This window comes from Pseudochaenichthys georgianus, unplaced genomic scaffold (assembly GCF_902827115.2).
Source record: "Pseudochaenichthys georgianus unplaced genomic scaffold, fPseGeo1.2 scaffold_717_arrow_ctg1, whole genome shotgun sequence".
Lineage (NCBI taxonomy): Eukaryota > Metazoa > Chordata > Actinopteri > Perciformes > Channichthyidae > Pseudochaenichthys > Pseudochaenichthys georgianus.
In genome coordinates, this window is record NW_027263270.1 from 8,803 (window position 1) to 80,082 (window position 71,280).

General features: G+C 44.3%; 3 protein-coding genes across 7 annotated transcripts in view; all 3 read right to left on the reverse strand.

Moving 5' to 3' along the window:
• Positions 1–10,788: 10,788 nt before the first annotated feature.
• LOC117443971 (uncharacterized) lies at positions 10,789–40,862 on the reverse strand. Of its 2 annotated transcripts, none has more exons than XM_034079760.2 (8): positions 40,494–40,862; positions 18,000–18,325; positions 15,387–15,440; positions 15,202–15,230; positions 13,966–14,007; positions 13,470–13,880; positions 13,068–13,283; positions 10,789–12,125 (listed from the first exon to the last, which is right to left on the reverse strand). In XM_034079760.2, the coding sequence occupies exons 2-8, from the start codon at positions 18,316–18,318 to the stop codon at positions 11,865–11,867; spliced, it is 1,332 nt and encodes a 443-aa protein (XP_033935651.1). In that variant the 5' UTR covers positions 18,319–18,325; positions 40,494–40,862; the 3' UTR covers positions 10,789–11,864. The 2 variants fall into 2 exon arrangements, with proteins under 2 accessions (XP_033935651.1, XP_033935652.1); XM_034079761.2 differs by having other exon boundaries at positions 40,490–40,862.
• A 17,874-nt stretch (positions 40,863–58,736) lies between these two features.
• Positions 58,737–68,837, reverse strand: LOC117443974 (uncharacterized). 3 transcript variants are annotated; one of them, XM_034079767.2, is made up of 9 exons: positions 68,701–68,837; positions 66,167–66,464; positions 61,493–61,549; positions 61,264–61,320; positions 61,053–61,109; positions 60,843–60,902; positions 60,686–60,768; positions 60,471–60,533; positions 58,737–59,093 (listed from the first exon to the last, which is right to left on the reverse strand). In XM_034079767.2, exons 2-9 carry the CDS (start codon positions 66,462–66,464, stop codon positions 58,839–58,841), a joined length of 930 nt encoding a protein of 309 aa, XP_033935658.1. In that variant the 5' UTR covers positions 68,701–68,837; the 3' UTR covers positions 58,737–58,838. The 3 variants fall into 3 exon arrangements, with proteins under 3 accessions (XP_033935658.1, XP_033935656.1, XP_033935660.1); XM_034079765.2 differs by having other exon boundaries at positions 60,471–60,536; positions 68,701–68,835; XM_034079769.2 differs by lacking the exon at positions 60,843–60,902 and having other exon boundaries at positions 60,471–60,536; positions 68,701–68,835.
• Positions 68,838–69,386: 549 nt separating this feature from the next.
• The window catches only part of LOC117443972 (uncharacterized), an 11,526-nt gene continuing 9,632 nt past the window's right edge, over positions 69,387–71,280 (reverse strand). For both annotated transcript variants that reach the window (XM_034079763.2, XM_034079762.2), the window contains exon 5: positions 69,387–71,280. This exon is cut by the window's right edge and continues 152 nt beyond it. In XM_034079763.2, the coding sequence (XP_033935654.1) occupies positions 71,187–71,280 (94 nt within the window). In that variant the 3' untranslated portion in view covers positions 69,387–71,186.

The following is a 71,280-nucleotide window of genomic DNA, read 5'->3' on the forward strand; positions in this document are numbered from 1 at the left end:
ACTCTGAGAAAAAGTCCGACATTTTAGACGAGTCAAGATTTTGAGTAAAAAGTGAAATTCGAGAAACAATTTTTTTATTTTGAGAAAAAGGTAAGAATTTGCGAAAAAATCTGACTTGTCGTCAAAAGTTTCACAAAAAGTAAGAGTTGAGAAAAAAGATAGAAGAAGAAAAAGGGTCTTTTTTTTATACTTATGTTTTTATTGAGTTTTCACAACAATAACAACAGAACAACAAAACATAATACACACAAATCAGTTGTAAAATAAAGCACCATAAATACTAGTTGTCTGAAGACCTTCAATATTCACACAGACCGTACACGATTGAATTAGTCATCCGCTTTCTCCTTGGTGTCAGCCGTGTCAATATTCCACTTTTCCCTTTGAATGCGTTCTCTTGGATTCTCAAAACATGTCATCTTTTCCATGACAGAAATATCTTCAACACTTTCCTGCTCCCGAGTCGGAGCGTTCACATTAAAGCTTTCTTACTCGCTGCAAGTAAAACCTTAGTCAAATACAGACCGCCTCCCATCACAGCATCCTTGATGTTCCCATGTTCAAAGCGCGCCAGGCTCTTCCAGCAGAATCCCCTCCGTACTAATGAGTTTGTGAATTGCGTCTCGAACATTTGAAACCATTCTTCCTCTGAAATGTGTATTTGTAACTCCGCTTCCCATTTAGCTTTTATGTGGATAGTCGATTCCCCCAAAGCCTGGTAGAAAGCAGAGACGACCCGAGAGCCCTTCTGCCGATACGCATCCACATCCACCCCAGTTACCGTATCTAAAGATCCGTCTGCATTCAGCCGCATCTCTTTCACAAAATGGTGTCTGAACTGCATGGATCTAAAATAACCCCCGTCTGAAAGTCCTGAAAACCCATCAATTCACCCTTTTCTGAAACCGTACACATTGCTGTCATGCCCTTTTGCACCCATCCTTTGAACGTTGGGTCGTACACCCCTGGTTTAAAATTGGAATCGTACGCAAACCACCTCAGCGTGTGTATTAGGGATCGACCGATATGGCTTTTCCAAGGCCGATACCAATTATTAGTAATCAAGGAGACCGATAACCGATATTTGGAACCGATATACATTTGCAGTAAAAAAAAAATCTTGGTGTCAAAATGTAGAAAAACACAAACTCCAACTCAACTTCTTTGAAATGCATTAAAGCATATATTATGTTTAATGAACTTTTAAACATCTTACAACTGGTTTCCTCTCTGAGCCTTTTCTTTAGTGCAGCCGTCTGCAGTGAGTTAGAGAGAGAGACAGGAAGTGGGGCTGCAGGCTGACATGCTCAACTAACAATAATGCTTCATTTATTATATCTGCCTGTCTAGCATAACATCCCAATAAGCTGCTAGCAACTGCAAAACACTAGTGCTAATGTTTTGCACACTATTAAAAGTGAGGCTATTACAGTAGAACGTTAGTCTCGTAGCCTCACTTCTAATATGTTGCTAAACATTTGCTAAATACATGTTGGCTAGCTGATGAGCTTCACATATCAACCTGAAAAACTGCGAGGCTCCACTCGCAGCCCCCCCCCCCTCCCCAGTTACTCCGCTGCGAGACGCTGCACGCACCCCCAACTCTGACTGACTTCCCGCGTCCCTGTGTAACTGGGAAGCTGATAGAACTGGATCAATAGATCGTGCTGTTTCTGCAGCTTCAGCATAGGGGATTGGGATGTTTATTGAGCTTCGGCTTTCAACTGATTTACCTTGGAAACACATGTATGGCTCTGCCGCTCAGCGCTGCTGCTTGCCTCTGTCTGTGTCTGCGTTCTTCGCACCTGCCTGTAATCTGAGAAGGTCCCGCCTCTCTGGCTGGCTCCCGCCCGGAAAATCTTCAGTGTTGATTGACACTTCAGTAATAGCCTATCAGACAGCGCTGTGGGCGGGACATTGCTCGTGTACAGAGCGTGGTGACTGCAGACAGAGAAACGGCCGCATCAGAGCCAAAGTTTTATCGGCAATTTGATAAAAAAAGGCCGATACCGATAATCGGTCAAATGCGGAATATCGGCCCGGCCGATTATCGGTCGACGACTAGTGTGTATCCCTCTCTTTAATTTGTATTTTGCTACTACAGCATTCCAGACCTCGAGTGTAAACGCAACTATCGGATCCATTTCACCTCTCAGAGCCCTCATCAAATTCCTATCTCCTACCAAAGCCTGCATGTGGCGACCCTGCACCTCCCTGTCTGTGGCTCTCCATCCAGACTCATAATCTGGTCTACGCCAGGAGGCCAAAGGTCTGAGCTGGGCTGCAGAGAAGTATTCCCTAAGGTTTGGTAAAGCCCATCCCCCCCTTGCTTTAGGCAACTGAAGTGTCCTAAATCCTATTCTTGGTTTTTTACTATTCCAAACAGATCTAGAAATCATCCTGTCCCAGGATATGAATTTCTTTTGTGGAACATAATAATATAATATAATAATAATCCTTATATTTATTATAGCGCTTTCTCAATGACTCTCAAAGCGCTTTACAAATACACATTACACATACAGATCATACATGTAATGGTCATCTACTGTGGACAATACCCACAGGAGCAAATTTGGGTGAAGTGTCTTGCCCAAGGACACGACGGCCTGACGCAGTGGGCGGGAGCGGGTTTCGAACTGGAGTTCCCCAACGCCCCTTGATCTCATCATCAAACGCACAGACCACTGCGCCACCCGTCAACATCAATTGGAAGAGACTGAAAAAAATCCAGCAGCCTCGGTAGGATACTCATTTTAACCGTTTGCATTCTGGCACTGAAGTCTAAAGGGAGGGTGGACCGCCTTTCTACATCCTTTCGGATGTTGTCATCAATTTAGTTATAATTGGCTTCAAACGGGTTAGAAAGTGTTTGGTTATAGTTACACCACGATAAGTCATTGAACTCCATTTGAGTTACATGTCTGACCTGATGGGATGGAGAGGGAGTGAGAGAATTAGAGTTTTTGTTACGTTCACTTTATACGCTGAATAGTGACCATGTGTGGAGTAGGTTCATCAGGTTTGGGAAGCATACATCTGGTGGCTCAAGAAAAACTAACACATCTGCAAACAGCCCAATGATATGCCCCCCCCCCCCCCCCCCTATATATCGACTCCCTGCAGATCTGCACTCTGCCGTATCGCTATAGCCTCTCTCCGGCTGAGTCCTGTTGGACACACTCCCATTACGTTGATCCTAGCCGTAGGTTCATGATTAGTCTTAAAACACCGAATTGCATTTCCATTCAAACCAAACCTCCTAATTCTTCATATCAAAAAGACCAACTGACGCCTTTTCTGCGTCCAGACTACCAGAACCATACTCGTGCCCTTTGTATGCGCATTGTCTACACTACGGAGAGTCCTTCTCATATTGGCTTGTGTGGCGCCCTCTCATGAATCCAGTTTGATCTTCATGAATAAGATCTTTCACAGATGCTTGAGGTAAGCAGCTTGTGGTCCACGTTTAAAAGAGAAATGGGCCTCTAATCTTCACAGTGGTCTTTGTCCTTGCCTTCCTTAGGCAGCATGGAAATAATTGCTTCCCTCCAAGATGGGGAGCCCTGCCTTCTTTCAGAGTCCAATCAAAGCAAGACAGAAGCAGAGGTGTTCGCTCCTCCGTGAACGTGTTATAGAACTCCGCTGGGAACCCATCGCTGCCGGTGATTTGCTGATCGCAGCTTCCAGCTCATCAGCTGTAAATTGCGACGTAATGGTGTCATTCTGTATCTCACCTGTAGATGGCAGATCAAGCCAGTTAAGGTTAAGTTTCTTATTGTGCTTTCATCAGCTAATGGTGGATTAGAGTGGAGTGTCTTATAGTACTCTTCAAACAATCAATCGGTGTTTATTTATAGCCCAATATCACACATGTTACATTTGTCTCAGTGGTCTTCACAGTGTGTACAGAATATCAGTATGACAATACGACACCCTCTGTCCTCAGACCCTCTGTCCTCAGACCCTCTGTCCTCAGACCCTCTGTCCTTAGACCCTCTGTCCTCAGACCTTCTGTCCTCAGACCCTCTGTCCTCAGACCCTCTGTCCTCAGACCCTCTGTCCTCAGACCCTCTGTCCTCAGACCCTCTGTCCTCAGACCCTCTGTCCTTAGACCCTCACATCGTACAAGGAAACACTTCCAGAGAAACCCCACAGTTTTAAGGGAACATGGAGAAACCTCAGGGAGAGCAGCAGAGGAGGATCCCTCTCCCAGGACGGACAGACGTGCAATAGATGCCGTGTGGAAATTGAAAAGATAATACATTTGCAACACAGGTAGTCCAGATGTTTGAAATGCATGTGTGTATAATAGGAAGATGAATCCACGAGGATATCCATCCAGGACCGATGATCCAGGACCACAGCCACGACTCAAGATCCAGCGCTCGCGATCCAGGACACAGGACCGCAGGATCATCCATGACTCCGGATCCCGGCGTATAGAGACACCAAAAGAAAGACATGTGGGGAAGCTGGGTTAATGGAACATGAGAGGACACGGGTACAGACAGAGAGAAGGAAGAAGTAAGATGTCCCCCGACAAACTAAGCCTATATCAGCAAAACTAGGGGCTGAATCTAATCAGCCCTAACTATAAGCTTTATCAAAAAGGAAGGTCTTAAGCGCACTCTTAAAAACGGATAGGGTGTCTGCCGCCCGAACACAAACTGGAAGCTGATTCCACAAATGTGGAGCTTGATAAGAAAAGGCTCTGGCTCCCATTGTACTTTTAGAGACTCTAGGAACAACCAACAACCCTGCATTCTTGGAACGCAATGCCCTAGTAGGAGAGTAGGGTATAATGAGTTCTTTAAGGTAAGATGGCGCCTGCCCATTAAGGGCTTTGTAGGCGAGAAGAAGAATTTTAAATTCTATCCTGTGTTCTATAGGGAGCCAGTGTAAGGCAGCCAGAACAGGAGTCATGTGGTCCCTTCTCCTAACTCTGGTTAGTACACGAGCCGCAGCATTTTGAATCAGCTGAAGCGACTTGACTGACTTCTTGGTACTCCCTGATAATAAAGAGTTACAATAATCCAGCCTAGAAGTAACAAATGCATGGACTAGTTTCTCTGCATCGCTTTGAGGCAAGATATGCCTGATCTTTGCAATGTTACGTAGATGGAAGTAGGCGGTCCTTGAAATTGATTTTATGTGGGCGTTAAAGGATAAATCCTGATCAAATATAACACCAAGATTCCTTACAGTCTCACTGGAGGCCAAATTAATGCCTTCCATAGTTAGTATGTCTTTAGATAATTTGTTTCGTAGATTCTTCGGGCCAAGTACAATAACTTCAGTTTTGGTCGTGTTTAACATCAAAAAGTTTAATCCACGTTTTTAAGTCCTTGAGGCCGTCTTGAATTTTATTTAGATGATTAATTTCATCAGGCTTGATTGATAAATATAGTTGAGTATCATCCGCATAACAATGAAAGTTTACAGAATGATTCCTTATAATATTGCCTAACGGAAGCATATATAATGTGAACAGAATAGGTCCGAGCACTGAGCCCTGTGGCACTGAATGTCATCTCCACACCAGGTAGAGACCTACTGATCGCAGACACACTCTCACGAGCTGAACACTCAACAGCTGATGACATCACAGATGAGACAGTTGTCTATGCTCTGGAGAAAACAGACGCTTTGAGCACTGAGACGCTGCAACAGCTCAAGGGTGGAACAGCTAATGATGAAACACTGCTGCAGGAAACACACAGACAGGCTGGCCACGACTCAGGAAACCAGTACACACTAGACTGGTTCAATACTGGCCTATCAGACATGCTCTGTCAGGAACACATGAGATCATGTTGGCAGGTGACAGGATAAAACCAGTAACGATACCAGTCACCTCTGTGGAAACATTGCTATAACTGCCTGTTTTAGTTTATATTTGAGTGTAGCGTGTCTTGTAATAATGGACCAAGAGTCTCTTTAAATACAGTTGATGATGATGATAATCCTCCCGAGCTCGATGAGAGGCGACATGCTGCAAACATTACATGTGGCTCATCAAGGAATGCAGCAGACACAAGCACGTGCCAGAAGGCGCTGGTACTGGCAGGTGTGTCCAGAGAGAGAGAACACATGGTGGAGAGAGAGGACACATGGTGGAGAGAGAGGACACATGGTGGAGAGAGGACACATGGTGGAGAGAGAGGACACATGGTGGAGAAAGGACACATGGTGGAGAGATGGAACACATGGTGGAGAGAGAGGACACATGGTGGAGAGAGAGGACACATGGTGGAGAGAGGACACATGGTGGAGAGAGGACACATGGTGGAGAGAGAGGACACATGGTGGAGAGAGAGGACACATGGTGGAGAGAGAGGACACATGGTGGAGAGAGGACACATGGTGGAGAGAGAGGACACATGGTGGAGAGAGGACACATGGTGGAGAGAGAGGACACATGGTGGAGAGAGAGGACACATGGTGGAGAGAGAGGACACATGGTGGAGAGGGGTGGGACATATGGTGGAGAGAGAACACATGGTGGAGAGAGAGGACACATGGTGGAGAGATGGAACACATGGTGGAGAGAGAGGACACATGGTGGAGAGAGAGGACACATGGTGGAGAGAGAGGACACATGGTGGAGAGAGAACACATGGTGGAGAGAGAGAACACATGGTGGAGAGACAGAACACATGGTGGAGAGAGAACACATGGTGGAGAGAGAGAACACATGGTGGAGAGAGAGGACACATGGTGGAGAGAGAGGACACATGGTGGAGAGAGAGAACACATGGTGGAGAGAGAGGACACATGGTGGAGAGGTGTGGGACATGTCAGCAGCCCAGAGACCAGAGGGAGCCTCTGGTCTCACACGACACCCTGAGCTTCCTCTGCTCAACATCGGGGCGGACGCTCTGAAGTAACAGGACAGTCATTCCTCCTGAAGGTCGACTACCTGCCGAAACATCCTGAGGGGCTGAACATTAACGACAAGACTTCACACGCTGTCATTCAGAACATGAGATCAGTCTTCTCCAGGATAGGAATACCATCGTGCCCTGCTCGTCCTGAGAAACACCCCTGTGACCGGCACGCAATACTCACCCGCACACACTCTCATGGGGAGAGTGCTAAGGAGCCCCTTACCGAGCTCCACGTGGTGCTTCAGCCTGCTGTGCCTAAGGATGCTCACTCGACTCTCCAGATTCTACAGAGGAGGCAGCAGCAGTATTATGACAGAGGAACGAGGCCGCTTCCTGAGCAGCAAACAGGAAGTGCTGTTCCCATGGAAACTGAGCAGGGCTGGCGTCCAGCTTCGGTCACTGCACAGAGAGGTGAGCCACGTTCCTGTGATGTGGTCACATCTTCAGGTCAGCACTAGAGGAGACATCTGAGGAGACATCTGAGGAAAACACGACGCCCAAATGGCCGTTAACAAGCGAACAATGTTAATATTGATTGAACGTAATATTGAGACCGTTATAGAATGTTTACGACAGCAAATGTTATATGCAACTTCCATTGTAAGAAAGGAGGATGTAGTATATAGTAGGGCTGTGCATCTTCACTGGTCTCACGATTCGATTCGATTACGATTATCCTGTCAACGATTCGATTCGGTTCGATATCCCGGTGCATCACGGTGCATCACGATTCATACCAATGCGTTGCATCCTCAATTTTCTATATTACTGCACATGGCTTATTTTTCATCAACGCATACATGCAGTAAATACATATGAACTCTCTTTTTATTATTTAGAAAGTGCTTCAGAAATCAATAACATAAATGTCTTGACATTCATTTATAAACCAAAATAAATGAATTGTATAGGTCTAGCCTCCGTGTGTGAAGTTGTTCCATCCTCAAAAACAAAAAGTTAATGCTTCTGCAGTCTAGCTGCAGCTTCTAGCCACGGCCTTCTGTTAAAGAAAGGACACTGAATGTCCTGAATGAGGCATCACACACAGGACCTGAGTCTGAACACAGCAGACAACAGGAGTATTTACAACAGCATATACAAACTAAAATACTGCATGTGGGTGCACACTCACATTCTCTGTTTTACTGTTGCATAAATCCCATGCATGTATGAGATTAAGTTAGCTTCATTATATCTCAGTGATTAAGTGAATAATAAAGTTTCTTTCGGGTCACTGTCAGCCTGTCAGTCATTATTTTCAGGGAGGGGGCGGGGCTTGGAGGAACGGAGAGGAGACGGTGATCGCGGAAGCTTTTTTCCTCCTGCCTTCACAAACTTTACACACGTATATATCGTCTGAAAATTGCTAGAGGACATTCATACTTTGCAATCCAAGACTTAATTAAATCCACCAAAAACCTGACATGATTGTAACGCGATTCTTTTTGAAAAACATAAATCCCTGTCTGTGTCTCTGAGCCGCAGCGACACGGAGTGATTCGGAGCGGGTCCTTCTGCTTTTGGTTCTGGACTGGTGTTCTTGTGTTGGTGGATAAAGCAGACTGCTCCGTGTTCGGTGTTGCTGTGCCACTGTCACGTCTGTTCCCTGATCTCTGCGTCACCGACCGATTTGATATTAAAGTGACAGAAAAAACGTTATAGTAAAGCCGCGGCCGGAAAATCAGGAAGCAACGTGACTACTCTATAACCGATTATCTTCCGTCACTGCATCGAGACCGAATCGTCCACGTCCGCATCGCAATGCATCGTAAAAACGATTATTTTCAACACCCCTAGTATATAGCGCAGCGCACGTATTCCATCAGGACGTTACTGATGGGGTGATACGGGGTGTGTGCAAGCCCGCATCTAGGACGCATGGATGCATCATGACGGAAGCCCTGTGACGTAAAGAAAGATGCCTCATACAAAGATAGATTCAACTTATTGTCATTACGTAGTACAGGTACTATGTAACGAAACGGTTTCTCTGCATTCGACCCGTCCTAGTGTTAGGAGCAGTGTGGGGAACGATGCCTTGCTCAGGGACACCTCGGTAGCACTTGGTCTTTCCGGGACTTGAACTGGTGACCTTCCAGTTGCCAAGCCAAGTCCCTATCGACTTCGCCACCACCGCCCCAGGTCTACGGATACCTCATGACTCTCCATGACCTGCGGACAACTATATAACATAAAGGACTATTACCAGCAGTCGCGTGGCGTGGGGAAAGAATGAGGGGAAGCCAATAACATGTCCTTTCTTTGGGGTCGGGGGGGGGGGGGTGGTCAATGTGATAACGTAACCAGGTGAGTGATACAGCACCCGGTATCATTGTACACACGCCTGCTATCTAGCCGAGAGGTCCGCACGCACTCTCAGCCCAACCTCTAATAAGCATTCATTCACAAACTACATCAGGAGACCTTTCACGTCCGACTCGCTCCTTTGTTCCTCGCTGTACGCAGCTCCAGTCTGGGCATCGGCCTGTCATCAGATCGTATTGTTGTTGCTGCTGGAGCGGAAGTTTAGTACAATTATTTTTTATGAAAAACTCCAAATCTCCACCCTCCATAACTGCACTTGCTTCAGCTGCTTGCGCCTTCCTAGCGGCGGTGAGAGTGGTGCAGGGACGCTATCTGTCTTCTATCGATTCGATTTATGATTAGAAAATGATAAAGTAGGGAGACATGTGGATATTATCCAGCTGCACACAACGTGCATTCATCAAACAGGTTCGTTTTCCACTCACCTTATTTCCAGCTATTTTCCAAAAGCCTCTGGAGAAATCCCGTTGCTTTCTGTCGAGGGAAACCGAGCGCAGCTTACTTCCGGGTTTTAGGACGCGTCACTGCCACACTAATGGCGCGTTTCCACTGTAGCTCGCTTTAAGCGTGCCGAGCCGAGCGGGGCCCGTGTCTGGTTGCGTTTCCACTTGGCCTAGTTTTGGCCCGGGGCGACTTTTTCACCTTTTTTCTGGCCCGACTAAATCGAGGTTCTCGGGCCAGGAACAACCAGTCGGCTGAGTCGGGCTGATTATGCTAAACTAGAGAGAGAATCGCTGGCAAGGGGCTACAACTACAACAACATGAACATATCTGACCGTGATTTAATTGATGCCGAAGTAACAACACACTGATACCGGTTAGTAAACACCATGAGTTAATGCTTTGAGTCTGCAGACAGACGGCAGAGAAACACCTTTAAAATGCGTGTTTTCTGAATGGAGATCGGCTAAACTAACGTTATATATGCTCCGACCGTCCACACTCACAACAACGGCCTACAGACATAAATAAAGCAGCGACTGTATCCTCCATGACACAGACAGTCTGTGGTTTGGACTGGTTTCACTTCTGTCTGGTTTCTGAACAGATATGAGGAGCTGTGAGCTCTGAGTGCTAAGAGCTAACGGCTGTGTTATTTTTTGGGGCGCTCATTGAAGATGACGTCACGGCTCCGCCTACACTGCATTACTATAGTAACTGCCCTAGTTCCTAAACTGTAATGGAAGCGCAGCATTAAAGTGAGCCGGGCCTAATAAGGCCTAACCAAACCGAGCGAGGCCTGCAGTGGAAACGCGCCATAAGTTGATGCGATATGATTGGATTGTGAGGCAAGGGAAGCCAGCCGCCTCTGGCTTCCCTTGGCATGGCCCTGACTAATCACAGGTTGGCAGGGGAATGACGTGAGCCTCATCTGATTGGTCAATCCCTCCATTTTTTTCACCAAGGGAAGCCAGATTCGGCTATCCTCCTCTCGCAACGGAGAGTGCAATCTACTGTTTCACCATAACATCTAGAGGGGCGCTGTTTCACTCTTTGTAAAATACTCAATGAGAATGGGGGAGAGACGGGCCGGCAGCAACACACAGCAAAGAATTTCCGAAACTATACGAAGTGTTTTTATTTATTTATTAAAATTATAACTACAATCCGAAAAAACAGGAGAAGCCTGGCTTCCCTTGGCCTCCAGGAGAAAACGCCACTGATTATAAGTCTGGCTAAGATCAGATAACTTTAACAAGATGCCTGAGTGCTTAGTGCCAGGCTGTTATCATACCAGCAATGGGTCTTGCTCGTTCTTTCGCTTCCCGTCTGATGAAAGGACCAGGAGTGGCTGGATCAAGTTAGCTAGCTAGCTAGTAGCTAGCACGTTAGTTAGCATTACAGCCGTGTCATTTTTATTAGCCTTAACATGAAGTAACATCAAGTAACCCAACATGTTAAACAGTGAGAGGAGCAGTCTTATTTCGTGAGCCCTTTGAAGAGTACTGTCACCGGTGTGATCATTCTATAATACACCATTTAAGCCCGGGGGAGAAATGCTAACGCTACATTAGCATCTGCAAACCTGCATCTGTATTTAAAATGCACAGTCCTGAATGTGGGGATCTACAGGACACACATGTTCAGAGTAAAGGCTTTCACATTACAATAATTATAATTTGATTGAAATGTACATTTCACACCACAGCGGAACACCAAAGCAGGACCAACAATCACACATTGACTTCCTTGACTAACAAGAGAAAGATTCATTCATTTAAATAAATATTTAACCAGAAAGGGGCCGGTTCTAAAGGGTCTCCAGTCAGCCCGATGAGAGGGGTCCGCTGTGCGCATGGCATCATCAACAGACGTCGTTTCAGAGTGACGCTTGAGTGAACGAGGACGTCCCAATGAATACCTGGGGACTCCTCTGTTCTCGCGTCACCTCCTCGTGTCTCTCGCTCGCATCTTACGGAGGCGGAGCTAAGACGCAAGGAAGGGAGGCGAGTGAGGGAAAGGAGGAGTCGAGGAGGGGTATTGGGATGAGTCTAGAGAGACTGCAGCCATCCTCAGGTTCTTTATGGAGGCCCTGATTGGGGAGAGGCTGCACCTGGAGGGAGACAATCAGGGGGAGAGACACACACACACACACACACACACACACACACACACACCACGTAACACACGAATGCTGCAGACTCCCCTTCAGATGTTCTCAGGGTCTGACATGTTGATGATTCTGTGTCCTTGTATTTCAGCCTCCACTGAGAGCGGGATTCTTTCAAGGAGATCTTTCTGAAAGTCTTTCTTCAGCTGGAAGTCGAGCGCTTTCGCCAGAAGTCGAGACGCCACGACGAGCGTGAGCAGCTTCGTGTCTACATCCACCTCCAGGTGAGTCTCCTTCAGCGTGGCTTTCTTGATCCCTCTAATCTTCAGAGCCACTTTCCGGATGAGGATGCTTTGAACCTGCGTGAAGACACGTTAACGGTCAGTGTTCAGGACGTGAGAACACATGTGCTTTCTGGGGCTCGATCTTTATTGATAGAATGTAAACATTCACTTTAGTGATTGTAGCGTCCCGGCTGAATGATGGTCAGACTCCCTAACCGATGGTATCTGTTTATTGATCACTCTTGCTTGTATACAATCATTACCAACGTAAGAGCTGGTGCCGTTATCAGCCAGGTGCTAAAAACCGAATGCAACTATTTAGTATATGTTAATTTATTCGTCATCTATCCTATGTGTTTACACGGCTCCGTTGTCCATTGACTTCCGGTAAAAGTTCCTTCAAAATAAGAGTCCCGATCTTATTACTATCAAAATAAAAGTGCAAAACGAAAACTTTACCATATAGGAAAATATTGACATTCAAATATAATCACTTCTCTAAAAGGTAACTCATTTTAAATATAGTTTATTTATATATAATAATAATATTAATATTAGTAATAAGCTTTATATTTGTAGAGCACCTATTACAACAGTAGCCGAACTGGCTTCACAGCAGTTCAACAGACAGATCAGTATATCATGACAGGATGAAAGCAATGTAGAGGAGTAGCTACATTTCAACATCTATCCACGAAGGTTAATACATGAAGACTTGAGACTCGGACTCGACTACGACTCTCCCTTTGTGACTCGGACTTGACTTGGACTCTTCTTAGGTGACTCGGACTCGAACACAGGTAATGATGACTCGGACTCGACTCGACTCGGACACTCCTTGGGTGACTCGGAGTTGGACTCGACTACGACTCTCCCTTTGTGACTCGGACTCTAACTCGAGAGTGACTCGGACTCGTGAATTGGTGACTTCACTACAACACTGTCAGTCAGAATGTTATGATGTTGAGGAAAGCTGTCATCACAGATTAAACATGTCTGACTGGAGGCTGCAGGTACCTTGGTGAGTTTGGTGAACTTCGATGAGTTGAGAGACACTCTCTCCGAGTATGTCATGTTGTTAAGAAGAAGGACGTCTCCGACTGAAAGGTCTTTGCTCTGCTTGGTGGCCTTGTCCCACATGGTGACGCTGATTTCCTCAGCTTCCTGTTTCAGTTTGAAGCTTTGCTGATTCGTCTCCTTCTCCTTCACCTTCACTTTTTTGACGGGATAGATCTGAATGAAAAGCAGCAGAGTTTAAACAAACTGCCATTGTTTGATAAATAGAATTGGTCCATTAGTTTATCTTTAGTTATCCGTGAATACATAGGTTTATAAGATCTTGAAAAGGCATTAAAAATGTAAAAGACACATTTGTTGAATGCATCACCAACCAGGCTCCAGGCTGCAGTTTGAACTCACCTGGGTGACGGTTCCTTCGACGCTCACGTGTGTCCGGGGACGAGATGATTTGATGTCTTTAATGGAGGTAAGCGGACTCTCGGGACAAAGCAGTCTCTCAGCTTCTCTCTCGAGCTCCTCCGGGACTTTGACAGCTTTTGTTTCTGACACGCTGCTCGATGCGTTGACCTTCACGTATAGTCCATCTCGTGTTAGATTCCTGAAGGTGTAGGAGCTCCCCTCTTGGATTCGTCGATGGAGATCTTTTCCGTACACCATCAGTTTGATGCTGGCCGTCTCGTCGGCGACGCACAGATAAAAATAAAACGTCTTTATCGTGGACGTGAGCAGCTCGGATTTTTTAACAACTTTCCCAACAATGGCTTCCGTCTCAAGAATTCCACTGGATTTCAGATCAAAGATGGATTTCTCCTGCACACGAAGAAAAGCCTCTCCATGAACGTAAATACAATAAATGTCTCAAAGCTGCAAGTGATAAATAAGAAATAAGATTTACCCAAGGAGCTTTTCCATCCTGGGAGTCACGAGTCTTCGGTTTCTAACGGGGCAGGAAGAAATATGTTTACTTTATATCACACAAAAGTTTACGGCCGTGACTCTTTAACCTGTTCAGCCCGAGCCTGTTTTCAGGTCTCAGGCTCGAACATGACTTTCCCAGAACAAATGACCATGTCTTCTAAAAGGGAACATTAATAATCTTGTTTCTCAAAGCAATTATGAACCTGTGAGTTGGATGCAGAAGAGTCAGAATCAATATAGATGTTTCTATTTTAAACTAAATTCAGATTGAACGCAGTAAAAAAATTTAAATTATTATTGCATCCAAATAAAATGTTTTACTTATAGTGAAAACTACCCTTGGATGATGGGAAGGTAGACTAAAAGCTTTAGGAATCCAAACTACAACATATAATAAGTACCCTGTGTCAAGATGGATGCAAAACAAGTGACATGTGACCTTTTTAGAGAGATTTAGCACAAAAAAACCCTTCTGGGGTCATTTGGGTAGATTTTCCTTATCTCTGGCCCCTCTTGCTCGATTTTGCTGATTGGCAATGGAATCGAGGGGAACTCCCACACACTCCTTATTTGGTAATGTGTGTGTGTGAGACTGCCGCATAGCCAAGACCGGAAGCTGCGATAACTCTGGTGGCTACCATTAGCAGCTACCTTTTGCTCTCCGATTTTTACATAAAAATGGAATTATGGATTATAAATAAATAATAAATTAGAGTGAGAGGATCTCCCGTAAAAGCTCCGTAAAGGTACGTGTTGTGATGTCTGAGTTTGCTTCCCCTGTCGCGAGTCCTGATCACTCAGTGATGATACTATACCTAAGTAATCTGTGGAACCTCAGCTTTAATCGGATATCTTGTCTGTGCAGCTACGATGAGTAATAAGGGTACTTTTATCTTGAGTTCTGTGCCAAAGTGCGTTAGCATTTTTCGCTAAGGGGTCATTTAGATGCTTCTTTTGAGACTTGTGTTTTGTTTTGGTAAAAATGGTTTGTGTCGGCAGTTAGCTGAGATTATTCCCATTAATCTGGTATAACACATTAATAGGTTCTTAAATATTAAGATCCCCTGAGACAGTCTCGTGAAAAAAAAGAAAAAAGAACCCGCCGAGGGGGTCCTTGGGGCTTAACAGGTTAACGATGAATGTTGTGAGTTGGGTCACGGCGGTGTGCGACAGGTGCCACGACGTCTCAAGCCTCTTCCTCTCCAACTCTTACCTTGACAGGTCGGCTTCCCTCCAGCTGATCTTTAACGGGAGAAACAGACATCACTCAGGGTCTCGTGATCAATCACTTTCTCGTTAAGAGCCCACCGGCAGCGCCAACAGAACTGAACCTAAGGTTTTAAACAGCGGACGATGCACTTGATGTGATTGGCCCAAATCTACCAACACTTCACCTACCTGCTGCAGGCCTGGTTCCTTCCTCCGGCTCCTTCTTACGTCTCCTCTTCTTCTCTGGAACATTTAAAACATGATTTACTCAGCAGAACATGATTGCTCTACACCCATGTTTATTACGTAGCAGCTCAGAGGGTCCCGTTGTGAACCCGGACATGTTCAGACCCCAAAGTCTTATGTGAGACATGTAGAGTAGGGGCCCCATAATTAGTGCTTATTTATTGAAACTGAAAGTAAGGAAGTTGTTGTACATGAGTTCTGGTCTTAATATGCGCTGCTCAATACGGGCCTAATAAGGCAGGAGTACCACAATAATAGTTATTCTCCCATAATAACACTTAACAGATATGATCTCTTCTTATGAAACAAGACATGAAACTATAATTGTGTCTAAATAACTCAAAATTAGGTATTTATATCTAAGAACATGTTCCCTATTTTAAAGTGAAGTCTTGTTCATAACCAATAAGCTAGTAGTTTGACTCTAATGGACCTGAACAGGTTCCCTATTCTAAAGTTGCCTCCTCTTCACACTTTGTAAATACATGATAGCACACAACAGTCCATGATCAAAGCAGGCACACGTTGAAATATCTGTTTTGTTAATGAACCACTGAAGAGAGGTTCAGACACATACCAACACATGTCACGTTTCTCACACATAATGCAGCCTGTACGTTTGAATAAAAACAGAGTTGATGTATTTGTGATCATACTGTGTGACCTGCTTGTATGTTCTTACACAATAGGTGTACTGTTCTCTCTGTGTTGTCCTGTCTCAGTGTGAACGTAGATTAAACAGCCAGCCAAACTCTTTTGAGAGCCAGGGAATGAGCAGCCATGCGCCTTTATTGACTTATTTGCAGTCCACTGACATTCAAACGCAGTGAAACTATAACAAAAAGAAGTTACAAGGCACGTAATGATCTCATACATGCAAGTGTAACATACACATATGAACACATAGGACCACTAAGTGTAAACAAGGTACATATAGCTAATGCTAGCTGTTCAATAAGCATGCATACAGGCTAGTATGGCTAACGCTACCGTGTATGCTAACGCTACCGTGTATGCTAACGCTAGCGCGAATGCTAACGCGAATGCTAAGGCATTTTCTCATTGTGTTTAAACCGTTTAAACCGTTTAAACATCTCCAAATGTCATCACATAAACACAAGACATGTTACTAATCCTTACAGTGTAAGTCATTGCTTTTGGACGGAATTTACCCTTTTACTTTTAATTTGTAGCAGTCTACTCCTAGATGTCTACTGCCATGCTATTCAGTTCACTTTCTCCTACGTCCTGCACCCGGTTTCCTGACTAACCTTCAGTACACATATATAAATATATAAATGTGCACATTTGAAACATACAGGTCAATATCACCTTGCTATTGGTAGCTGAGCTGTCAATACCCCAACACATATTCTTAGATATAAATACCTAATTTTATAGGTTTATAGTTTCATGTCTTGTTAATAAGTGTTATTATGGTAGAATTACTATTCTTGTGGTACTGCTGCGTTATTAGGCCCATATTGAGCAGAGCATATTAAGACCAGAACTCATGTGCAACAACTTCCTTACTTGCAATAAATCAGCACTAATTAGAGGGTTATTGAGGAAAAACTCTCAACTAATGGCTTCGTACTTGTAGAATCTGGTCATGTAGAATAAGGCATTAATAAGTGTTTTGTGATGACTAATAAAGAGCCAATATACTGCTAATATGCATGTTAATTAACAACTAGTTGATGGTTAATTTGTGTACCTTAATATAAAGTGTTAACAAATTCTCTTAAGCAACTACTATGAGCTGCTCCGACCCTCGGTCCTGACGGACTCCAAAGGTCCGACATTATACAATCCAACAAATAAATAAACACAAGGATAATTGTGTCTTATTGTTGAGTAAATAACAGTGTGTGTGGTTTAGAAAATAATACAAAATTAGAAGAAAAAAACGATGAAACAATACAGATTTCAGTTTTCTGAGCCCCTACTCTCCCCCTAACTGACGGCAACAAAAGTCCTACATTATTCAATTAAAATAAAGAAGTAAAAACAATAAGTGTGGCTTGATATTGAGTTAGACAGAGGTTGATAAACGCTGAGAGGATGGATCTGCGGAGAGCATTTAGCCGCGATCCCAACTCCTCTATTACCAGCGTTCAGGGAGCTCAATGCAAGTCAACGGGACGCCCTGATAACTCGACGCTAAAGGGCCTTGCGTTGGAAAGTGACGACAGGGACCCTGACATAACGTCAACATAGGCTGAGTTGGGAGTGAGGACGTGTTGACCAGGGGACTTTACGTCCTCTTGACACCGTCGGTTATTTACTAAAAAACTCCTAAATATACTTGTTGTTGTGCTTCTGCCTTTCTGTGTATTCTCTTCTGTAAACTCCCTCAACGGGCCGCTCGCTCTCTTTTCTTGATCGCCCTCTGGCATACGGGAGAACACTTCACTGTCCCACTTTATTGTATGCTTTCTGCCATGTCTCTACCACTTTAATTTGATTATCTGCGGGAATAAGAGGGAAACAGGAGGACACTTTATAAACGTAACATGTTACACGTATTAGTAATTTGTATGTATGTTAACGTACTGGTGTTGTCAACTGAAGAAGCCTGAACCGGGTGTGGCAAGAATATGTTCTTCAGCTCAGGGTAAGTCTCCTGGATGTCCTCATCAGTTTGCAGGAGCTTCAGGAAGGCTTGGCAGGTCTCCTCTCCTTTGTTCATGATCTTATCCACCAACTCCACAACGTGGCCCTCTGCATCTAGTTTGTTGATGCTTTTCAGATTGTTGTACTCACGTCGAGTTATCAACTTGTTCTGCTCAGCTTTGTTGAGGATTAAACTGTAGTCTGCGACCAAAGTTTCCAGAATGGATGTCTTACGTCTCAAAATGGCGTAGGCTGCCATGCTGAATCTGACCGGGAGAAAAACAACACGCATAGTAAATATATTAGTCTTTTTTTTTTCATCATAATCTGGCACCAAAAATAAAATGTATCATTTTTGTATTTACTCACGAGTTAAAAGCAACAATAAAAGCAGCAACACTAGGGGTCGACCGATTATCGGGGCCGATATTCCGCATTTGACCGATTATCGGTATCGGCCTTTTTTAAATAAAATTGCCGATAACACTTTGGCTCTGATGCGGCCGTTTCTCTGGCTGCAGTCACCACGCTCTGTACACGAGCAATGTCCCGCCCACAGCGCTATCTGATAGGCTATTACTGAAGTGTCAATCAACACTGAAGATTTTCCGGGCGGGATCCAGCCAGAGAGGCGGGACCTTCTCAGATTACAGGCAGGTGCGAAGAACGCAGACACAGACAGAGGCGAGCAGCAGCGCTGAGCGGCAGAGCCATACATGTGTTTCCAAGGTAAATCAGTTGAAAGCCGAAGTTCAATAAACATCCCAATCCCCTATGCTGAAGCTGCAGAAACAGCACGATCTATTGATCCAGTTCTATCAGCTTCCCAGTTACACAGGGACGCGGGAAGTCAGTCAGCGTGCAGCGTCTCGCAGCGGAACTGTGGTGCGGAGGGGGGGGGGGGGCTGCGAGTGGAGCCTCGCAGTTTTTCAGGTTGATATGTGAAGCTCATCAGCTAGCCAACATGTATTTAGCAAATGTTTAGCAAAATATTAGAAGTGAGGCTCCTAGACTAACGTTCTACTGTAATAGCCTCACTTTTAATAGTTTGCAAAACATTAGCTAGCACTAGTGTTTTGCAGTTGCTAGCAGTTTATTGGGATGTTATGCTAGACAGGCAGGCATTGGTTTGATATAATAAATTAAGCATTATTGTTAGTTGAGCGTGTCAGCCTGCTGCCCCACTTCTTGTCTCTCTCTCTAACTCACTGCAGACGGCTGCACTAAAGAAAGGGCTCAGAGAGGAAACCAGTTGTAAGATGTTTAATGATATATGCTTAAATGCATTTCAAAGAAGTTGTGTTGGAGTTTGTGTTTTTCTACATTTTGACACCAAGATTTTCTGATTTTACTGCAAATGTATATCGGTTCCAAATATCGGTTATCGGTCTCCTTGATTACTAATAATCGGTATCGGTATCGGCCTTGAAAAAGCCATATCGGTCGATGCCTAAGCAACACCCTTCAAAATGAATCGATATCGCTTTAAAATGTAGTTTAACTATCTAGATTGAATCCATGCTAACCTGCTGTCAGCTAACTTTTAGAACTACTTAATAATAATAATACATTGTATTTATAAAGCACCTTTCATGGCTGAAAGCAATCCAAGTGCTACAGGAGGTCGAAGAAACAAGTAAAAGAAACAAAAGTTCGATCAAAGGCTTTTTTTAAAAGAAAGGTTTTGAGGGCTTTCTTAAAGGCTTCAGTGGTCTGTGGAGTACTCAGGTGGTCTGGGAGTCCTCAGGTGGTCTGGGAGTCCGGGAGTCCTCAGGTGGTCTGGGAGTCCTCAGGTGGTCTGGGAGTCCGGGAGTCCTCAGGTGGTCTGGGAGTCCTCAGGTGGTCTGGGAGTCCTCAGGTGGTCTGGGAGTCCTCAGGTGGTCTGTGGAGTCCTCAGGTGGTCTGGGAGTCCGGGAGTCCTCAGGTGGTCTGGGAGTCCTCAGGTGGTCTGGGAGTCCTCAGGTGGTCTGTGGAGTCCTCGGGTGGTCTGTGGAGTCCTCGGGTGGTCTGGGAGTCCTCAGGTGGTCTGGGAGTCCTCAGGTGGTCTGTGGAGTCCTCGGGTGGTCTGGGAGTCCTCAGGTGGTCTGGGAGTCCTCAGGTGGTCTGGGAGTCCTCAAGTGGTCTGGGAGTCCTTAAGTGGTCTGTGGAGTCCTCAGGTGGTCTGGGAGTCCTCAGGTGGTCTGTGGAGTCCTCAGGTGGTCTGGGAGTCCTCAGGTGGTCTGTGGAGTCCTCAGGTGGTCTGGGAGTCCTCAGGTGGTCTGGGAGTCCTCAGGTGGTCTGGGAGTCCTCAGGTGGTCTGGGAGTCCTCAGGTGGTCTGGGAGTCCTCAAGTGGTCTGGGAGTCCTTAAGTGGTCTGTGGAGTCCTCAGGTGGTCTGGGAGTCCTCAGGTGGTCTGTGGAGTCCTCAGGTGGTCTGGGAGTCCTCAGGTGGTCTGTGGAGTCCTCAGGTGGTCTGGGAGTCCTCAGGTGGTCTGGGAGTCCTCAGGTGGTCTGTGGAGTCCTCAGGTGGTCTGTGGAGTCCTCAGGTGGTCTGGGAGTCCTCAGGTGGTCTTGGAGTCCTCAGGTGGTCTGTGGAGTCCTCAGGTGGTCTGGGAGTCCTCAGGTGGTCTGGGAGTCCTCAGGTGGTCTGTGGAGTCCTCAGGTGGTCTGTGGAGTCCTCAGGTGGTCTGGGAGTCCTCAGGTGGTCTGGGAGTCCTCAGGTGGTCTGGGAGTCCTCCGGTGGTCTGTGGAGTCCTCAGGTGGTCTGTGGAGTCCTCAGGTGGTCTGGGAGTCCTCAGGTGGTCTTGGAGTCCTCAGGTGGTCTGGGAGTCCTCAGGTGGTCTGGGAGTCCTCAGGTGGTCTGGGAGTCCTCAGGTGGTCTGTGGAGTCCTTAAGTGGTCTGTGGAGTCCTCGGGTGGTCTGGGAGTCCTCAGGTGGTCTTGGAGTCCTCAGGTGGTCTGGGAGTCCTCAGGTGGTCTGGGAGTCCTCAGGTGGTCTGGGAGTCCTTAAGTGGTCTGTGGAGTCCTCGGGTGGTCTGGGAGTCCTCAGGTGGTCTGGGAGTCCTCGGGTGGTCTGGGAGTCCTCAGGTGGTCTGGGAGTCCTCAGGTGGTCTGGGAGTCCTCAGGTGGTCTGGGAGTACTCAGGTGGTCTGGGAGTGCTCAGGTGGTCTGGGAGTCCTCAGGTGGTCTGGGAGGGAATTCCACAGGTGAGGAGCAGCTGCACAGAGAGCCCGATCCCCCATTGTGCGGAGTTTGGTCCTGGGGGGGCGAAGCAGATGGGTCGTTGTGGAGCGGAGGTTGCGTTTGGAGGTCTGTGATGTGGGTAGTTATTTGAGGTATGATGATGGAGCGTTCCCGTGGACGCCCTGATGGGCGAGCAGTGCGATCTTGTATTCGACCCTGAATGAGACCGGAAGCCAGTGGAGGGAATGAAGGACCGGGGTGATGTGGTGGTACGTTCTCACCCTCATCTTAGCGGCCCTGTTCTGAACCTATTGGAGCTTCTGAAGGCTTCTGCCAGGAGTCCCGCTGAGGAGAGCGTTGCAGTAGTCGAGCCTTGAGGAAACGAAGGCATGGACCAGCTGTTCAGCCTCTGACGGGGAGAGTGTGGGACGGAGTTTGGCATTGTTCCTGAGGTGGTAGAAGGAGGTGTTTGATGTGGGTGTCAAAGGTCAGATGTCGGTCCAATCTTACACCCAGGTTGGTAACTGCTGCGGAGAGCGGTATGTTCTGGCCAGAACAGGTGATGTGGGTTATGGGGGATGGCTGGACCTGGTTTGGGGTGCCAACTAAAATAGCCTCTGTTGTGGAGCTATTGAGCTGCAGGAAGTGTTGCTGCGTCCAAGCCTTTATCTCCTCAATGCAGGCGTTAAGGGATGTTGATGGGAACGGTGATGATGATGGTGACAGTGAGGAAGCATGTGGGATAGGGTCTGTCTTTATATATAGCTGCGTGAGGACTCCGGAGGCCGGGCAGGACCCGGTGTCGGCCGGACAGGAACCAGAGCCGGTGGGACAGACTTTGGCAGGATCCCCCACGGAAGAGGACCAGGAGTTGGCCGGACCCCCGGCGAGACAGGTGACGGCGGGACCCCCAACGGGACAGGACATGGAGCTGGCAGGACCCCTAGCAGAACCTCCAACGGCACAGGACACAGGGTTGGCAGGACCCCCGGCAGAACCTCCAACGGCACTTGAGTGGAGACTGGAGGGGGGACTTGAGGGCAGTGGTGTAGTCTACGTGATGCGCTGGTATACGCCGCATACCCACTAGAAAATGCCAGTGATTTCCGTATACCCTTTTAAAAATGAGCGATGATACGTAACAACATCATTTTGTGACCGCGCTTTCACGCTTTCGCCCCTTCTGTGTTAATACTTTTGGACGTCTGGGGCTTCCGTCGCCTGTGGCCTGTTGCTAAGCAACAGCAACACACTTTGTTCGGCTCTGACAAACCCCACGTTTCTCTAACGTTATCAGAATTTGATCCGTCCACCATTCAAGTTCGCGGAGCGCTAAACAGGAAGCAAACATGAAACGAAAACAGACGACAATATTTACATGTGTTCAGAAGCCCTATTCCCACTACAGAAGAAGAGCCGGGTCAGACGGCGGTCTAAAGGGGACAGAGAACGAGCCCGGCGGTTATCATTAACGTAGCTGTAGCTAACTAGCTAGCTAACTTGATCAACGTCAGTGGTGGATCAATGTGTGTGTGTGTGTGTGTGTGTGTGTGTGTGCAGTCATAAACAGAAGTATTATCTCCTTGTGTCGGACCCAGAGAGCTCCTGGCCAGCCTCGTGGACTGAAAGTCAGGCGATGGCCTTTAAGAACAGGCGTCCTTGGTTAGAGTGGAGGGGCAGAAAGTGGGGTAAATGTCAGCACACATGCAAAGGAGGAAAGCTGATCTCAACAACAGACATTCAGAAAGTCAATGACTATGTGAGTTCATTCATGGTCATGTTAAAAGTGCATTTAAACATTTGCACATTACTATACGTTAGTTACCAGTAGTTGTCATATCATTAGCTATTGAAAAAGTGGAACATTGTTCTCCTTTTATCTGCTTGTCATGCATGTGTTAGCCATGATGTAAATATTGTAAGCAGTTTATTAAATACTTCTGAGTAAATCTTGGCTCTTTTCTGCAGATGGTAAAAACGTGTATTATGCTAATTAGTCATGGTTTTGTTTATTTCCAGGTTGTGCTCTTTGCAGCGCTACACAATCAGTCCTCACAGAACGACGAGTGTCTGTGTCTGAGGCGTGGGTGCACGTTAAGACCCAGTCCTCAGATTCAAGCAGATCAGCATCTCTGGCCTCTTTGAGAAACAAGATTAGACGACACGAGACGTCCAGAGGCAGAGATGGGGACTCGAGTCGCACTTAAGTCGCACACACAGAGACTTCAGACTCGACTTGGACTCGTGTGTTGGGACTCGTGAACAGTCACTAGAGGCTTCTCAATACTCACATTTCCCCTCCTCGACTCCTCGACTCCTCGGTCCTCCGGTAGTGACCCGGAAATGAATTTCAGCGCGCCATTTTGAAGGACGTCTCATTTCTCTAAATGCACACCGAGGACCGAGGATCGAGCGTCGAGGAGGCTCTCTGGAGGAGCTATAACCGAGGAGAGAGGAGAGAGGAGAGAGGAGAGAGGAGAGAGGAGAGGAGGCTCTCTGGAGGAGCTATAACCGAGGATACACTGATGTTTCCTCCACGGCTCCTCCGCGGATGCATTTCCGGGAACGGTGGAGGCGTGACGCACGGCCGGACTTATCTCAGCCAATCACAGCTCTGCTACGGCTGTAGCCTGATTGCTTTAGGAGCTGTAGGTGTGTGTGGTACAGTGTGTAGGTGTGTGTGGTACAGTGTGTAGGTGTGTGTGTTGTACAGTGTGTAGGTGTGTGTGGTACAGTGTGTAGGTGTGTGTGGTACAGTGTGTAGGTGTGTGTGGTACAGTGTGTAGGTGTGTGTTGTACAGTGTGTAGGTGTGTGTTGTACAGTGTGTAGGTGCGTGTGGTACAGTGTGTAGGTGTGTGTTGTACAGTGTGTAGGTGTGTGTGGTACAGTGTGTAGGTGTGTGTGGTACAGTGTGTAGGTGTGTGTGGTACAGTGTGTAGGTGTGTGTTGTACAGTGTGTAGGTGTGTGTTGTACAGTGTGTAGGTGGTGTGGTACAGTGTGTAGGTGTGTGTTGTACAGTGTGTAGGTGTGTGTGGTACAGTGTGTAGGTGTGTGTGGTACAGTGTGTAGGTGTGTGTGGTACAGTGTGTAGGTGTGTGTTGTACAGTGTGTAGGTGGTGTGTTGTACAGTGTGTAGGTGTGTGTGTGTACAGTGTGTAGGTGTGTGTGGTACAGTGTGTAGGTGTGTGTTGTACAGTGTGTAGGTGTGTGTGGTACAGTGTGTAGGTGTGTGTTGGTACAGTGTGTAGGTGTGTGTGGTACAGTGTGTAGGTGTGTGTGGTACAGTATGTAGGTGTGTGTGGTACAGTGTGTAGGTGTGTGTGGTACAGTGTGTAGGTGTGTGTGGTACAGTGTGTAGGTGTGTGTGGTACAGTGTGTAGGTGTGTGTGGTACAGTGTGTAGGTGTGTGTGGTACAGTGTGTAGGTGTGTGTGGTACAGTGTGTAGGTGTGTGTGGTACAGTGTGTAGGTGTGTGTGGTACAGTATTGTAGGTGTGTGTGGTACAGTGTTGTAGGTGTGTGTTGTACAGTGTGTAGGTGTGTGTGGTACAGTGTGTAGGTGTGTGTTGTACAGTGTGTAGGTGTGTGTTGTACAGTGTGTAGGTGTGTGTGGTACAGTGTGTAGGTGTGTGTGGTACAGTGTGTAGGTGTGTGTGGTACAGTGTGTAGGTGTGTGTGGTACAGTGTGTAGGTGTGTGTTGTACAGTGTGTAGGTGTGTGTGTTGTACAGTGTGTAGGTGTGTGTGGTACAGTGTGTAGGTGTGTGTTGTACAGTGTGTAGGTGTGTGTGGTACAGTGTGTAGGTGTGTGTGTGTACAGTGTGTAGGTGTGTGTGGTACAGTGTGTAGGTGTGTGTGGTACAGTGTGTAGGTGTGTGTTGGTACAGTGTGTAGGTGTGTGTGGTACAGTGTGTAGGTGTGTGTGGTACAGTGTGTAGGTGTGTGTTGGTACAGTGTGTAGGTGTGTGTTGTACAGTGTGTAGGTGTGTGTTGTACAGTGTGTAGGTGTGTGTGGACCTGTGGTTACAGTGTGTCGGTGTGTGTTGTACAGTGTGTAGGTGTGGTGTGTACAGTGTTGTTGTAGGTGTGGTGTTGGTACAGTTGTTGTAGGTGTGTGTGTTGTTCAAGTGTGTTTAGGATGGGTGTTGTACAGTGTGTAGGTGGTGTGTTTGGTACAGTGTGTTGTAGGTGTGTGTGGTACAGTGTGTAGGTGGTTGTGTTTTGTACAGTGTGAGGTGTGTGTGGTACAGTGTAGGTGTGTGTTGACATTTTTGTACAGTGTGTCAGTGTGTGGTGGTACCGTGTGTAGGTGTGTGTTGTACAGTTGTGAGGTGTGTTGTGTGTACAGTGTGTCGGGGTTGGTGGTACAGTGTGTGTAGGTGTGTGGTGTACAGTGTGTAGGTGTGTGTTGTACTAGTGTGTAGGTGTGTGTGTACAGTGTGTAGGTGTGTGTACGTGTTGTGTGTGTAGGGTGTGTGTACAGTGGTAGGTGTGGTTGTACAGTGCGCAGATGCGGCGGACAGACGGGTCTCAGTTGGTTTGATGTCCTTACTTTTAATACTTGCAAATACAACTTTTGGCCCGTAATTTCAATTCCCCATTTCAGCGACCAGAGAGAGGGGGGGGGTATATCCAGTCTCTGATTGTGTTACGTTATTATGAGAGTGCTCTCATGCTTTAAATTGCATATATTTATATAAATATATTTGTGTGTGTCTGTGTGTCCGCATCTGTAGCCTGGTATTGTCTCATTATACCGCACTCTCAATGAATTCAAAGTAAATATGTGGGGGAACAATGTTCAGCTGATCTAACAGAGATTATAAAATATGACAAAACACTCCAGCTGATGCAGCTGTTGCCACGTCATAATGAACGGACGTCGCTTTAAAATGACCGCTCAGAGGAGAGGAGTTCTCATTTCTTTAAACGTCTGCTGCTTCCCCTCCTCTCTCCTCGGTTCCCCTCCTCTCTCCTCGCTTCCCCTCCTCTCTCCTCGGTTCCCCTCCTCGGTCCTCCGCTCGCATCTCCTGTGGGCGGGACTAAGTATCGAGGAGGGGAGTCGAGGAGGGGAGTCGAGGAGGGGAAATTTGAGTATTGAGAAGCCTCTATTGTGTTTTCTATTTAGGCGTATTGAAGGTGGGGTAGGTACATCTGAGAGAAACCGGCTCGAGATCGCTAGAATTTGAAAATACACAACCGGAGATCATCTGCTAGAGGCTGCTACTTCCTTATAGAGCCCGCCTCCTCCAACACACACGAACGCGCACTTGACCAATGAGGGCAGAGATCAGTGTGTGCCCAGATGGAAGGCTGACAGGCAGGCAGGCCATCCAGTTACTTTAGCCGGGCTCATTACGCAGACGTGCGCGCCTCTGTTACTACCTCGTAGTAACACCATGGCGACCGGCGGCCAGTGATGTACCTGAACGCGTTCAATGAACGATCGTTCATGAACGCGTTCATATTTTGGGCGAACGTGAACTGAACGTACTGTATTTCCGCTAGATGAACGTAATTGAGAACGCGTTCATTCTCAGCGCTGTATAACGGCGTTCAAAAGTGCGTTCATTCTCAGCACTGTATTATACGGCGTTCAAAAGTGTGCCAGATTTCATATGCCTTTCAGCCGAAAACCCAGTTAAAACACACCGTAAACAGGCTTCAAAATAATGCGGAAAACCACCCAATTTGGCAACAGCAAGCTGCCTGTGACGCGTACGCGCCTGTCACCCCTGGCTGTCGCACTAAAATATAAATATACTAAATATATCAGACTCCTCACAACAAACAATGTGGAACCGCGGAACCGGCGAGCATTGAATGAATGAATGAATTAGTATGGACGAAGCCAAGAGCAGCTGCAGCAGCACTCGCTCAGAGTGAGAGTCTACGGCAGGGGTGGGGAACCTCCGGCCTCCGTATACGGCCCGCGAGACAATTTGGTACGGCCCTCGAGGTAATTTATAAACACACGCAAAAAATGAAAGAAATCTAGACCGCAAACAAATTAAACAAGCGAGTGCCTGTTTTTCCTGGCCAAGATCAGGGTCCTTGAACACAACACGAGCCTAACGTGTCATCACGTGGTATATGTCTCGACTGACAGGGGTGCAGTTCTGACGGAGAGCACCAGAACGCCACTCCAGCACTTCAGAAATTGCAGAAAGTCCATACACATGCCGCAGTTTCTGCGTGTCTGTGTCTTTAGTTGAAAGCCCAGTGGCGATCTGCTCATCTGTCATACAGTCAATAACTTTGTTGTTATCATTAGCATCTGGTTAGCTAGCTATGCTAACGAATATAAGAAGCTTTGTCTACAACCAGTGAGGTAAAGGCACATCTTTATATGATCATTATAGTTATAAAAAAAATAAGAGAATAAAGTAAACAGGTATAAAATACTATAGTTATTAATAAAGAAGAATACAGTTTGAAAGGGGAGTGATTTGTCAAATATCCATAAATTAAAAGTAAATCTGTTTACAGTTCTGTTTCATCTGGGTGTTGAGAGATGTATCCATCGATCTCCTAATGTTGCTCTCAAAGTGCACCAGATTGATGCTTTTAACTTCAACATTTAAAAAAAATCTAAACTAAATACATTTGCACACATCTTGTGTCCAGATCTTTCTGTTTTGGTGGTCACGCCACACCCTGCACGTGCATGCATACGCGAGTCATGGTGAGATATCTGGATTAAGAGGTTGCTTTTTCTTTGCACAGAATGAAATGAATGGGCTGTGATTTTAGTTTTTTTAAGCAGAGGTCAATAACTTGTACGGCCCTCTGAGGATATTGTAAAAATTGAAATGGCCCATTAACATCGTACAGGAGACAAATAATAGCTCGCAGCAACGTATTGAAAAAATAACTATGAACTATAAATTAGTTCATTTTTGAAACCATGAACTTTAGTTCAACATTTTGAATTATGAACTATGAACTGAACTAGTTCATTTTAAAATATGTGAACTGTGAACTGAACTAGTTCATGTAGAAAGTGAACTTTCCCAACACTGCCGGCGGCACACCTGCGGCTGTACCGCTTGTAATTAGGTTCAACTACAACAACTTCGAACAAAACGCCGGCGGCGCCAACAAAAGGAGCGCACACTGCAAAGTCTGCAATATCAAAATCAAGGATGCTGGCGCAACAACGTCGGATTTCATCAGGCACTTGAAAAGTCACCCGGAGAGGTCAGTCACATTAACGCACGGACGGTTAGCAAACATGTTTAGCTCAGCATCAGCTATGCTAACTTAGCTTGCTACTAGCTTTGTCTTTGTGATGCTAACTTAGCTTGCTACTAGCTTTGTCTTTGTGATGCTAACTTAGCTTGCTGCTAGCTTTGTCTTTGTGATGCTAACTTAGCTTGCTGCTAGCTTTGTCTTTGTGATGCTAACTTAGCTTGCTGCTAGCTTTGTCTTTGTGATGCTAACTTAGCTTGCTGCTAGCTTTGTCTTTGTGATGCTAACTTAGCTTGCTGCTAGCTTTGTCTTTGTGATGCTAACTTAGCTTGCTGCTAGCTTTGTCTTTGTGATGCTAACTTAGCTTGCTGCTAGCTCTGTAACTGAATATTTGAAAAGATGAGTGAATGTTTGTCACACTTGTTTGAGTTGAGTGGCGTTGACATCCAACTCTTGACATGACATAAAAAAGGTCGGTAACGTTAATCATTACGTTCCGCTGCCACCATCTACTGGTTAACGTTAAACGTAGAGAAATACATAGTTACATACATAAATACATCTGTGGGTTTATAGGCAGGTTACAGGTTTATTGTTGACCACGTAGCGTTAATGTTACAGGTTTATCAGGTTACCATGACACTGGCTTTGAGTGAGAGGATAGAGGAATATGTTTATTAATAGTAGACTTAAAATATGTCATTAGAGACCCAGTGTAATTAAACAATACGGTTGCAGAGGTGCAGTATATAGCTGTGCAGTATTCTTAACAGACTGGATAGCAGCAGACGATAGAAGGCTGATTACAACCAGAAGAGACATGAGACTTTTATTTTTTTAGAGACTTGAGACTTGACTTGGACTCGTGACCAAAGACTTGAGACTTGATCAAGTCTCACCCCACAAAGACTTGAGACTTGATCAAGTCTCACCCCACAAAGACTTGAGACTTGATCAAGTCTCACCCCACAAAGACTTGAGACTTGATCAAGTCTCACCCCACAAAGACTTGAGACTTGATCAAGTCTCACCCCACAAAGACTTGAGACTTGATCAAGTCTCACCCCACAAAGACTTGAGACTTGATCAAGTCTCACCCCACAAAGACTTGAGACTTGATCAAGTCTCACCCCACAAAGACTTGAGACTTGGACTTGCAAAAAAAGACTTGTGAACATCTCTGTCCAGAGCGCACAACACAGCCCAGGAGCTCACGGAGGAGGGTGGACAGGGTGTAGGTGGACATGTGGTGAGAGCTGTGTCAGAGACGGTGTTCGCAGAGACAGATTCTGTATTCAGAACAGCATCCTATCTTGCGAAGATGAACCGACCTTTTACTGACCACGATAGTCTCATTGCGCTTCAGGAAACAAATGGTGCCAACATGGGCACTAGTCTGCCCTCAAGGCACAGTTCCACACACATTGCAGTGTCCCCTCAGTATTATGACGTCTTCTAGCAAGTTGTCTGTTCTCATTGACGAGGCTACATCTATCGGCCACACATCTGCAGTGATGGTCAACTTGAACGCCTCAGTGGATGGAGCTACTCCTGCATGTTTGTTCCTGGAGCTGGTTGAGCTGAGAGCCAAAGGGCAGAGGATGTAGAAGGAGCTCTGCTGTTTGGACACGGCAGGCTTCACTGGAGAGTGGCTTCAAAAGAACTGGGTCTCTTGTTTCTGACGGAGCCAGTGTCGCGTTAGGCCAGAACTCTGGTGAGGCAACCAGGCTGACGGCAAGGCACCCTAACCTCTCCACATGGCACTGCATGCACCACCGTGTGGAACGGGCTGTATCTGATGCTGTGGACGAGCTTCAGGCAGTCAGCCACTTCAAAGTGTTCCTCGAGAAGATCCACAATCTCTACAGTCAGTCCGATAAACATCCACGAGAGCTTCTGGAGCAGCACGAGAAGTGGGCTCGCAAGTCCTGAACATTGGCAGTTTTAAGTACGCGATGGGTGGCCAGCAGTTTCCGTTCTGTAGAGGCTGTGTGGACATCCTACGAAGCACTCATAGCGACCAAACAAGAGGCAGCAAAGAGAGACGAACGTATCGAGGTCTGGCACGTCGAATGCAAAGCAAGGAATTCCCGTGTGACCTCGGACTCATGTTTGATGCACTGTCTGAACTTGCAAACCTGTCTCAGCAACTCCAGGCCCATTCTGTCACACTCTTGAGAGAGCAGACCATCTTCTGAAGCGCACCATCAGAGTGCTGGCATCCTTCAAAGATACCCAAGGAGAGAAATCAGAGGAGGCACTGACTGCTTTGGGACATTTAGGATCTGTTCCCTTGGAGTCAAACGCAAAGCTCACACCAATCAATGCAAAACAATTCCTACAAGATCAACAGCTTGGAGAAGCGCCTCTCCTTTGAGGGTGAATGCTTCATGCTCTCAGTGTTCTGGACGCAGGCAACGTGCCATCAACCCCTGCATGCGGCATCATGCTGAGGCACACGTGAAGCGACTCTGCAGGCGGCTCAATCCTGGTGAAGAGCAAGCAGTTCGTGGTCTGAGAGATTCCTTGAGCACCCAGACAGCGAGCCTGAACGCTTAAAGCCACTCGTACGATGCATGCAGACCGTCCCTTGCAGCGCTGCTGAGTGAGAGAGGGGCTTCAGTCTCATGAACAATATATGCACAGACGAGAGATCGACGCTGATGTTGTCAAATGTAAGTACTTTGATGATGATCAGCATCAAAGGCCCCTGTAACACTTTGAGCCAAGGAAGGAAGTCACAACATGGCTGAGAAGCCATCGCTCTGCCACGCAAGCAAGGAGGCAATGCACACCTCAGAGGCCTGAGTACAAACACGTCTGGAAAGCTCTGTAGACTACCAGACTATGTCTAGAAGTGTTCCATCCTTTGTTCGGGGCTTGTGGACGAACCCAGCGAACCCAGCGAACCCAGTGAACCCAGTGTGGACATGTTGAGGTGAAGCTACTTTGTCTCGTAGCACTTCAAGGATGTTTGCTTGTTCATTTAAGCTGATACAGAACATAGTTTGACCATGATGTATGGAAGATAATAGGGCTGAACAAGTTTGAATAAATATCTAATGCATTGAAAAATATGTTTAAAATGATTATTGTGTGATATTTGTGCAGATCTATGCGAAACACAGATGTTTTCTAAGTGCAGAATATGATGTGTGGGCCGTCTGTAGCATGGCCGTATTTATTGTATATTACTTGAAAATTGCAGTCGGCCAAATGTCGATTCATTGTTCAACCCTAGAAGAGAAGTGGGCTTTTTCCATCATTGTTCATTCTTTTATTTTTGTATTGCTAATGTCACTGGCAGTTACAAGTCACATACAAATGCTTATAATACATGTTGATAACACATAACAGTCTCAAGACTAGTTATGCATTAGTGAGTGTGTTCATGAGGTGTCGCTCCGCGATGCGTCGCTCTAGGATGCATGAATACAATTATTACAGTATACCCACTACAAAAAAGTAGACTACACCACTGCTTGAGATGGAACTGGAGAGGGAACTGGAGAGGAGACTTGAGAGGGGACTCGAGAGGGGACTCGAGAGGGAGCTCGAGAGGGGACTCGAGAGGTGACTCTCGAGGTGACTTGAGAGGGGACTTGAGAGGGGACTTGAAAGGAAACTGGAGAGGGAGCTCGAGAGGGGACTTGAGAGGTGACTTGAGAGGGGACTTGAAAGGAAACTGGAGAGGGGGCTCGAGAGGGGACTCGAGAGGGAACTCGAGAGGAGACTTGAGAGGTGACTTGAGAGGGGACTTGAGAGGAAACTGGTGAGGGGACTCTCGAGGTGACTTGAGAGGATCTGCTCAAGTGAACCTGTTACTCAGGTCTCAGTGGGTCACTCAACCCTGCATTACAATAGGCAGGGCCTTTCAGCTGTCGCCCATCAGCTGTAGAGAGGTAACTAATCAGAGGGGCGTGGCCCCACAGCTGTGAGAACTCAGCAATCAGGCGTCCCTTTAGGCAGCTCTTTCCTGGAGCGTCAGACAGCCGAAGACTGACAAAGACATTGGAGTCCTGCGGGAGTCAAAGACTGACAAAGACATTGGAGTCCTGCGGGAGTCAAAGACTGACAAAGACATTGGAGTCCTGCGGGAGTCACGAGGGTGGCAAAGACATTGGAGTCCTGCGGGAGTCAAAGACCGACAAAGACATTGGAGTCCTGCGGGAGTCACGAGGGTGGCAAAGACATTGGAGTCCTGCGGGAGTCAAAGACCGACAAAGACATTGGAGTCCTGCGGGAGTCACGAGGGTGGCAAAGACATTGGAATCCTGCGGGAATCAAAGACTGGCAAAGACATTGGAGTCCTGCGGGAGTCACGAGGGTGGCAAAGACATTGGAGTCCTGCGGGAATCAAAGACTGGCAAAGACATTGGAGTCCTGCGGGAATCAAAGACTGGCAAAGACATTGGAGTCCTGCGGGAATCAAAGACTGGCAAAGACATTGGAGTCCTGCGGGAGTCACGAGGGTGGCAAAGACATTGGAGTCCTGCGGGAGTCACGAGGGAGGCAAAGACATTGGAGTCCTGCGGGAGTCAAAGACTGACAAAGACATTGGAGTCCTGCGGGAGTCAAAGACTGACAAAGACATTGGAGTCCTGCGGGAGTCAAAGACTGACAAAGACATTGGAGTCCTGCGGGAGTCACGAGGGTGGCAAAGACATTGGAGTCCTGCGGGAGTCAAAGACCGACAAAGACATTGGAGTCCTGCGGGAGTCACGAGGGTGGCAAAGACATTGGAGTCCTGCGGGAATCAAAGACTGGCAAAGACATTGGAGTCCTGCGGGAATCAAAGACTGGCAAAGACATTGGAGTCCTGCGGGAATCAAAGACTGGCAAAGACATTGGAGTCCTGCGGGAGTCACGAGGGGTGGCAAAGACATTGGAGTCCTGCGGGAGTCACGAGGGAGGCAAAGACATTGGAGTCCTGCGGGAGTCAAAGACTGACAAAGACATTGGAGTCCTGCGGGAGTCAAAGACTGACAAAGACATTGGAGTCCTGCGGGAGTCAAAGACTGACAAAGACATTGGAGTCCTGCGGGAGTCACGAGGGTGGCAAAGACATTTCATTTCATTTCAATTTCAAACCTTTATTTATTCAGATTGGTCCCATTGAGATCATAGATCTCTTTTTCACAGAGACCTGCAGCATATAGGTTCCACATGAAACATAAAACAATAAAGGACATTATACATTATATTTACAGGATACATAGTTATAGACATTTACAAGTGCCCATTGTATCAGCAAGCATTTCATTTAGCCTAGCTTTAAAAACATGCAGAGGAATGAGATTGCTCAGTTTCAATTCTTGCTGAAGATTGTTCCAGCAAGTGGAGCTGCGCATAAAAGCTGTCTCACCTGAGACAGTCCTTGCTCTCGGCACATCTAACAAGACCACATCATGTGACCTCAGACAATAGCTGCTTCCAACTCTCTGTGTGATCAGAGAGCAGATATAATACGGGAGTTTACCAACAAAGCTTTATAGATGAACGTGTACCAGTGACTGAGCCTCCGTACAGAGAGAGATGGCAGACCTGCCTTGGTATACAGGGTACAGTGATGAGTCAGCGCTTTACAATTAGTGACAAATCTCAGAGCGCTGTGATACGCAGCATCCAATTTGCTCAGGTAATTGGCAGGTGCATTCATATAGACCAGATCCCCAGAGTCCAGCACAGGTCAAAGGTCACAGAGCCTTTTCCTGGCCTCCAGGAGAAGCAGGACTTGTTTCTGAAAAAGAAACCTAGCCTAACCCTCAGCTTTTTTAGCAGGTTATTGACATGAAGTTTAAAAGAGAGACAATCATCAAGCAGATACCAAGGTATTTGTAACAGGCAACAACTTCAAGTTTTGTTCCTTGCGTAGTTACAATATCTAAAACAGGCTCTGGAGTCTGTTTAGCTTTAGAAAAGAGCATTACCTTGGTTTTATCCACATTTAAAAGAAGCTTGAGTTCAGAGAGCTGAGTCTGAATAATGTTAAAAACAGCCTGTAATTTAACAACAGCCTCTTTAATGAGGGACCTGCACAATACATCACAGTATCATCTGCATAAAAATGTAAAGTAGCTTCATCCACATCATCACCAACACTGTTAATATATATGGAGAATAAAAGTGGTCCTAAAACAGAACCTTGTGGTACACCATTAGAAATGTTTAACCACTCAGAAGACAGTCCATCAAAGTGAACACATTGGGACCTTTCAGAGAGGTAGTTCACAAACCACCCACTGCATGGCTGGATAGGCCTCTACTGAGTAGCCTCTGCTTTAAGATGAGATGATCAACGGTGTCAAACGCTTTGGAAAGGTCAATAAACAGAGCTGCACAACTCTGCTTATTATCTAAGATACTAGTAATGTCATTCACCACTTTCATCGTGGCAGTGATGGTGCTGTGTTTCTTTCTGAATCCTGACTGATGTTTAGACAGGATGTCATTTATACATAAAAACTCCTTTACTTGTTCACTCACTAAGCGTTCAAGCACCTTAGCCAGAACTGACAACTTAGAGATGGGCCTATAGTTATTTAAAATAGTTGCCTCCCCTCCTTTCAGTAAAGGCAGGACATACGCTGACTTCCATACTTTTGGAATTGTATTCGTGCTGAGGGAGAGGTTAGAAAGAGAAGTAAGAGGTGGAGCAATAAAATCTGCAGCTATCTTTAAAAAGAAAGGTTCTACGTTGTCCGGGCCAGCCGGTTTCCTAGGATCTAACTTGGATAATGCTTCATGAACAATACCAACAGTTAAAGGGGTAAAACTGAAAGGGTTTTCTAGACCACGTTGTTCAGAGTCAAGGATTGGAGCGTTCACTGGAGCCACACAGCCAAACAGAAAGCCACAAGACACAACATGCTCATTAAAGCAATTTAGCATAGTAGCCCTGTCTGATATAGTGCCAGATGCTGTGGTAAGGCACGGAGGTAGCTCATTTGGGATATCACCAGTGGAAATCGATTTTATGGCTTTCCAAAATGTCCTAGGATTATTCAGGTTTTCTGTGGTAACCGACAAATAGTACTTTGATTTAGCACTTTTTATTTGGGATGTGAAGCTATTTCTTAGCTGCCTAAAACGTAGCCATTCTACCTCTGAGCCTGATTTCCTAGCCTTAGCCCAAGCATTATTTCTCTCATGAAGGAGACTGGACAGCTCAGCAGAAAACCAGGGATTGTTTCGTCCCTTCACTCTAAATTTACGCAGAGGTGCATGTCTATCTATAATTTTCATAAAACCAAGATAAAAATAAGACCATGCAGTTTCTACATCAGCACACAGATTGATTCTACCCCAATCAAAATCAAACAGATCATGTAAAAAACCCTGCTCCACAAAGTGTTTTTTGTCTCTCTTTGTGATGACACGTGGTTTAACCTTTTGGACCTTAGTGTCCCTAATTGTGGCTACAACACAGTGGTCACTCACATCATTAGCAGATACTCCCACAGATGAGTATTTATGTGGAACATTTGTTAAAATTAGATCAATTAAGGAGGATTTATTTGGGGACTTAATATTTGGGCGAGTAGGACTGTCTATAATCTGGGTAACATTCAAAGAGGTACACAGGTTTTTAAAATCCTCTGACACAGAAGTTAACCAGTCCCAATTAAAATCACCAAGCAGCACTATTTCCTTGTAGGAAAGTTGCGATAACAGTTTTGCCAATGACGATAAAGAGTCCTTGACAGCCGAAGGGGCCCTGTAGCAGCCCACCACCATGAGCTGTTGACCCTTTGTTACCTCAATATTCACGGCTAAAAATTCTAGCTGTTTACTAACAGATTTGGAAACCATATTAGTTACACAAAACTTATTTTTCACATAAATGGCAACGCCACCACCTTGTTTAGGGCGGTCAGTACGATATACACTGTAACCATTTATGTAAATGTCAGAGGCCAAAATGGATTTATCTAGCCACGTTTCTGATAAGAAAATGACATCAGCATCAGTCGAACTCGCCCAAATACGGACAAAATCTAATTTAGGTAACAGACTACGCACATTTAAATGAATTAAACCTAGCCCAGATCTAGATATAAAATCAGCAGGAGTAGCTATTTGACTAATACTGCTCGGTGGACCTGGCTGTACATTTCCTGATAGTAACAACAATAAAAATACCAAGCACCTTTTCTTCTTAATCAACACACATACATTGTCAGCTGTTCTAGAGTCACCAGCAAACTTCGCGAAAGTGAGATTAGAGTTTAAAAAACAATTCTGAAGGACCATCGTGGCAGGCATGTGAGAAAGACAAACATTTTCCGAAATGAATGTCCGCGACAGTGCAACCAGCAATTGCGGGAGTCAAAGACCGACAAAGACATTGGAGTCCTGCGGGAGTCACGAGGGTGGCAAAGACATTGGAGTCCTGCGGGAGTCACGAGAGTGGCAAAGACATTGGAGTCCTGCGGGAGTCACGAGAGTGGCAAAGACATTGGAGTCCTGCGGGAGTCAAAGACTGGCAAAGACATTGGAGTCCTGCGGGAGTCAAAGACTGGCAAAGACATTGGAGTCCTGCGGGAGTCAAAGACTGGCAAAGACATTGGAGTCCTGCGGGAGTCAAAGACTGGCAAAGACATTGGAGTCCTGCGGGAGTCAAAGACTGGCAAAGACATTGGAGTCCTGCGGGAGTCAAAGACTGGCAAAGACATTGGAGTCCTGCTGGAGTCACGAGGGAGGCAAAGACATTGGAGTCCTGCGGGAGTCACGAGGGTGACAAAGACATTGGAGTCCTGCGGGAGTCACGAGGGAGGCAAAGACATTGGAGTCCTGCGGGAGTCACGAGGGTGGCAAAGACATTGGAGTCCTGCGGGAGTCACGAGGGAGGCAAAGAGGAGGCAACTCCTCCTCTGATTGAGCTAATTACCGCTGGTGTTTTATTTTGTTTAGCTGTCTAGCCCCTCAGGCTATAATCATGTGTATTTTCTCCATTCCTGTTCATGTGTCTCCTCTCAGGTACCTCTGGCCCCGTGTATCTCCTAATCGCTATAACCGGCCCGCTCTCGTCTATCCCACGTGCTCCTCTGAGATCCAGCATCTAGTTCCAGGCGGCCTGTGGAACTGCCAGTCAGCTGTTCCTCAGGCCGACTTCATCTCTGGCTCCGCCTCCCTGCAGACCCTGGGTGTCCTTGCTCTCACTGAGACCTGGATTGCGTTCCACATAGGGATGTCCCGATCACCTTTTTTTGCTCCCGATCCGATTCCGATCATTTGATTTTGACAATCTGCCGATACCAGTTTTTCCCGATCCGATCTTTATGCGATGCATTAAGAGAAAAAAAAGGAAAAAAGCATTCAAGTTGTCCCTTAAGGTTATTTTTTTATTTAAATGACAGTACCCAACTATCCATTCTCTCCAACATGGATACAGCTTCTTTCACAGCAGCTTTGGATCAAAACTAAATAAAGCTTATCAGTGGTCCACCACAAAATAACCATGTAAACAAATTGAGTGCAGATAGTTCAGTAACAAAACAAAAATAACTCTACTGGAAAGAAGCAGCTCGACCAGCTTCACAAGTTCACATTCAGTCACAAATAATAACATAAAATAGAATTCTAGCCTTAAGAGCCTAGTATTAATGCAATGAACAACAGCAGCTTAATATGAATAAACAAAGTATTATATTTCCATCTTACTGGAGTAACACAATTCAATAGTAATCAGCAGCGAACCACTTCAACACGTGTGTTTCGGTGTATTCACGGCATTAATTTTGTTATTCTACAGTATTGTTGTTTTATAGTTATTTGTTGATGAACCCAATTTGTGTTCTTTGAAATTGAAAAGGATATCGCATTGTGTTTGTTACTTTCGTTGCAGTTGTGTCTTAAGTGTGATTTGTCTTGGCTTCCTATTTGTGGACATGCTTTTATTTTGAAGGAGAGGTAGCGCTGTTGACAGGAAGTTGTTGTTGCTTTGGAAACAACGTGACGGAGATTAACGGAGAAAAGTAATATCTACATATAAAGACGGAGAAAGTAAACGATAACGTTTATGGTTAAGTGTTGGCACCCCCCGAAGAGGCACAAGCTCTGACGGTGATATTGGAGATTTCAATAAATTCAATTTGAAAAAAAAAAGGGGGGAAAAAATGAAAAAAGAAACATCGTATCAGATCGGTCGTGTTGAACGTAGCTCTGTTCTTTCCACCACGCGGAACCTCCGCCTTGCAAACATTGCATCTGGCTGTTACACTGCCTTCGCTTTAAATTTCATAATACTTCCAAACTCCTGACATGTTCTCTGTCCCGACTCCCGAGTCACCAGCTGAACGTAGCCTCTCGTTAGCTTGCTGCTACTATTAGACGCTGCGCCCACTCTGTTGCTTTGAGAGGAATAAGCAGGTCTGAAAACAAGCCCAAAGGAAGCAACACATACATGATGTTGAGTAATTTTAATGGCTTAGTCGGTTGTTTAAGCTCCAAAAACACTTTATTTATATCAGCAACAAAAAGAAATAGCGAACCAGCGCAAGTTAGACAACAAAATAAAATCCACAAACAGGCCGTCCCTCACTCATTCAGAGTAAACGTGTTCTGGCTGCTGCCTTCTCTGCAACAAACCCCCGAACACGTCCCAGCTGTTGCCTTCTCTGCAACATTCTTCAGAGTCACACAGTCCAAAGAAACCCACCCACAAGGAACCAACCCCGTCCCTGTTGAACCCGTGGCCCCTCCCACAGGCTCACCGGTGACACAATCAACTCAAAACCACATTTCAACATACAAATCCGACCCAAACATAAACAGGTTATCCACCTCTTCACACGATCATTCCCCATAACTAACAACAATAATTATAAATAAGAAATTGAATGGTTCATTTGACGGAAGACAGCAGGAAATGTTTGGTGTGTGTGTGTGTGTGTGTGTGTGTGTGTGTGTGTGTGTGTGTGTGTGTGTGTGTGTGTGTGTGTGTGTGTGTGTGTGTGTGTGTGTGTGTGTGTGTGTGTGTGTGTGTGTGTGTGTGTGTGTGTGTGTGTGTGTGTGTGTGTGAGATCCTTGTGGCTGCAGGATGGGTGAAAGGAGAACCGCAGGATTGAGGCGGTGAACTTTGTGCCCATGTTTTAATAAATGCCCACGCCGGGTTATATTTGTGGACGTTCTGCCTCCGTGCTTGGTCGGTCCGCTCAACGGTCAGCTTCACAGTGTCGGAAATAGGTTCATTTTTCGAAGCTTCAGTTACAGCGACCTCTCCTGGCGAAGTGCAAGGCTGCAGTGGGTTTAACGTATCTTTGCCTTGAAAAATATTCGATGCACACACACTAAGACTGAATATCATGTTCTATTTGCAATTAAAGATTGATTATTGGGTTATTGAGAAGAGACTAGAGAGTGCTGGACATGTGTTTGGGAGGAGAGGGCCTTTTACCAGTCATTAAAGTATTGAAGTTGAAAAGCAATGATTAAAATACGTCCATTCCGGGCTTTGAACCAGAGCCCGGAGGACATCGCCGCATTCGGGCCGCCGGCTCGACCCACTGGGCTATCTATTCCTTAAACTATGGAACTGTTTTTATATTACTGATAATTGTCTTTTTGTTCACAACTTCTCCACATGTCGAAGTGTTTCCCAGAACGACCTATCTTTCTTCCTGGCTTGCTCTATAATGATACTACAATTCAAATCAATACCAACAACAACTCAACAGCAACAACGCAAACTACGACAACAACCCACACATTGCGCATTGTTTAGAGCGGTCATAAAGTGTTGAAGCGCTCAAGTTTGAAACAGTTTCAACCTGCCACCTGTCAGCATCGAGACGAGGCGGGGCATTGAATCGGTCATGCAGGAAATGAAGCAGTTGCTGCTTCGGACGTCACATGTCACGTGATTTGTTTTACTGTCCTCTAGTATGAATTGGAATCCCCCCCCTGTCGACGCTCATCACATAACTTTGCGTGGGGCCATATATTGATATCTTCAATCTTAAATTGTATTGTATTTTACCTATAATTCATGTGTAATGTCTTATCTAAGCTGCTGAGACGATAACATGTCCAAAATAGGGATCAATAAAGTTTATCTTTATCTAATTTATCCTCTTACTCACGGTAGTCAGTCCTTCCAGTCCGGGGTTTCTGTTGATCCAGTCCGGGTTTCTGTTGATCCAGTCCGGGTTTTCTGTTGATCCAGTCCGGGTTTTCTGTTGATCCAGTCCGGGGTTTCTGTTGATCCAGTCCGGGTTTTCTGTTGATCCAGTCCGGGTTTTCTGTTGATCCAGTCCGGGGTTTCTGGGTGATTTGGAGCTGTTACTTTCTGTTTGTGCAGCAAGAAAAATAGAACTAACTGGAGAGATAGTCCGAGGCGGAGGGAGAAAACGGTTTTTAAAGATTCAACGACTACACTTTTGAGTTTTTACGAATACAACCATAGTTTTTACCGACCAATAAGAGTGTGTTGCTCTGCGTCTTCCTGCGGTTGTTATGATGCAATGATGGCAGATGCTGAATGTTGCCGCCAAACCTGCAACCAATCACAGTCTAGATGGGCGGGTGTTTAGCTGAGAGGAAACCGGTGTCACATTACTTCTAACTTTAAGAGTCTTCTCCTGCTGATGTTCAGGTGTATATCAGTATGTAGTGTCTCTACTTTAAAGAGTCCTCTCCTGCTGATGTTCAGGTGTATATCAGTATGTGGTGTCTCTACTTTAAAGAGTCTTCTCCTGCTGATGTTCAGGTGTATATCAGTATGTCGTGTCTCTACTTTAAAGAGTCCTCTCCTGCTGATGTTCAGGTGTATATCAGTATGTAGTGTCTCTACTTTAAAGAGTCCTCTCCTGCTGATGTTCAGGTGTATATCAGTATGTAGAGTCTCTACTTTAAAGAGTCCTCTCCTGCTGATGTTCAGGTGTATATCAGTATGTAGAGTCTCTACTTTAAAGAGTCCTCTCCTGCTGATGTTCAGGTGTATATCAGTATGTAGTGTCTCTACTTTAAAGAGTCCTCTCCTGCTGATGTTCAGGTGTATATCAGTATGTAGTGTCTCTACTTTAAAGAGTCCTCTCCTGCTGATGTTCAGGTGTATATCAGTATGTCGTGTCTCTACTTTAAAGAGTCCTCTCCTGCTGATGTTCAGGTGTATATCAGTATGTAGTGTCTCTACTTTAAAGAGTCCTCTCCTGCTGATGTTCAGGTGTATATCAGTATGTAGTGTCTCTACTTTAAAGAGTCCTCTCCTGCTGATGCTCAGGTGTTTATCAGTGTGTAGTGTCTCTACTTTAAAGAGTCCTCTCCTGCTGATGTTCAGGTGTATATCAGTATGTAGTGTCTCTACTTTAAAGAGTCCTCTCCTGCTGATGTTCAGGTGTATATCAGTGTGTAGTGTCTCTACTTTAAAGAGTCCTCTCCTGCTGATGTTCAGGTGTATATCAGTATGTAGTGTCTCTACTTTAAAGAGTCCTCTCCTGCTGATGTTCAGGTGTATATCAGTATGTAGAGTCTCTACTTTAAAGAGTCCTCTCCTGCTGATGTTCAGGTGTATATCAGTATGTAGTGTCTCTACTTTAAAGAGTCCTCTCCTGCTGTTGTTCAGGTGTATATCAGTGTGTAGTGTCTCTACTTTAAAGAGTCCTCTCCTGCTGATGTTCAGGTGTATATCAGTATGTAGTGTCTCTACTTTAAAGAGTCCTCTCCTGCTGATGCTCAGGTGTATATCAGTATGTAGTGTCTCTACTTTAAAGAGTCCTCTCCTGCTGATGTTCAGGTGTATATCAGTATGTAGTGTCTCTACTTTAAAGAGTCCTCTCCTGCTGATGTTCAGGTGTATATCAGTATGTAGTGTCTTTACTTTAAAGAGTCCTCTCCCGCTGATGTTCAGGTGTATATCAGTATGTAGTGTCTCTACTTTAAAGAGTCCTCTACCGCTGATGTTCAGGTGTATATCAGTATGTAGTGTCTCTACTTTAAAGAGTCCTCTCCTGCTGATGTTCAGATGTATATCAGTATGTAGTGTCTCTACTTTAAAGAGTCCTCTCCCGCTGATGTTCAGGTGTATATCAGTATGTAGTGTCTCTACTTTAAAGAGTCCTCTCCTGCTGATGTTCAGGTGTATATCAGTATGTAGTGTCTCTACTTTAAAGAGTCCTCTCCTGCTGATGTTCAGGTGTATATCAGTATGTAGTGTCTCTACTTTAAAGAGTCCTCTCCTGCTGATGTTCAGGTGTACATCAGTATGTAGTGTCTCTACTTTTAAAGAGTCCTCTCCTGCTGATGTTCAGGTGTATATCAAGTGTCTCTACTTTAAAGAGTCCTCTCCTGCTGATGTTCAGGTGTATATCAGTATGTAGTGTCTCTACTTTAAAGAGTCCTCTCCTGCTGATGTTCAGGTGTACATCAGTATGTAGTGTCTCTACTTTAAAGAGTCCTCTCCTGCTGATGTGCAGGTGTATATCAGTATGTCGTGTCTCTACTTTAAAGAGTCCTCTCCTGCTGATGTTCAGGTGTATATCAAGTGTCTCTCCTTTAAAGAGTCCTCTCCTGCTGATGTTCAGGTGTATATCAGTATGTAGTGTCTCTACTTTAAAGAGTCCTCTCCCGCTGATGTTCAGGTGTATATCAGTATGTAGTGTCTCTACTTTAAAGAGTCCTCCTGCTGATGTTCAGGTGTATATCAGTATGTAGTGTCTTTACTTTAAAGAGTCCTCTCCTGCTGATGTTCAGGTGTATATCAGTATGTAGTGTCTCTACTTTAAAGAGTCCTCTCCTGCTGATGTTCAGGTGTATATCAGTATGTAGTGTCTCTACTTTAAAGAGTCCTCTCCTGCTGATGCTCAGGTGTTTATCAGTGTGTAGTGTCTCTACTTTAAAGAGTCCTCTCCTGCTGATGTTCAGGTGTATATCAGTATGTAGTGTCTCTACTTTAAAGAGTCCCCTCCTACTGATGTTCAGGTGTATATCAGTATGTAGTGTCTCTACTTTAAAGAGTCCTCTCCTGCTGATGTTCAGGTGTATATCAGTGTGTAGTGTCTCTACTTTAAAGAGTCCTCTCCTGCTGATGTTCAGGTGTATATCAGTATGTAGTGTCTCTACTTTAAAGAGTCCTCTCCTGCTGATGTTCAGGTGTATATCAGTATGTAGAGTCTCTACTTTAAAGAGTCCTCTCCTGCTGATGTTCAGGTGTATATCAGTATGTAGTGTCTCTACTTTAAAGAGTCCTCTCCTGCTGTTGTTCAGGTGTATATCAGTGTGTAGTGTCTCTACTTTAAAGAGTCCTCTCCTGCTGATGTTCAGGTGTATATCAGTATGTAGTGTCTCTACTTTAAAGAGTCCTCTCCTGCTGATGCTCAGGTGTATATCAGTATGTAGTGTCTCTACTTTAAAGAGTCCTCTCCTGCTGATGTTCAGGTGTATATCAGTATGTAGTGTCTCTACTTTAAAGAGTCCTCTCCTGCTGATGTTCAGGTGTATATCAGTATGTAGTGTCTTTACTTTAAAGAGTCCTCTCCCGCTGATGTTCAGGTGTATATCAGTATGTAGTGTCTCTACTTTAAAGAGTCCTCTACCGCTGATGTTCAGGTGTATATCAGTATGTAGTGTCTCTACTTTAAAGAGTCCTCTCCTGCTGATGTTCAGATGTATATCAGTATGTAGTGTCTCTACTTTAAAGAGTCCTCTCCCGCTGATGTTCAGGTGTATATCAGTATGTAGTGTCTCTACTTTAAAGAGTCCTCTCCTGCTGATGTTCAGGTGTATATCAGTATGTAGTGTCTCTACTTTAAAGAGTCCTCTCCTGCTGATGTTCAGGTGTATATCAGTATGTAGTGTCTCTACTTTAAAGAGTCCTCTCCTGCTGATGTTCAGGTGTACATCAGTATGTAGTGTCTCTACTTTAAAGAGTCCTCTCCTGCTGATGTTCAGGTGTATATCAAGTGTCTCTACTTTAAAGAGTCCTCTCCTGCTGATGTTCAGGTGTATATCAGTATGTAGTGTCTCTACTTTAAAGAGTCCTCTCCTGCTGATGTTCAGGTGTACATCAGTATGCAGTGTCTCTACTTTAAAGAGTCCTCTCCTGCTGATGTGCAGGTGTATATCAGTATGTCGTGTCTCTACTTTAAAGAGTCCTCTCCAGCTGATGTTCAGGTGTATATCAAGTGTCTCTCCTTTAAAGAGTCCTCTCCTGCTGATGTTCAGGTGTATATCAGTATGTAGTGTCTCTACTTTAAAGAGTCCTCTCCTGCTGATGTTCAGGTGTATATCAGTATGTGGTGTCTCTACTTTAAAGAGTCCTCTCCTGCTGATGTTCAGGTGTATATCAGCATGTAGTGTCTCTACTTTAAAGAGTCCTCTCCTGCTGATGTTCAGATGTATATCAGTATGTAGTGTCTCTACTTTAAAGAGTCCTCTCCTGCTGATGTTCAGGTGTATATCAGTATGTAGTGTCTCTACTTTAAAGAGTCCTCTCCTGCTGATGTTTAGGTGTACATCAGTATGTAGTGTCTCTGCTTTAAAGAGTCCTCTCCTGCTGATGTTCATCAAGTGTCTCTACTTTAAAGAGTCCTCTCCTGCTGATGTTCAGGTGTATATCAGTATGTAGTGTCTCTACTTTAAAGAGTCCTCTCCTGCTGATGTTCAGGTGTATATCAAGTGTCTCTACTTTAAAGAGTCCTCTCCTGCTGATGTTCAGGTGTAAATCAGCATGTAGTGTCTCTACTTTAAAGAGTCCTCTCCTGCTGATGTTCAGGTGTATATCAGTATGTAGTGTCTCTACTTTAAAGAGTCCTCTCCTGCTGATGTTCAGGTGTATATCAGTATGTAGTGTCTCTACTTTAAAGAGTCCTCTCCTGCTGATGTTCAATCAATCAATGTTTATTTATATAGCCCAATATCACAAATGTTACATTTGTCTCAGTGGTCTTCACAGTGTGTACATAATATCAGTATGACAATACGACACCCTCTGTCCTTAGACCCTCACATCGTACAAGGAAAAACTTCCAGAGAAAACCCACAGTTTAAAGGGAAACATGGGAGAAACCTCAGGGAGAGCAACAGAGGAGGGATCCCTCTCCCAGGACGGACAGACGTGCAATAGATGCCGTGTGTAAATTGAAAAGATAATACATTTGCAACATAGGTAGTCCAGATGTTTGGAAATGCATGTGTGTATAATAGGAAGATGAATCCACGAGGATATCCATCCAGGACCGATGATCCAGGACCACAGCCACGACTCAAGATCCAGCGCTCGCGATCCAGGACACAGGACCGCAGGATCATCCATGACTCCGGATCCCAGCGTATATAGACACCAAAAAGAAAGACATTTGGGGAAGCTGGGTTAATGGGAACATGAGAGGACACAGGTACAGACAGAGAGAAGGAAGAAGTAAGATGTCCCCCGACAAACTAAGCCTATATCAGCAAAACTAGGGGCTGAATCTAATCAGCCCTAACTATAAGCTTTATCAAAAAGGAAGGTCTTCAGCGCACTCTTAAAAACGGATAGGGTGTCTGCCGCCCGAACACAAACTGGAAGCTGATTCCACAAATGTGGAGCTTGATAAGAAAAGGCTCTGGCTCCCATTGTACTTTCAGAGACTCTAGGAACAAGCAACAACCCTGCATTCTTGGAACGCAATGCCCTAGTAGGACAGTAGGGTATAATGAGTTCTTTAAGGTAAGATGGCGCCTGCCCATTAAGGGCTTTGTAGGCGAGAAGAAGAACTTTAAATTCTATCCTGTGTTCTATAGGGAGCCAGTGTAAGGCAGCCAGAACAGGAGTAATGTGGTCCCTTTTCCTAACTCTGGTTAGTACACGAGCCGCAGCATTTTGAATCAGCTGAAGCCACTTGATTGACTTCTTGGTACTCCCTGATAATAAAGAGTTACAATAATCCAGCCTAGAAGTAACAAATGCATGGACTAGTTTCTCTGCATCGTTTTGAGGCAAGATATGCCTGATTTTTGCAATGTTACGTAGATGGAAGTAGGCGGTCCTTGAAATTGATTTTATGTGGGCGTTAAAGGATAAATCCTGATCAAATATAACACCAAGATTCCTTACAGTCTCACTGGAGGCCAAATTAATGCCATCCATAGTTAGTATATCTTTAGATAATTTGTTTCGTAGATTCTTCGGGCCAAGTACAATAACTTCAGTTTGGTCGTGTTTAACATCAAAAAGTTTAAGGTCATCCACGTCTTTAAGTCCTTGAGGCCGTCTTGAATTTTATTTAGATGATTAATTTCATCAGGCTTGATTGATAAATATAGTTGAGTATCATCCGCATAACAATGAAAGTTTACAGAATGATTCCTTATAATATTGCCTAACGGAAGCATATATAATGTGAACAAAATAGGTCCGAGCACTGAGCCCTGTGGCACTCCATGGCTAACTTTGGTTTGCGTGGAAGATTCATCGTTAACACGTACAAACTGAGAGCGTTCAGATAGATAGGACCTAAACCAGCCTAAAGCAGTTCCCTGTATGCCAACTAAGTGCTCTAGTCTTTGCAATAGGATATCATGGTCGATAGTATCAAATGCAGCACTGAGATCGAGCAAAACAAGAATAGAGACGAGTCCCTTGTCTGAGGCTATTAGAATGTCATTTGTGACTTTAACCAGAGCTGTCTCTGTGCTATGATGTGTTCTAAAGCCAGACTGAAAATCTTCAAATAAATCATTGTTTTTTAAGTAATCACACAACTGTTTTGCGACCGCTTTCTCAAGAATCTCTGAGAGGAACGGAAGATTAGAAATAGGTCTACAGTTGGCTAAAACCTCTGGATCGAGGTTGTGCTTTTTAAGAAGCGGTTGTATCACTGCTACTTTGAATGATTGTGGAACATAGCCTGATAATAAAGACATATTCATAATATTTAATAAAGAAGTGCTAATTAATGGAAAAACTTCCTTCAACAGCTTAGCTGGAATTGGGTCTAACATGCACGTTGATGGTTTAGAAGAGAGAATCATTGAATGTAATTGTTCAAGGTTAATGGCTGAAAAGCATTCTAGTTTACTATCTAGTGTAATATTAGAACTTACGATTCCGGGAGCTGTTGATAACACTATACTGGTCGAAGGCAAGAGGTCATTAATTTAGTTTCTAAGAGTAACAATGTTATCGTTAAAAAAGCACATAAAATCATTGCTACTGAGTGCTAAGGGAATAGAAGGCTCAGTGGAGCTGTGGCTCTCTGTCAGCCTGGCTACAGTGCTGAAAAGACATCTTGCATTATTCTTATTCTCATCTATTAATGAAGAGTAGTAGGCTGCTCTCGCTTTACGCAGTGCTTTCTTATATTCATTGAGAGTAATATGCCAAATTAAACGAGATTCTTCAAGTTTAGTGGAACGCCATATCCTTTCAAGTTGTCTAGAGTTTTGCTTTATTTTGCGGGTTTCGGCATTATGCCATGGAGCTAATCTATGTTGTTTTATTCTCTTCTTTTTCAAAGGAGCAACAGAGTCTCATTTTATTCGCAGTGCATCTGTAGCACTATCAACAACATGATCAATTTGGGGTGGTGTACATTTTGTATAAGTTTCCTCCCCTACATGCAGACATGCTATCGAGTTAAGTATTGGTGGAATCTCTTCCTTAAATGTGGCTATAGCACTAACAGATAGGTTTCTGCTGCAGGAGCTTTTGACTAATGCTTTGTAGTCTAGTAACAGTACTTCAAAAGTTACTAAGAAATGGTCGGATAAAGCAGGATTATGCGATTATCGACTAATAGTTGCTCAATTTCAATACCATAAGTCAGAACAAGGTCGAGAGTGTGATTATAGCAGTGGGTTGGTTTATTTACACTCTGACAGAAACCAACAGAATCTAATATAGAGTTAAATGCAACAGTGAGGCTATTTTTTATCATCGTCAACATGAATATTAAAGTCACCTACGATAATTACTTTGTCTGTTTTAAGAACCAAAGTTGATAAAAACTCAGAGAATTCTGATAAGAATTCTGAATAAGGACCTGGTGCACGATACACTGTAACAAATAAGATTGGCTGCAAAGTTTTCCAGGTCGGATGCGTAAGACTAAAAACGAGGCTTTCAAAAGAGGTATAATTTAATTTTGGTTTAGTATTGATAAGTAAACTTGAGTCAAAGATTGCTGCAACTCCACCTCCTCGGCCCGTGCCTCGAGCAATATGAGTGTTGACATGGCAGGTTGGAGTGGCCTCATTTATGCTGACATGTCTTCATGTCTTAACCAAGTTTCAGTGAGACAGCATATATCAATATTATAATCTGATATTAAATCATTTACCAATATTGCTTTAGATGCTAGAGATCTTGTGTTTAAGAGACCACATTTAATCTTCCTGTTTTGTTGCACTGTAGTAGTTGTTACATTTACTTTTATTAGGTTATTATGTATGACACCTCTATTAGGTTTTACCTTAAATTGTCCTTGGGCAGACACACACACCGCTAATATTGGGTATTTTATTGGGTTCGGGATTCCTATGGGTGACTGCCTAGGAGAGAGCGCAGAGAAGCGTATAAGACTGCGACTCCGCCTCCTGGTCTCAGCTCCAGTTTGTCATGGATTAAGTCCACAAAGCCCTGAAATGTTTGCCCAAATGAGATCTGCACCTTTCAAAGTAGGGTGAATGCCGTCTCTCTTAATCAGACCAGGTTCTCCCCAGAAGGCTGTCCAATTATTTACGAAGCCCACATTGTTTGCTGGGCACCACCAGGACAACCAGCGCTGAAATGATGACATGCGGCTATACATGTCATCATTGATCAGATTGGGGAGGGGACCAGAGAAGATTACGGTGTCCGACATTGTTTTAGCATAACTACACACCGACTCCACGTTAACTTTGGTGCATTCTGATTGGCGTAAACGAACATCATTACCACCGACGTGAATAACAATCCTACTGTATTTACGTTTAGCTTTAGCCAGCAGTTTAAGATGCGCCTCAACGTCGCCCGCTCTGGCCCCCGGAATGCATGTGACTGTGGAGGCTTCGGTCTCTAAATACACGTGTCTCATAATAGAGCTACCAATAACCAGAGTTGGCTTCTCAGCGGGTGTCTCGCTGAGTGGGGAATATCTGTTATGTATGTCTGTGTGTGTATATGTATGTGTCCTCTTCACAAATACATAGGTCCATCACTGTATGGTTGGAAATTATACACGATGAACAAATCAATGAAGTTCTCTCATACAAGTACCTTTGTGTTCACATGGACAACAATAGCTGGAAGGCATGTTGAACGTTTTTGCTCTTGCTTACAACACATATTATACTTTTCAGACTCGGGGTGTTCTGTAGAGGATTAGGGGTTTTACTCTACCAGAATGTATAAGAGAGAGGAGTCAGGTATAGCATGTGATATAGCTCTTGGTTAATTTAAATTCTAAGCCTGGTACAAGGAAGAAACACCAGTCCCTCCAGTTAGTATACCAGCAATCTGTGAAGAATGGTTTGGCCCGAAAGAAACCTTCCTTAAGTTTCCTTTATTGTGAACAGGATCTCATTAACATATTATAAACGTGTGTCTTATATAAAATAAATACATTTTAAATAAGAGTTAAATAAAGGGACATGATTAAATAAATTAATGGGAATAAAGATTATGATTTAATATAATTTTTGTTAAATTGAATGGCATTTTATTTTTGTATTATCTGTCAGCTTCAGGCTTGGTGTTTTTGTTTATGAATAATAAATCAACCAGATAAATACTAAAGTAAACAAAATAAATTACTGGGGGAACATTGATTGTCCAAATATGCCATTTATCTATGTATATTGTTGTGGGAATGGAAAGATAAATGAAAGCAGGCGGATATATCCATTTAACATACAGTATCTATGTTTATTATAACATTTTTCTGCGTGTCAAAAAGACAGCCCACACACCTATCAATCATCAAACCGTGGGGTCTGAATTCATTACGTGTTGATTTCTATCAACGGGGGAGTACTTCAGGAAAGTCGACAGAGGGGGGGGGGGGCTAGTGGGGTACTTCGTGACCACAGAGAGTGAACGTTGTGATCAGCTGTTTTAGTGCAGGTCTCCAGTGAAGGGGGGAGTCTCCCTCCGCAGCCGGTTGGCGTAGTTTTGGCACAGTTCCGTTGTACAGACCGACGTTAACTGCAGCCTGTCTGTGCACACGGAGACCGACTCTGTCGTCCGGTGATCTAACCGCCTTCTGGAAAAGCTTCACAAGTACTTCGGTACGCAAATGCGCTTTGTGACACAAGTGACGGTACGCATTTCAGATTACGCACATAACCTGCGTACCAGTTATGTGCACCCCTGTACTACAGCAAAAGTATTCTCCGTCGGGACTTCCTGCAACAACACCACGCCGTTATCAAAGATGTTCTATTGAGAAGACGATCACTACGTGACAAAAGTTTTCAAAACCGTAGCTACTGAAATCAGTCTTACTAACTGCTGTCTTTGCAAGTTACTCCGCGAGTTGGCAGACTTTATTTTGCTTACTTTAACATCATGTCTCATGGTGGGGCTAAGCCATTTCTTGGTATGGGTGTAGCCTACCCCAGCCATACCCTGGCGCTTCCACTGGTGGCACGTATGGGGCGGGCCATTCTGCACATGCGTTAAATATTTTAACGCAATTAATTAAAAAAATTAATTACTAGTAAAAACACAATTCAAATACATGATAATGTTCTGGATTGCTGAAAATTGACAATTTCATAAACACATACATCTCAACACCAGGTTCTTTATTAATGTGAAGTTTATTAAACTAATAACTACAAAAACAGGGAGATAAATGATTAAATTAAGATCTTTGAGTTTTTTTAAAAAGTCAGAATTTTGAGATTTTGAGTAAACATTAATTTGCAGAACTCCCCTTCAGATGTTCTCAGGGACTGACATGTTGATGATTCTGTTTCCTTTTATGTCGGACTCCACTGAGAGCCGTATTCTTTCAAGCCTGCTTCACACTGTCCCGAAATTGACACCAGATGGACACACGATAAAGGACATGTTCAAATTCAGCTCTGATCGTAACCACATCAGGCCATTCGTGAGGGCATCTTAAGCCATCGTATGACCGCCGGTGGAGTTTCTCAGGCTCCGGCAGCAACTCCGTGAGCGGTGGAAAAATCTTTGGCATGCCAAAAAAGTGTCGAAAGACCTTGCGAAGGTTCATTTTCATGTTTAATTTGTGTGGTGTCCATTTTGCCCTTCGTAAGGCCATCGTGAGGGCATCTTGTCAAATCGTGTCATCTTCGTCTTTACTTCGTGTGATCATCGGTGCCATCGGGCATTTTTCGCCTCACGAAGACAATACGAAGGAAACAAGAAGCTGCCCGATTGTCTTAGGAAGGCAACACGACTACGTGAAGCCCTCGCAATGCAGTCGTGTAGCCATCGTATTATAGTACGATGACATCAAGATGGGACCACGGTGTCGGCAAAGACAGCCGAATTTGAGTAGCTCAAGCGTTTCCCATGCGTCATGGTAACGTGGACGTATAAAAGCCTCAGAGCATCTTCCTCAGTCAGTCCTGAGCAACTCTACAGAGCAGAGGCGTGTGTAACTCCCAAAGCTTCAATCACAATTCATCACAAATGCTCTATCGAAATCAGTAGCAGTGATGATACCTGTATTAAGCAGGTGAAACAGGAGCATGTGGACACGGTGTGCTATGTTTCCTTGCAGATCGCTTCTCTGGTTGTTTTATCGCACAACAAAATCATGTAAACATATTATGTAAATAACCCAATTTGTGTTCTGTGAAACTGAAAAGGATATTACATCCTTGTTGTTACTTTCGTTGCAGTTGTATGTCTTAAATGTAATTTAGGTTAACTTCCTGTTTTATTTAGATGCTTTTATTTTGAAGGCGAGTTTACGCTGTTGACAGGAAGTTGTTGTTGCTATGGAAACAACATGACGGAGAAAAGCAATATCTTCTACATATAAAGACGGAGAAAGTAAAGAATAAAGTGTATGTTTAAATATTAGCACCCCCCGAAGAGCCTTCGTGCCTTCGTGTGTCCTGCGGGTATAGACTACTATAACAATTCACATCTTCGTGTTGCCATCGTGTGTGGTTCGGGTGGCCTTCTGTAGGCATCGTACTTGCTTCGGCTGTTGCTTGGCTGTTGAACAAGTTCGGGGCCATCTTCGTGCGAGATTCACAATTCCATATTCGTGTGTCCATCTGGTGTCAATTTCGGGACAGTGTGACGCCAGCCTTAAGGAGATCATCACCAAAGCCTGTCTTCAGCTGGAAGTCGAGCGTGTTCGCCAGAAGTCGAGACGCCACGACGAGCGTGAGCAGCTTTGTGTCTAAATCCACCTCCAGGTGAGTCTCCTTCAGCGTGGCTTTCATGATCCCTCTAATCTTCAGAGCCACTTTCCGGATGAGGACGCTTTGAACCTGCGTGAAGACACGTTAACGGTCAATGTTCAGGACGTGAGAAAACATCAGATAAAGTCTTCAGATTAAGGTGAGGAGCATTTTATTTTGGGGGCTATGCTCCGCCCCCTTCATATTTTCTGCATACTTTATGTTGACGGATGTAAAGATATCTCTCGGCTGTGATTGGTTGTTCCTCGTCACATGACAAGCTGTGCACGCTGCTCCGACTCCGACTATAGGAAAAAGTCAGAAGTTTGAGATTTTAGGAAAAAGTCACAATTTTCAGATTTTTAGAAAAAGTCATAATTTTGGGGAAAAGTCAGAATGTTGAGATGTTGAGAAAAATTCAGAATATTAAAATTTGAGAATTTTACACTTGTTACAACCTGACTGGCAAACAGGGAGGCCACACAGAGTTAAATGCCAAATATCTGTGTGGGTGTGTGGAAGGGTGTTGTAGCATGTTGGAGGGTGCATCACCTAGCACAGGCTGTAGGCTGAGGTTGCTGCAGCAGGCTACGGCTGCAGTCGGATAGTTTAAAAATCAGCTCCTAAGTTCTAACCCTATCGTCTATTCCTTGACCTCTGAGTGAAACGTCACGGGGTTAAGGGATAGTGGTTAGGAGAATTCAAAAGGACTTAGGAGAAGAGACTGCGGTACTTTAGAGAATCGACTGCACTTTCACTATCCCACGTGTTTATGATGCGCCAGCGGACGTCATTGTGTGCGTCTGCTGCTGTGGGGAAACTATGGAAACCACAGTTTTCTATACAGCGGACTACAACATGGATGTTCAATAAGAACGAGGGACTGCTGTGAACTCATCTAGAGACTCTGCACCGTGCTCTGATGCTGCTGCTTTGCTTTATGAACGTGGACAACAGAGAAACATATTCTTCAGGACCAAAGCTGGAACTGAAATAAAAAAGGAAAGTGAAACTTCTGCTCGTCTCCCTCTCCCTCCGGTCCACATTAATACTAATGATCCCAAAGATTGTATGAACTATGAAAAGATCTTAAAATCAATACAAATGTATTTATTATAAACGTTAGTCCTTAACATCTATCACTGTGTATATCACCATTCAAACATCTTTTAGAAGTTGAACAAACCCCACACAGCTCAGTGAAGACTGAAATGTTGACTTTATTTGATCATTTCAGTGAAAACTAACGTTCATATTTCTCTCTTTGATTATAATACTGATGAACGTTCAAAACAAAGCACTTTGGCAACTTACCACCTACGTTTTAAAATGCTTAATAAGCACCGTAACTTTCATGATATCATTTCTCACAATCGGTTGATTCCGTGAACGGCCGACTGTTGAGTGACGGCAAATGCTGCGGCTGCAATGCATTGTGGGGCAGCATTTTCTCCTCTCCTCTCGTCAAGGGAGATCCAGTGGTTCCTAAGCTAAAGGAGGTGATAAAGGAAGTTTGAAACCTCCTTTCCTTTCATTCTCATCATTGTAGAGAATTCGAACGGCACTTATCATGGCTGCCACTGAGGGACTTCCGGGTCATTTCACTCCTTTAGGAAGGTTCCTAAGCTAAATGGACTATTCCACTTCAGCCCAGGATCTGAATCAGAGAGTGATCCTTGCAGCTGGGCAACCTTTATACCTTCTTGTGGCTCCGCCTCTAGATGGGCGGGCACAAACAGGACGACACTCCCAGTACCTGCCAGAGGACAGCAAGGCAGGGAGCACAGCCAGCAGAAGGGGGGAGGGGTCGTCACACCCCTAGGACTAGGATCCTCCAACCTGAGGCACAAAAACACAACCACAAAACACAATAGACACAACAAAAGTTAACCTTGAAATGTTCGTACAACCTGCAAGCACATCTGTAGCCTCTAGCTCAACCCCTCAGCAACGTTGGTACCTAAGAAGCATTTTAAGAGAGGGCAAACAGAAAAAACAGACACCCCTGCAGGGAGAAAAACACTAGCTAACCTAAGAGGTTATAGCCCTGGACATGGCATCAGCCACTGTACTATCCACACCTTTGACATTTCTAATGTCCAGATGAAAAGGGTGGAGGACGAGACACCAACGTATAAGGCGTTTGATTAGATCAACTAATTCTGTTGGCTGTGGCTCAGTTACATGACTCAACATTTCATTCGGTAGAACTTGGCTGTACAGAGCCTGCAGGGTGGGATCGTTCTTTTGCTCTTTCCCAAGGTCGCTACAAGACAAAGGCAAAGGAGAGGTAGGCACAGGAAATACAGATTCTTTTTTCTTATCTTTTGTAAGGTCACAAACAATACGGCTGGCAGCACGTGTTACTGCGCCGCTGGCAGGCATCACAGAAGGGGTTTTGGGGAACTTAGCACCTTCTACCTGGGAGATTGGAGACTCAGGCCATACCCGATCACCAGCCAGGTCATTTCCCAAGATGATCTGTATGCCCCCCATAGGCAGAGAAGGACGCACTCCCATGACCACTTCCCCTTGCAGCAGACTGGAGACTAATGTTAGTTTATGCTGTGGAGCAGAGAAGACGGTTAGTCCCATCCCCCGGACCTCAACACTGGAACCGGTGTCTGTCTTAGGAGAGAAAGGGAACACAGAACCAACAATAAACGAGTCCAACGCCCCTGAGTCCCTTAATATCTTTACCGGTACCTTCTCTTTACTCCCGACCAGTGAAACAAAACCATCAGACACAAAAGCTTTACACCCAGGGTCTATCTCCTCATGCTCACTGACAGGAGCCTGAATTACCGACTCAGATAAGGAGGACTGAGTGTGTTTCCGCACAGCCGCAATGGCACTTTCCCTTTCCACTGCACGTAACGATGCCACAGCCCCAGACGCTTTTGCCGACACAGCCCCAGGCCTGGACTTTCTCTTCCACTCAGGACAATCGTTTCTCCAGTGTCCTTTATTAAAACAGTAATTACAGACACGATTGGGGTCAAACTTACCCCGATTCCCACGGTCAATCCCAGCTGGAAACTTATCTTTTCCTTCTGAAACACCTTCACTGAAGTGAGCCCCCGCACTACTCTCTTTGTATCCGCATCTCCACGACCACGGCTGTCGCCAAAAAACACCTTATGGGTCAGAGTAAACTCATCTGCCAGCTTGGCTGCCTCTGAAACTAGGTTTACTTTCTGCTCATTAATGTAGGTAACAACACGGTCAGGCAAGGTACCTTTGAATTGCTCAAGCAAGATAAGCTCCTGCAGATCTTCCAGAGTTTTTACCTGTGAGGAAACACACCAACGGTTCAAACTAGTGGTTAAATCACGAGCAAACTCCTGTGTGACTGCTTCTCTTTTCTGAGTACCCTAAAGCGCTGTCGATATGCTTCAGGTACTAACTCAAACGCCTGAAGCACAGCAGCTTTCACCAACTGGTAATTGCTACTGTCTTCAGCAGTCATGGCAGCGAAAGCCTCCTGGGCCTTTCCAGTGAAGACGCACTGAAGCAGAAGCAGCGCTCAACATCAGACCAGTCTCGTGCCTCAGCTAGACGCTCAAATAACACAAAGAAAATGTCTGGGTCCTTTTCGTTGAACCTCGGAACTATCCTCAAATTAACAGCAATATCAAATGCTTGATTTGCAGTCTCTGCAGCTCTCCTGGTCTCAGCTGGAAGCTTACCTTCACTCATCAGCTCCAATCTGTAGCGCTCCAAGTCTAGTTTTTGTCTAGAAGCCACCTCTGCTTCCTGAAGACGGGCATTTTGTCTCAACTTTTCTACCTCCACATCACGTTCCAAGTGTAGCATTAGAAGCTCCTTCTGTTCTTTAAACGACAGTCCAACCCCAAGTCCAGACAGGACTGGAACCATACCTGAAACATTACCTGACTCAATTGACTGTTGGGAGGCAGGCCCCAGAAAGACAGACAAAACACTTTATCCACTAACTGTGCCTTTATTTCCACCAACAACTCCTCTTTATTCAACTGTTTGGGAAGTTCCACACCGTAATGGTCAGCCACTCTCAAAAGCTGATCTTTTTTATAAGTACGCAACAAATCCTCACTTGGGGACTCAACAACATCTTCAATAGAAGCCATTTAACTGTTTACCGACCAAGGCAAGGTCTTTCCAGCAGTACTGATAGTGAAAGACAGTTTTACATATGGAGACCCCACTCCTCTGGCTAACTACCTTACCAAATGCTTACTGACTCACTCAACCCGAGTCTTCGTGTAGAATTGTGGGAGGATTTTAAGCACAAAAGCCCAGTGACCCGGTTAACTCTCAGCAAATGAAAATCACCTAGGCAGTCATGGAGTGCACCCGAGCAAATGTTCTAGCCTAGGGGTGGGCGATATGACGATATATATCGTCGTGACGATATTAGGTCTCCACGATATGCTTTTTCAGAGATATCGTCCTATCGTGATAAAAAAAAAAAAATAGAAAAAAAAAAATAGCGGGAGGGGGAGAGGCTCTCCGTGCGCGGCGCAGGGGGCTATGACAGCGGACGGAGAGCCTCTTCCCCTCCCGCTCCCCCAGCCTCACCTACTGATTTTAATTTCACCATATATCAAGCCCGATCGATTTCACAATGTCAGCGCACCTCTGCTTTCGTTCAGTCCGAGTTGTTTGACACGCTCCCAAAGTCCCCGCCCCCTTTCTTTGCAGTGAGGGAAAATACACTGTTGGCAGTCTGCACACACAGCAATAATGGACGGAGAGTCAGATTCTGATGTAGAAGAATTAGATTTAGTCCCCAAAAATAACTCTACGTCTGTGGTATGGAAATATTTTGGATATAACACAACAGACACGGAGCAAACAAATGTAATTTGCAAAATGTGCAAAAAAGGAAATTTCAAAGCGACAGATGGCAACACGTCGGGCTTACGAGACCACCTCAAACGCAAGCACCAGAAAGAGCATGCAGAGACTGTAAGAGTGCAAGGTCCCCCGCGTGTGAATGCACAATCTACCGCAGCGACTGCACCAAAACAAACTACCATAGGGCAGGCATTTCATAAAGGGGCTCCTTATGGAAAGACTAGCAAACGGTGGAAAGACATAACTGACGCGGTGGCGTTTTATGTTTTTCCCTTCAGTTATGCTAAAGTCTTTTATTACACTTCAAGTCTACTCTAAAGTTTACATTTTAATTGTTTGGCACTGACTTTTCCTCATTGATGTTTTATGTTTTACTTAGTTATGTTTACCCTCCTTTTCATGTTTATTGATGTTCACTGCTCACTTGTTCATTCAGGGATTCATTTCTGAAATAAAACCAGCTTGAAATGCTGTGTTGGTCTGTTACTCCTTTTTGCTTTAGTTTCTGTCACCTTGTAGGTGCTTGTTCTGTTAAGTAACTTGAAAAATAACCATAATAACCGACATGAAAAAATATCGTGATATATATCGTCTATCGTGATACTGCTTGAAAATATCATGATAACATATTTTGCAATATCGCCCACCCCTACTCTAGCCACTTACTACACAAAAACAACAAACAAAAACAAAAAAAGGTTCAATGGAGACAGCTTGTGTCTCGTTGCTTACACCTAACAGGAATAAGGGTTCCAAACATTTGACAGCCTTTAACACAAAACAGCAACACCGGAACACATAGCTTGCCTTGGACAGAAACACAACACTCAGAGTCAACTCAGAGTCAACCAACCAGCTGCGTGAACACTCCCTGACTGAAATAGGTCACCATGTCCTTTATCCAGCACCGGAGATGATCCCGGACGAGCCCCCACTTGTTACATTTTTTTGTTCATTTTGTTGATATTTTTTAATAAAGTCAAGTAGAAATAAAGATTTTTTTCATGCTATTTTTGGATCTCTTAGGAGTTATTGTCTCCAGTTGCTGGGCAGCGAGGAGAATCTCAAAACTGAGATGGGAAAAAAAGTCATAATTCCCTTTTTAATATCTATTTTAAACTGCTGAGAGAACAACCCAAGTTTTATCCACCAATAAAAATAAAAGGACCAATTTATTGAAGCACAGGATTAAAAAACAGTTTCTGCTTTTAGAATCTCTTTATTAGTAAAACATGAGATTGGAGAGGATTGAAACTCTACAACATTCAAAGCAAACAGCATTTCCCAAACTAAACGTCGTGTCAGATCATTCTCATCTCCAGGATCCTCTTTCCTTGCATGTTCACCGTCACAGTGAGAGGCAGCATGTGGAAGAAGCCTTTGTTGAATTCCTCCACGGTTTGGAAGCCCATCCCCTCAGAAAGGACTTGAGTCTTTCCGTAAACTTCCAGAAAACGACCCTCAAACTGCACCTGCAGGTGAGCGTTTGTTTTGGTGGTGCGGAGTAATGTGATTACTTTAATCTTCCTGATCTGCAGAGGAGCAGCACTCTGATCCTGGACAAACACACAAATCACAGTCATACCAACAACTTCTCAGATAAGATAGGACTTTATTTATCCGTTAAAACTGTACACTAACAGTGCAGTAAAAAGAGCAATTAAATAACTACAGGAAACAAAGACGCTCACATAATTAATGTAAAATACTGTACAGTGACGAGCAGTATTTAGTAGTGCAAAAACCGTAGTGGCAGAGACGTAATTGCACGTTATTATAGAACATTATTAATAATATTGCACATGTTGATGGTAATGGTATTTATTTTGCACATAGTGGTGGTGTGGAAGTTCTCAGTCCCTTTGCTGAAGGGAGCTATAGAGTTTGATAAAGGAGTTAAATCAGGGGCGTTTAACCCATGTTAGTCCAGGGGTTACATCATCGTCAACAGTTTGAACCCGGAAATGTTGAGTACCCCAAAGTTATAAGATAGAAATGTATAGTAGTATCTTCGGCACATAGAAACTGCCGGATAGGACAATTTTCACAATTACCATAAGTTGCGTTAATTAGCATATGCAGACAATATTTACAAATGGTTTGGCCCATTTTGGTGTTTTGGGGTTATTGAGCCGATTTCTGACAGTTTTCGGATCAGAAATGTCAGTTTGAACCAGGAAGTGGACCTGTACTCTTTGGGCTGATTTGGATTAATCTTGGTTCCATTTGGAAGATTTAGTCGACAAGAGGAAAAAGTCAGAATTTTGAGATTTTTAGGAAAAAGTCTGACTGGTAGCAGCAGGCATTTTATATGAGAGAAATTAAAAGAAATAAACGATCCAAAACGTAAACATCTCAAATACAAATAAAATTGAATTAAAAAGTAGAAAATATACAAGTTGAATTACGAATTGACCGTAGCAAAATATAAAGCATGGCATCACATACATGAAGTGTGTGATGATGCTTAGTCCAATTCTGACACTTTCAGGATCAACAATGTCAGTTTAGTGTCCCCTAAAACCTTCAAATCGACCCAGAATTAGTCAAACAAAAGTACAAATATGGTCTCTTTCTGGTTAAAACTGTAATTTCTGACCCCGAAAACGTCAGAAATGGATTCAGCATCCCCAATAACCCCCCAAAGCGGTCCACATCAGCCAAGACATTTCTAAACTATTATCTTCATATGCTAATTGTACAAATGTCCAACATATGCAGGTTAGCATCCGGCAATGTGCTAAAGACCCTACTCTACATTTCTATCATGTCACTTCACGGTCACACCATGTCCGGGGTCACACCAGGACTATTCCCTTTGTTTTAGTGCAACAAAAAACGGCATTCTGATCATGTTCACATCGACTGGACTCTCTTCGTGCACAACGTCATGAACCACGGACTCTTCTGGAGAACAATGGCTGATGTCCTACCTTTGGCTTCGGTGTGGCTCCGGCTGGTTCCTTCTGTTGAGGCTCCACAGCTCCGATTGGAAGCTTCTGAATAAAACACCAGATTTAAAAAAGTACCAAAGACTTTCCAACGTTAGATTCTTTCTCCCACCAGGTTTCAGAAACATCGGGCCAGTGGTTTCTCTGGAATCTTGACAACAAACAAACAAACAAACAAAACAACATCTCTCAACTACCTTTGGATTTGGGAGGAACCAGGCTGAGTTCAGGGTCGAGACTCGACCCATGATCTGGGTTTCACCACTGCCGCCGGAAACCTCTGAACAAACATGAGATTTAAAAACACACGTTCCTGCCCCCATTGTGTGTGTGTGTGTGTGCCTGTGTGTGTACCAGCTGCAGGTTTCTTCTTCTTAGCCGCTGCTCCAGAGTCCGTTTCATTGCTCGTCGCCACTAAACACATACATTTAAAAAAGTTTAACGCACTGAAAATGATAAATATAATTATATATGATGAATAATATGTATACTGTGTGTGTGTGTGTGCGTGCGTGTGTGTGTGCGTGTGTGTTTGCGTGTGCGTGTGTGTGCCTGTGTGTGTACCAGCTGCAGGTTTCTTCTTAGCCGCTGCTCCAGAGTCCGTTTCATTGCTCGTCGCCACTAAACACATACATTTAAAAAAGTTTAACGCACTGAAAATGATAAATATAATTATATATGATGAATAATATGTATACTGTGTGTGTGTGTGTGCGTGCGTGTGTGTGTGCGTGTGTGTTTGCGTGTGTGTGCGTGTGTGTGCCTGTGTGTGTACCAGCTGCAGGTTTCTTCTTAGCCGCTGCTCCAGAGTCCGTTTCATTGCTCGTCGCCACTAAACACATACATTTAAAAAAGTTTAACGCACTGAAAATGATAAATATAATTATATATGATGAATAATATGTATACTGTGTGTGTGTGTGTGTGTGTGTGTGTGTGTGCGCACGTGTGTGTGTGTGTGTGTGTGTGTGTGTGTGTGTGTGTGTGTGTGTGTGTGTGTGTACCAGCTGCTGGTTTCTTCTTCTTAGGTGCTGCTCCTGAGTCAGCTGCAGGTTTGGTCCCTGTGAAAGAAGAGGCTCTAAATATTCACATCACCTGAACATGATCCCTCTTTAGGAGATCCTCAGAGATGTTCAACAGCATTGATCCGATTGGTCTAAAATAAGGCCTTAGTTAAAGGAGGGGTAGGTACGTTTGAGAAACCGGCTCGAGATACACTTGTTGTTATATCCCATGGAATGCTCTCAATGTACAGCACACACACAACCACATCATGAAGCTCTCTGATGACACAGCCATACTTAGTCTACCGACTAGAGACTCAGACATTTCTCTTTATAAACTTGAGATTGAAGAGGTTGTGAAGTGGTGTGAGGCGCACAACCTGGTGTTACATGTTAAAAAAACAAAGGAAATGACCTTTGACCCCAAGTCAGTAGGTGATCACAGCCCCGTCCTTATCAACAGGGAGGGAGTTGAGCAGGTTACACGTTTTAATTATTTGGGGATTTATTTTGATGCTCAGTTAGGCTGGGCCCATCAGGTGGATCAGGCAGCTCAGAGATAAGCCAGCGCCTGTATTTCCTGCGTCGCTCAGGGCTCATGGAGTGGATGCATCATGCTAATGTTCTACAGGGCAGAGTCTATTATCAGTTATGGCATCACAACATGGTTTGGTAACTTGTCAGTTAAATCTAAATATAACTCCAGAGCTTGATAAAAAGGGCTGGAAAAATAATTGGCATGCTTCCACCGTCCTCTCTTCAGGAGATATCTGAGGAGATGGTGAGAAAGCAAGGCCGTAAAATCACATGCGACCCCAAACACATCCTGTATAGAGAGTTTGAGTTGCAGAAGGTATAGATTACCAAACTGTAAACTGAACAGGTATAAGTTTTCCTTTGTTCCGCTGTCAATCAAGCTGCTGAACAGTCAGAAATAACTGTGATTATGCTGTTAGCAGTTGTTGGGAGGTGCAATGCTTACAGTGTAGTTTGTGCAATCGAGAAGGTTAAATAGGGAAAGTGCATTGTGTGTAAATATGGACACAATAGGGATATGTGCAGTTTGACGGACACTATGCATAGGTGAAATAGGGAAAGTGCAATATTGATTTGTGTATGAATACAATAGGGAAAAGTGCAATATTTGATTTATGTATGAATGCAATAGGGAAAGTGCAATTTGATTATGTATGTGCAATAGGGAAAGTTCGGTACCTGTATGTTTCTTGTTGTTTCTTTGCCATGTGATATATGTGATCTCTGTTCTGTATCTATGACTGATTGACCTGAATGTTTTTTATGTGTATTATCTCGATGCCCAAGACAAATTTCTCCTAAGGGAGACAATAAAACTCTATCTAATCTAATCTAAAAACGTCCCGATAGCAATGAATATCTGAAGTGCTTTGAAGCCGTGGCGCTGCAGAAAGCTCGACCAATCATCTGAGCCGGCTGAAGTAACTGGATGGCCTACCTGCCTGTCAGCCTTCCATCGGGGCACACACTGATCTCTGCCCTCATTGGTCATGTGCGCGTTCGTGTGTGTTGGAGGAGGGGCTCTGTGAGGAAGTAGCAGATTTTTTCCGGCTGTGTATTTTCAAATTCTAGCCACTCGAGCTGGTTTCTCCAACATTACCTACCCCACCTTTAAGGTTAAAGGAGTTACATATCACCTATTATGCTATATTTGAACAATATATTATACATATCTATACAAAACATGTCTCACTCGTTGGAGCCTCATCCCCCTCCATTTCAGCCCTGTTACTAATGTACTGATTCTGGCCCTTTAAATGTCACGAGCTGCTGCTGGCCACGCCCCTTTGGAGCAACTGCTGGCCCCGCCCATTCAAAGCTTCTGCTGGCAACGCCCCTTTGGAGCTGCTGCTGGCAACGCCCCTTTGGAGCATGCAAGCAGTGAGCTCTGTGAAGAGAAGGCTGTCTACAAACAGAAACGCAGCTAATCGCTGCCGTGATTAAACTCAGCGAAAGGGGCGTGGCGAAAGGGGCGTGGCCAGCAGCAGCTCCAAAGGGAGTGTTCCAAACCACAACAAGCTTTCTCTCTCGCGGGTTTACCACAAAGTGAGTTATTTGTATATTCTGCGGCCGCGACGTGTACAGGAACGTGGTTCTACATACAGAACAGTGCCGCTAGGATCCTGATGAGGATGAGAAAGTTCTATCACATCACACCCGTCCTTCATTCCCTCCACTGGCTTCCTCTCTCAGTCAGGATCGAATACAAGATCTCACTGCTCACCCATCAGTGCAGAGTTTCTCAAAGTGTGGGGCGAGAGATGTGATAGGTGGGTCGCGAAAAAAAAAAATTATTTAAAAAAAATAATAATTCAAAAACATTATTTACATTTTTTTTCCACATTTATTTATTATTTATACACTGGTGGAATATCAAAACAACGGCCCGCCCGGGGTGCAAAACGTATCAATGAAAAGCGACCCTCTACCACACAAAACAACACCTGTAGATAACCCAATTTGTGTTCTTTGAAATTGAAAAGGATATTGCATTGTGTTTGTTACTTTCGTTGCAGTTGTATGTCTTAAGTGTAATTTGGCATGCTTTTATTTTGAAGGCAAGTTTACGCTGTTGACAGTTGTTGTTGCTATGGAAACAAGAAACGTTTCACAGCGGGCGGAACTTGTCATAAAGTCCGCGATAATAAAGCCCACCCATTTAGAGGGAAGATATGATTGGTCAATTGTACTGTCATTTGACATTACTCTCGTTCAGTTACTATAGCTGGCCCTCTGTGAATTCATAGCTGAACGTCCAATCAGCTCCTGTCTTCACAGACTCCCAGAGAGGAGCTTCTTTCATTTAACCCTTCACATTCAAACAGAAACTGAATAGGCAGATTCAAAGGATTTATTTCTTTGGAAATGTTATTTTAAATACAATTTAATCAAGTTATTTTTGGTAAAACTAATGACAAATATTACTAAAAACATATTTAAAAAAAATATATAAAGAAAAATATAATTTGTTTTAATGTTTTTAAATATTATTTTGTAGAATATCTTAGGCCCTCAGAGACAGGCTCGTCACTGGTAAAAATCTCTCATACACACGTGTGAAACGCTCTCACAGACACACACAACAGCGTTGCAGTCGGGAAGAAAAGCAATGTGGAGCGAGAGAGCGAGAGAGAGAGAGAGCAAGAGAGCAAGAGAGAGAGAGAGAGCACACCATTATCTATTTAATAAAGTTGTACAAAATAAAGTAAGAAATCATTCCAATGTGTACTATAGGACAGTAAAAAGTTAAAAGGGGAGTGATTAGTCAAATATGCATAAATAAAAAGAAAGAATGCTAACTAGGTAACATAAGATAAGAATAAACAAGTTTAAATTATTTGTTGTGATCATATTCTAAAGATGTTTGGATTATTGAAAAGTATACAGTACAGCTCCCTTTCATCTGAGTGCTGAGAGCCGTATCCATAAATTCATGTAGGGCTCAAAGTAGGGCTGCTCGATTATGGCAAAAATCATAATCTCGATTATTTGGGTCAATAATTGATATCACGATTATTAAAAACGATTAACCATTTACTTTGAAAAACATCAATTTATTGAAGAAAATAATTTGAAAAGTATGTTTTTAACAGTTGACTACCCTGAACTTTAAGTATAATTCAACTGAAAAACCTATTTAAAAAATAAAATCGTTTTATTTCGATTATGTTGTTTTCATAATCGTTGCAAGCCAAAATCGTAATTGCGATTAAAATACGATTTAATTGAGCAGCCCTAGCTCAAAGTGCACCAGATTGATGCATTCAACTTCAACATTTAAAAAAATCTTCCTGGGGGTGCATGCCCCCGGACCCCCCCTAGAGGATGTGACGTCCACCCCCAAATAAAGCAGGTTAAAATAATTAAATTGCTACATTTTATTTTAGTAAACACTGAAAACGGGTCCCACAGACCCAAACAGCACTCAAAGGTTAAAGGTAGCATATAATAATGTTAAAATGTGCTAAATATATACACTGCAAAAAAACAAAAAAGAGGAGTAAAAGTCGCTCACGACTTGTTTTATTTTTTGAAAGTAACCCTCATCCTAAAAAAACTTGGAGACCCCGTTATAGAACGATACATTTGACAATTTTAAGCTTGGCCTACCATTTTATTGGAGCGATGAGGAACAGGTGGGGCTTGAAAAGGCCCACCTGTTCGAAGCGGGGAATGACAGAAAAAGTTTGAGAACCACTGCATCAGTGCATCCTCCGTTCCACAACCAACCATCTGCTTCGCCCCCCCAGGACCAAACTCTGCACCATGGGGGGGCTTTCTGTGCAGCTGCTCCTCACCTGTGGAATTCCCTCCCAGACCACCTGAGGACTCCCGGACGCCTTTAAGAAAGCCCTCAAAACCTTTCTATTACGCCTCTTGTAGCGCTTTGGGATTGCTTTTAGCAATGGAAGTTCCTTTACAATTAAAATGTGTTATTATTAACGTAAACAAGCGGAAATGTGTGCAGAAACATTTACGGAAAACGTGTACGGGAACGTGGTTAACTGGCCCAGACCAAGCTCTCGTCCAACGTTTATGGAAACGTGTACGGAACTGCTACGAAATAAGTTCAAGTGTTATTTAAACGTTTTGAGAAGGAGGTCTGGCTCTCGTCCAACACGACCCCGCTGAGCTGACCTTTGTTTTTCTCCCGGAGTTTCTTCAGCTCGTCCTTGATGCCTCTGAGCGGCTGCTGCACGGCGGCGTCCAGCCTGGGCAGGTTCTTCATCTGGCGGTCGATGAGTGTGATGGATAGCTCGGTGCCGTAGTACTGGATGATGACGCTGGGCATGTCGCCCCGCTCCCGCCCCTCCTTCTTCCCCTGAGGGATCTTCTCTAGGTTAAACAGAAGTTTCCGGAACTCGTCGCCCGTCAGCTCGTCCAGGATGGAGCTCAGCGCCGTCCTCCACTTGGTCTCCAATGCCTTCAGGTCCATCTGAGCACAAACAGGAGGAGGTGGGCGGTAACAGTCTGTTAGAGCTGTCTTCTCTCTGCTAGACAGTGACACCAACAGCAGTGGTGGCGTTAGACTTTTTCGTTGTTCGTCATTTTGACTCATTTTATTTTTCATGTTTAAATGATGAGACATATTTAATGTTTGGCAGTGGGGCTGGCCCATAGTGGCGCTAGGGGCGCCGCCCCACCCTCTTCCCACATACAAAAATATTTTCCACCAGCCACCACTGAATGTTTGGGTACTAAGCAGACGCTAATGTTCATTCATTCATTGTTTAAAAAATAATTCATTCACAGAACTTTCAAGGGCATGGAGAGAAAAAAGGTGTGGTCGGTGTCTCCATGGCCGTATCCACCATTGTGGACCTCGGTAATTTTTCCCGAGCTGTGTAACAAAACTTGTGAAATAATTGCACTAAACGGAGTTCTTTGTAGAACTTCCATTTACTGACCATGGGGGCGCTGCATAACTACGTAGCCTCTGTTAAAGCAAACAGAAGAAGACGACATTGTATCAACAAACCACCGCAGCCGGACTTGAACGGATGTGTGAGAGAGAGGGGACAGAGAGAGATGAGAGTAGAGAACAGGTAGAGGACAGAGAGAGAGAGAGTAGAGAACAGGTAGAGGACAGAGAGAGAGAGTAGAGACAGAGAGACAGAGAGAGAGAGTAGAGAACAGGTAGAGGACAGCGACGAGAGGAGAGTAGAGGACTACCTGATTCTTTACTCTCTATCTCTCTGTCTCTACTGTTCTCCTCTCTCTCTCTGCCCTCTACCTGTTCTTTACTCTCTCTCCTCGGTCTTCTACCTGTTCTTTACTCTCTCTCTCTCCTCTACCTGTTCTCCTCTCTCTCTGTCCTCTACTGTTCTCATCTCTCCTCTCTCTGTCCTCTACCTGTTCTCCTCTCTCTCTCTCTGTCCTCTACCTGTTCTTACTCTCTCTCTCTCTCTCTCTCTGATCTTCTACCTTTCCTTTACTCGATCTCTCTCTCTCTCGTCTCTCAAACATCTCTCTCGTCTTCTACCACCTGATTCTTTACCTCTCTCTCTCTGTCCTCCTTACCTGTTCTCCTCTCTCTGTCCTCTACTATCCTGTTCTCCTCTCTCTCTCTCTGTCCGCTAACCGGTTCTCCTCTCTCCTCTCTTCTGTCCTTCCTCCTACCGGAACCTGGTAGAAGGAAAGAGAGAGAAGAGAGTAAAGAACAGGTAGAGGACAGAGAGAGAGGAGAGAGTAAAGAACAGGTACCCACTGACATGGTTTGAAGTCACTATATTATCAACGTGTGACAAAAAAAAAAAAAAAAAAAAAAAAAAGGGCGACCTGCAGCCAATCCTGCAGCAGGTGAAAGAGTTACCTGCTGAAAGCCCAACCCCTGCAGGGGGTCTGGGGGGATTGTCCCCCAGGAGATCTTTTGAAATACTAACATAAAATACGCATTCTGGTTCTCTCTTGAGAAGAAACATAAATACATCTATTACTACACATTTTAAAAAATGAATGCCATTTTAGTTTGTTGTTACTTTGTTCTGAAAGCTGAACCTGCTGCTCCTCACAGAGAGAAGAGGAGAGGCTGGGAGTTACTTTACATTGTGGATAAGGGAGGACAGCCCCCATTGTTCTGTGCGTCCACATGAAGACAGCCCACACACCAATCATCACACCGGCTCTTATTTCATTACGTGGTGATTTCTATCAACACGTAATGTTGTATCGATGTATATAGAGATGTACTGTAACTACAGCAAAGGTATTCTCCGTCGGGACTTCCTGCAACAACACCACGCCGTTATCTTGATTCTGATTGGTCAGAAAACATTATCAAAGATGTTCTCTTGAGAAGACGATCACTACGTGACAAAAGTTTTCAAAACCGTTTCTGGTCTTCGGTATTTCCAGACGTGGCTCCTGAAATCAGTCTGACTAACTGCTGTCTGTGCAGTTTACTCCGCGAGTTGGCGGACTTTATTTTGCTTACTTTAACATCATGTCTCAAGGTGGGGCTGAGCCATTTCTTGGTATGGGTGTAGCCGACCCCAGCCATACCCTGGCGCTGCCACTGACTTCAACTGTTACTCAGTAACAAGATCTGCATCTTTTGTATAGTTGAGTTTGACACCCCTGGTTTAAAGAGCAGGGAATACTAAAACACCTTAAAGTAACCCTTCAGTAAACTCATAATGACATGTTACTGAACAAGCTGAGTGTGAACTTACTGCGTCTCTTCCTTCAGCCTCAGCCTGGGGTTTCACACGGTAGATTTTTTAATCAGATTTATAAAGAGGAAGTCAGAGGAGCGCGAAGTCTGAACCTGTTTGGATCGTACCAACTGAAACCTGGATTTGACTAACATGGGGAGATGGACACGTCAGTGCACGAAACACATCTAATGTGTGTGTGTGTGTGTGTGTGTGTGTGTGTGTGTGTATAATGTATCAGAGTTAGAAAGAGGAAGTCTGAACCGGTTTGGATCGTACCAAATGAAATCTTGATTTGCTGACCTGTTAATTTGTAATAGCACAAATATATAACGGAGAAGCCCCCCCCCCCCAGTTATTCTCCAACTGTCATTGTTAACCCTCATGACAACCCCTCCAGTGAAGAATGGTTTGGCCCAAAATGAACCTTCCTTAAGTTTCATTTATTGAGAATAGGATCTCATTAACATATTATAAAAGTGTATCTTATATAAAATAAATACATGTTAAATAAGAGTTAAATAAAGGGACATGATTAAAGATTATGATGAAAATATTGATTTCTTATTTTTGTTAAATTGAATGGCATTTTATTTTTGTATTATCAGCTTCAGGCTTGGTGTTTTTGTTTATGAATAATAAATCAGACCAGATAAATAGTAAAATGAACAAAATAAATTACTGGGGAACGTTGAATAGGGGAACGTTTTAATCAGTTATTGCGGTATAATACATTTAAAAAAAATACATGTAAAACACATTTTAAATACATGATAATTATTGTTAGTTTACGTTGTTTTTCTGATTCTGGATCGCTGAACATTGACCGATTCATAAACACAACAATAACACCAGGTTCTTTATTAATGTACAGTTTATTAAACTAATAACTTCAAACACAAGCTATAAAAAACAGGGAGATAAAGAATTAAAGTAAGGTTGAGTTTTTTAAAAAGTCAGAATTTTGAGATTTTGAGAAAAAAGTCAACATTTTAAAAATAATGAAGATTTTTTAGATTTTTTGAAAAAGTTCAACATTCGAGCTTTTTACCAAAAAGTCAGAATTTTTATATATTTTTGCAAAAAGTCAAAATTTCGAAATTTTAAATTTCGAGGAAAAAATTTATTTGCAGAACTCCCCTTCAGATGTTCTCAGGTACCTCATTCACACCAACGGTGTTTCTGGTCCGGTTCGGAGCTGGAGCTTGAAAGCACCGGGTTTTCCTGTTCACACCGCAGCGGAATCCGGTTCGTTTCAAGCACCAAACAATTGTCCGGCTAGAGCAAAAGCACCGCATACGTCACGCTTACGTCGAGGCGGGGGGCAGAGAGACAGATCAACTCCTGAACAACAACAACAAGCACGTTGTCAATCAATCAATGTTTATTTATATAGCCCAATATCATAAATGTTACATTTGTCTCAGTGGTCTTCACAGTGTGTACAGAATATCAGTATGACAATACGACACCCTCTGTCCTCAGACCCTCTGTCCTCAGACCCTCTGTCCTCAGACCCTCTGTCCTTAGACCCTCACATCGTACAAGGAAAAACTTCCAAAGAAAACCCAGTTTAAAGGGAAAAATGGGAGAAACCTCAGGGAGAGCAACAGAGGAGGGATCCCTCTCCCAGGACGGACAGACGTGCAATAGATGCCGTGTGTAAATTGAAAAGATAATACATTTGTTGAAAAGATAATACATTTGTTGTATCCAGTTTGTACACAACGATGGAGAAACTTAACAAGCAGCAGTGGTCCACTGAAGAGACCAGCTACCTGCTGGGAATCTGGTCTTCCGAAGAGGTGCAGAGGAAGCTTGAGCACAATCGGCCATTGTTGTTGTTGTCGGTGTCAGCTGTGAGGGGTTTCCGCGCGGTTTGGCTTTATGAAGCAGGCACGCAAACGGTTACGTCGTCATGACGCAAACGATGACGCAATGACGCAGCACCAGTTGGACTCTGGGCGGTGTGAAAAGAGCCGGAGCTAAACCGAAGAACCGGTTCTGAACCTGAAAAGCTCTAGCACGGAGCTTGAACCGGAGTTGCGTTGGTGTGAATGAGGTAAGGGTCTGACATGTTGATGATTCTGTTTCCTTGTATTTCAGCCTCCACTGAGAGCGGGATTCTTTCAAGGAGATCTTCACCAAAGCCTGTCTTCAGCTGGAAGTCGAGCGTTTTCGCCAGAAGTCGAGACGCCACGACTTAAACAACACCTCTTTTCAGGCTGGCTTTGTATCAGCAACATCACCTTTTGATTTGATTTCTAATAATTATTATTCTTATTTCCTCATCGTCCTTTATTTTACAGAGAGGGAACATTACTTATTTCATTTTTATTATCACCGTCAGAATCTTGAGGAAAACGTCAGAATTTTGAGAAAAAAAACCTGGATTTTGAGATTTTGAGAAAAAAAATCCGAATTTTGAGAAAAACAATACATTTTGAGGAAAAAGTCCGAATTTTGAGATGTTGAGGAAAGCTGTCATCACAGATTAAACATGTCTAACTGGAGGCTGCAGGCACCCTGGTGATTTTGGTGAACTGAGTTGAGTTGAGATACACTTCCCTTAAGTACACCTTGCGCTTCATGTTGTTA

Coding starts and splice junctions, on each gene's coding strand:
- LOC117443971 (XM_034079760.2), bottom strand. CDS start 18,318: ATGGCAGCCTACGCCATTTTGAGACGTAAGACATCCATTCTGGAAACT. Junction 14,008..15,201: donor AGGGAAGCCGACCTGTCAAG/GTAAGAGTTGGA, acceptor CTGCCCCGTTAG/AAACCGAAGACTCGTGACTC. Junction 13,284..13,469: donor TCGAAGGAACCGTCACCCAG/GTGAGTTCAAAC, acceptor CTTTTCATTCAG/ATCTATCCCGTCAAAAAAGT.
- LOC117443974 (XM_034079765.2), bottom strand. CDS start 66,464: ATGGACCTGAAGGCATTGGAGACCAAGTGGAGGACGGCGCTGAGCTCC. Junction 60,903..61,052: donor TAAGAAGAAACCTGCAGCTG/GTACACACACAG, acceptor GTATGTGTTTAG/TGGCGACGAGCAATGAAACG. Junction 60,537..60,685: donor GGTTCCTCCCAAATCCAAAG/GTAGTTGAGAGA, acceptor TGTTTTATTCAG/AAGCTTCCAATCGGAGCTGT.